Here is a 71,022-nt window from a genome sequence, read left to right on the forward strand (position 1 = left end):
TTGCCTCCATGCACAGTGCAATCACATGAAAAGCTGCTACTTGCCTGATGTTTTCAAATGTCAAATGGTGTATTTAGAAAGCTGGGAGAGATGTCAGGGCATGGGGTCAGATTCTCGATGGTATTTGAGGCACTTAGCTCACATCAGCCAGGATCTAAACTCACAAAGAGGCTTAGAATCCTATGTCCAGTTCCTCAGCTCTTTAGAGCAATTGCCCAGCTGCTTCCCAAGGTTTCCTAGGTCCTGGTGTTGCTGAATTTCTGAAGTCTGCTTTTTTTTTTGCTTGGACCACAGCACCGCTCTCAAGCTGAACACCTTCCTACTAGATGATCTCTAGAAAAATCTTCCCCTATCTCAGGCCTTCTCCAAATGCACGCGAAAGGCACCCAGGAAGAAGCTTGTGATGGTTATTATATGTTCTTGTGCCTATGCTGGGCTACCCCTTCCTTTTTGGACAGAAGATCCAAGTCTGTAGGTGACTTGACACAAGAGTCAGAATCACTGGTGGTGAAACAGACTATGGACATGTCTAATCAGGCCAGTTGATCTCCAGATTTCAGCTTGTTCATGTCTTCCCCACCCAGATTTGGGCAGAACGATTTGGTTTTGTATGCATCTGTTGATGCATGTGAAGAAATAGAAATGGATTTCCAAGGAGAACTAAAGGAGGACTTTCATAGGACTAGAAATGCTACAGTTTAGACTATTTCTCATTCTAGATAGGAGCTGGTATTCAGGAACCAAAGCTGTCACAGGTTAGGTAGGACACATTTTCATTACCACCTTTGTGGGTTGAGCAGTCAGAGACCAGAGCTTTCTGGCTTTGGGTCAGATCATTATATTTAGGTCCATAAACACTAGCAGGCAAATCATAGCAGTTGAAAGGAAGACTTATCCTGTTGCTGGGCTTTCGGATGGAGAGAGGAAGATACCAGAGACTTATTATGAGAAGACCACAGTTATGACCCTAAGCACTGAGCCTACACAGAGGCAGGGCTCTGCTATAAGAAGGTAAGTTGGGGTAGGAGGTGGAATGCTGACACATTGCCTGCCCAGCTTTCTGCAAAAGCTTCCAAGATTTGCGGCATGGCTTTCTGATGTATTTGAGTGCTGTATCTTGCTGGAAGGGACAGTGCATTTGTTCCTGCCTGCTTCCTACTGCTCCTCTGACCCCATGGTAATCCTGTTCAAGCAGATGGAAAGAAGAAACATATCTTTCCCCCTAAATCTTGTCAGTTTTGTGTTGTGTCCCTATTGTTAGCAGAATGACAAACACATAACCACACTAGGAGGTTATATGTGGTGCTTTATTTCGAGGCCCCGGGAACCAGGGGTACGCACCCAGATCTGGTTCCAAAGACCGTCACATCGCGTCCGCATTTTATTCTCTAAAAGTTTCGTAATCTATTGTATATTCAACAGGTTACTTCATTATCTAATACATATGCATAGGTAGGTTACTTCATCGCCTTATTGCGACATCAGTCTCTATTGCGCCTGCGTAGCCCCCTCTGGGGGTCGTCCTGATGAAGTAAGTAGTCTTCCTCAGATGAAGTAAGTAGTCTTCCTCGCATTGTCTTTATTACATCTTGTTCTTTTGGCAAACTCGTCGGTTTTTCTTGGCTGGACCCGCACTTATCTCCACTTGACCGCTCAGGTATATCTTTCTTGCCTCCTGAAACCTATTCTTCTGTCCTTCACAAGATTTATGACGGTCTTTTGGCTGTTGCAGGTGTATGTTCTACTTGGGTAGGGTAGCTAGTACGTACTTTTCCTAAGCACACCTGGATCCTATTTGTTACATGAGGTCCTTTGAGCAAGTACCTCGAGTCTGTTGCTAGGATACGTTAAGAATCAACAGAATCATGAAATTTTACATTCAGTCTTAGTTCCTGATTAGTCGATGATCAGTGTTTTATCCTACTTTAAGTGTAACTTTCCTAGCACTATCTCTGCCTTGCTCTCTGAGGGGTCAAGAGAGCATGGATGGGAGCAAAGTCAGAAAAAGGTGAGCAGGACTCTTACTGTGCTGTTCAGCAACACCCACCTATTAGACTGGCTTAACTGCAGTGTTATTTGGGGTCCATGGGGACTTGGGGTCCCAACAGTAGCATCTCTAAAAAACCTTTCTCTTCTTTATGAACTTGAAGCCTCCTGCATTTGGCTGTTATCCATGAAGGTGCCTGGGCAGAAAGAGGTTGGTTCACAAGGACTGTTCAAGACAAGAATGGTGACTTTTTTTTGCATGTCCACAGTCCCTAAACTCACAGAGATGGCAAGGTTTGTAGCGAAGGGATTGTATTTGACTAAGCCAAAGATATCTGAAATAACCTAACTTATACTACAGAACAGGAACCCTATTGCACATCTGAAGTTGCAGAAAACTCTGGGCAACAAGCCAAGAAATGCCTGTACTGGGAGTAACAGATCGATGAGCAGGCTCCTTGTCTGTAGGTATGTGCACCTATGCATATGTTAATGTGTGACTCAGAGGAGAAACTCCCCTCCAGAAATAACATCATTTCACACAATGTGGCTGGAATTTCAGCATAGGTAGTCCTTAGCATTGCATTTCTCTTGGCCAAGGACAAGTGGCTCATTATTGTCCTGGATGCAGCAAGAAAAGCCGTGTCTGTAGACTTTGCTGACCTTCAGGCTTAGGTTCTGGGATCTTACTGGAAATACCTGACGTTAAATCACTTTATAGCTCTTTTTCAAAAATATGTGAAAGCTGGTGGAAGACAGAAAGAAGAAAGCTTGTTTGAGGAATGATAATGTATAATATTTTAAAGATTTCATGGTAAAAATCCGTCATTTCTTTCTCTCCCACCCTTTGTATCTTTCCTTAGGGAACTTGTGGATGACTGCCTTTTATAGTGCAATGAAGGACCTATGAATGATTGCTTTTTGCTGCAGGGAGAACAAACATTTAGTAAATTGTTTAGAAGTACAGCAGCAAGTTCTGTGCAGAACTAAAGGACAGGTCTGCCTGCAGGTCTGGATGTCTTCTGTTCCCTGAATCATGCATCTTGGTACACTGCTTATGGCTGTACCTCATCTTACAGATACTGCATATTTCATGCCAGTGCTGAGGTCCTGGGAAGGCAGTGGGGATTCTTCCTTTGTGATTGTCTCCTCCTTTAAGTTGCACGTGTTTATTTGGTGCTTCTCCTTAGAACAGGACATTTCAGCTGATGTCCTCCACAGCTCCCTTCCAAACCGACATAGAATCATAGAATCACCAGGTTGGAAGAGACCCACCGGATCATCGAGTCCAACCATTCCTATCAAACACTAAACCATGCCCCTTAGCACCTTGTCCACCCATCCCTTAAACAGCTCCGGGGAAAGGGACTCAACCACCTCCCTGGGTAGCCTGTTCCAGTGCCCAATGACCCTTTCCTAATGTCCAGCCTAAACCTCCCCTGGTGGAGCTTGAGGCCATTCCCTCTCGTCCTGTCCCCTGTCACTTGGGAGAAGAGGCCAGCATCCTCCTCTCCACAGCTTCCTTTCAGGTAGTTGTAGAGAGCAATGAACTGTCCCCTCAGCCTCCTCTTCTCCAGGCTAAACAACCCCAGCTCTCTCAGTCGTTCCTCATAAGGCCTGTTCTCCAGTCCCTTCACCAGCTTTGTTGCTCTTCTCTGGACTCACTCCAGAGCCTCAACATCCTTCTTGTGGTGAGGGGCCCAGAACTGAACACAGCATTCAAGGAGCGGTCTCACCAGTGCCGAGTACAGAGGGAGGATAACCTCCCTGGACCTGCTGGTCACACCATTTCTGATACAAGCCAAGATGCCATTGACCTTCTTGGCCACCTGGGAACACTGCTGGCTCATGTTCAGTCAGCTGTCAACCAACACCCCCAGGTCCCTCTCCTCCAGGCAGCTTTCTAGACAGACTTCTCCTAGTCTGTAGCACTGCATAGGGTTGTTGTGCCCCAAGTGCAGGACCCGGCATCTGGCCTTGTTAAACCTCATGCCATTGGTCTCAGCCCAGCGGTCCAGCCTGTTCAGATCTCCTTGTAGAGCCTCCCAACCCTCTATCAGATTGACACTTCCACCCAGCTTAGTATTGTCTGCAAACTTGCTAAGGGTGCACTCAATGCCTTCATCCAGGTCATTGATAAAGACATTGAACAGGGCTGGACCCAGCACTGAGCCCTGGGGAACCCCACTTGTCACTGACCTCCAGCTGGATTTCACACCATTTCCCGCCACTCTCTGGGCCCGGCCATCGAACCAGTTTTCCACCCAGGAGAGTGTGCGCCTGTCCAGGCCAGAGGCTGACAGTTTCTCAAGCAGAATGCTGTGAGAAACTGTGTCAAAGGCTTTACTGAAGTCCAAGAAGACTACATCCACAGCCTTTTCGTTATCCAGTAGTCGAGTCACTTTGTCATAGAAGGCAATCAGGTTAGTTTGGCAAGACCTGCCTTTTGTGAACCCATGTTGACTGGGCCTGATCACCCAGTTCTCTTGCATGTGCTTCATGATGGCACTCAAGATCACCTGTTCCATTTATGTGCTTCTACAGCTTCCCGATATTTTTTGCATCCTTGGACCCACCGTTCCTCCCTAAACTCCTTTTCAAGGAGTTTCTCTGTTACAGCTATCTACTTTCTCCTGTTGTTAGGCTTTGGGTAGAAAATGTCCATCACAAAGGCCAGGGCCTCAATCCTGTCTGTCCCACAAGAGGTCACTGATCTCAGGATGTCATTGTCATTGACTGATCTGTCCAAGGTATGAATTTTTTTAGCCCACGAAATACCTTACAGCACCCAGTTTAGATGCAACAAGGAGTGGAGACCGCGATAAATAGCATTGCCAATCAAAAGCTTTTATTACAAAGAGGTATTAATCTGAAGAAAATCCTTCTATCTAAATAGAGGCAAAAAATTCATGGAAGTAGCTTTCTCATGACTAGAATTCTGACATCTGCAAATTATTCAGTCCAATCACTGAAAAAGGTGAAGGTCAAAGCAGTTTCTTCAGAATCTTCTTTCAGGATAAATGGAAAGACCAAAACAAAATCTACAGAAGTAGCAGCAGCAGCAGATTATTCTCTTAATCTGGGATTTCAGAAGAGGAATCTGTGGCCAAGAATATATATTTCAGGAGTCTGCCTTTACATGAATCTCCCACTGGAATGTATGTCATAAGTTTCCAAAAAGATGAATGATCAGGGTTAACAATTACATAATATCTCCCTTGTTACGAAAAGCACTTTATCTGGAGTTTCTGGTCTGCACTGACCATGAGCTCTTTTGAAGTGTGGGCCAGAATGAGTCATTCTGATCTATTGCAATCTGGAATTTGCTTATTCCTTATTCTTCTACATATTTTCATTGCACTCCCAGAAACAACGAGTCTGTTATCCTCTTCCTTCTCCACAAATGCTTGCTTGATACCTTCTGAACCATTACCTTTTCTGGCACATAGCTGATTTCAGTTGGAAGGTGGTGAGCAGGGTGTTTTGTATTCTGCAAGGGCATATTCATCTGGAAAGAAGAAAAGAAGATGATATTTCCATGAGTGAGAAATCATTCTGACACCAGTCTGTGTGCACCATTATGAATTGGAAAAAGTTTGATAGATTTTGTGGTAGTCTATTAGTTGCCAAGTCAACCAGTTGCAGGGGAGCACAGTCAGAGCCCAATGCACTTGTCTGGTCATGTTTTCAGGACACATCATTGCTCTGACTGGGCAGGATGGGGATCTGGTGAACATGAACTCCAAGGTCAAGTCTCTGGGTACTGGTCTTTATCTGCTAGCATGCAGTTTCCAAACGTTGTGCCAAGCTTGAGAAAAGCATAAAGAAAACTGAGTCACAGTTTTGATAACATAATTCCACAACAGAGTAATGTCTGATGGAATTTTAGTACTTTGAGGTGGTCAAGCACTTAATTTTCCTGTTAGGTGCTTGAATTCCTGTTGAGTTCAATAAGATTATCATTCCTAATTAAGTATTTAAATTTCACAAGGAAACAGTTCTTTGACTGCAGCCTACTATAGCAATATAAAGCAAAAATACAAGTTATGCCAGATCAGGGAAGTCAGGGACACTGCTGCTTTTGATTTATTGAATTTGACCGTTGTGTTCAAAATGTAGAAAGAAAGTAGAGCTATGCCCCTGTGTGTATGTAGTTTTTAAGAAAGCAACATATAAATGACAAATAACTTCCCTTATACATAACTTTCTAATCTGCTTTATGCTGAAATGATGCAAGAAATGAGAAGACGGAGCAGCAACTGTCTATGCTTCTGCCAACCCTTTATAATCAAAATCAAAATCAGCAGAACTGCTAGTTCACTCTCCATTTTGTCTGGCTGCAAATGCAGAAAAGTGAAGAGAAGCTTGCACAGAGACAGCGAGGGAAGATCCACTGTCTGCAAATGCTGAGATCATCACTTCAATTTCACAGGTTTTGCTCCAGCCTGCTGAGGTAAACCTACCTGTTTCATAGTAATCATATATATGTACTGGTGCTGGTTTGATATCTGAGATAGGCAGGCTTTGCTCCACACTGAAGGAGAACCTGATTTCCTTCTGGGAAACCTGGAAATGTCATGACAAGAAGATGCATCAGACTTTTTCTTTTCATATCTCCTCCCGAGGTTACGGTTGAACTGTGTCAGACATGGTGACAAAGTGCCATTCTGCAGCTCTTCCCATGTTGTAAACGATGTCAAATCAGATAATTGTTTAAAAGTCATCGCTAAATATGTTTTATTGCTAATATTGTGCACTCATTTCTTTCTTCCTCTTCATATTTCCATTGCCAATTACCCCACCCATTCCCCAGTTACCATGACTTCCAGCACATCAGCATTCATCCTCTTGCTGAAAGTTGCTGTTAGTATTTTCCCTTGCCTTTTCCTGCCTAAAATCAGCTTCAGCATCCCTATGAACCTTCTCACCACATTTCTCTATTTAATCACATTGAACAGCCCCCATCCTCCTCTGTGGTCCTGCTCCTCATTCCACACTTTTGCAGCTAAATGTCCCAAGTTCACCTCCTTGCTCATCTTCCTCAGCTTCAAGCCTTCTCCTGCAAGCCTGGGTCTGCCCCCTGCTTTCTTCTCTCTTTGTCCTTGTTTTTATCTTTCTGAACTCTTTACAGGAGCCATGGACAGGGGCTCCAGATAACTTTCTGTATCACTAGTGCCTGATGGGGTAAACATTCCACATCTCAACATCTCAGCTTCTCTGTGAATTCAGAATATTGACTCCAATCTTCCTTATTAGATCTGTGGAGATCACTGATAAAAAATAGGGTTTGAGAGGTAGACGTTTACTTTTGCTTCCTCTCTCCTTCACTTCTTGGCATTTTAAGATCCCTTTTGTTTTGATTTTTGTCTTCCTCCTCTCTCATTCTTTTTGTTAATGTTTTATGTGGGAGAAATATTCTTTTCATAGAGAAACTTTTCTAAAAGGGGGGGATGGAGATGCATTGCTTATAGGCTGAAAAATATTATGTAGACTAGGAACTTTTACAATATGGAACGCAACTTAGCTATTTTTTTGAAATGCTATTTAATGATGTAGCATTCTTCACAAAAAGTAATAACAAATATGTATCTCTTCAATGTAGACTACAGCTACTGTGTAGATATGCTTGGTATTGGACTGGGTGAAGTCCTTTTACAACTTTAAGATGCATATTGCTGATCTGCTATCAATGAGGTTATTTTTTTACGTGTTTTAAACCTCTAATTTAAAAAAGCTGAAAAGAAATCTCACAAACTTACCTTCTCAAGGTAGAAGATGATGTGGTCGTTCTTGACATCTACACGATCCACAACTGAATTCTGGTACTGAAGCTTTAAATAAGGCAAATGATACCAATGTTAACATAGGAGACTTGCAAGGGAGACATATAACTAAATGTACCTATTCGAAGACAAGGTATGTTTTAAGTGGCTGCCATGCTCCTGTTGTGCCACTGTGACATCTCGTGGCTAAAACAATAAATGCAGGCTGAGTATTTTCATAACATGATGAGTACAAACCAATCACAACGAAAAATAGTTTTACTAGTTAGCTTTCCTCTGTGTGACTTTTGTAATTAACAGTGCTGTCATTTCAATGAAAATTCACAATTACATGACCATTTCTGCAGCTCAAGGTGGCTCACTTTTTAATGCATTGTATATTTTTTAAAAAAAGAAGTTTAAAAAGGATTTAGAAAAGCACATGAACAAAATAATTTCACTATCAAAACACACAAAACTGAAGTATTCCAAATGTTAAAAAACAGCTGTTGTTTTCCCTACCTATAAAGAGAAGTACATATTCTGTACAAGTGAGTACACAAAGTGCATAAAGGAGAGCAGGATGCCAAATGTAATAACTCAATGAAAAAAATCTTCCACAGAGAAGTTATTAATTTCATACAGTTCTAGTAAAAAAAAAAATGAAATTCAGACCTGAGGGATGAATCGTTATAAAAGCACCCAGCTGTGAGAGATTCTACAATGAACTGCCTCCTTTTCACCTACTTGAAGATTAAGGCTAATGGCTCGAAGATCATGCATCTGTTGCCAAAGCTAAATTGCACTAGGAACTGAAATGAAGTGCTTATCAGTGCTGTCCCAGAATTGTCATCATTGTGACCAAGTTCTGGATAGCAAAGGAAGAGGAATATCCACTTTTTGTTTGTGAAACCATGCTGTAGACAAAAGAATAACTATGTTGAAGTGATAACATTGTTAAATGCCTGTTTGAGCAATTTCACTATAGCAGATTTCTTACATAGATTTTGTTAGATTCTGTGACTAAAGGCTCATCCAGATAAACACAAAGGACACAGAGGAACAAGGGCAGGCAGGGAAACCCCAGTTACCTGAGCAGAACCTCCAAAGCACCTGGACCCGGCTACCCCCAGGACTGCCACTGGACAGTGACCAGTCCCAGTGTTCGGGAGCGAGACTCAGCAGATGAGTCAACAGCAGATGCTCTGTATCCCTGTATCAGCCCAGTAACTTAAGGGGAATGCTGCCGACAGGGGCACAAGGCTGGGTAGGGGATGCTGGGGCTTGAGACACAGCATGTTTAGGGGAACAATCAGGGTTAATAAAGGGAGGAATGAAGTCCCACTGGGAGGAAAAGGAGTGGAAAATGGGATATAAGGGGCTGGAAGAGGGGAAATTGGATAAAAGGGGCCACATAAGCAGCTTGGTGGTCAGTGCACCTTGTCTGGCCATGCCCTTCACCTCGTCGCCACAGTCTCTCCTGTCTTCTTATTAAACTCTGTTCCTGACTATTCCCTGGATAAGGGGTTCTCTGTTCTGTGTGTATTTGTGTGTATGGAGTGCAAACCACCAAACAGGGGACCACGGATCACAGGGACTGTGTGTTCATGGTGCTAGCACCTTCACAGACCAGACTTCAGGCTAGTTGTGTGTAAGCGTGTGTGTCAGTGAGTGGTCACTAGTGAATATAAAGCTGAACTAGCTGGTGAGTAAGTGGCTTGGCACTGTAGCAGGCATTAAGTTTTGGGCTAAATATTGAAGACACCAGAGGATCTGAGGTGGCTATAGGAAGGATGAGTCTGTTGCTGGAGAGACTATAAGGTCTTGGGGGCAGATACTGGTCAGGCCGTTGGGTTGGACCAGCTGGTGGAGACTCATTTGTGTGTGTATGTGTTTGTGTGAGCCAACTGGGAGACCAAGTGATCCAAGTCCAGCTGCTGCAGAGACTGAATGTCTAAGGCTGGTTACTGGAGGTACCAGCCATGCATATGTGTAGATGCTGGGGTGCTCAGTTCCACCCACTGGGGTGGGGCTGTGGCCCCTAGGGTGCCTATGTCCAGATGCCAGCGACTGGGTAGAACAAGGATCCAGGGGCAGGTACTGGGCAGACTGAGTATCTGAGGTCATCTACCAGAGTGATCCATGTTGTGTATTTGCATGCATACATATTTCTGTGTGTGTACATATATATATATATTTATCATTTCCATAAAGGACTTTTCGGTTTGGTCAGCCAGAAAGGGGCAGAGGATAAGGCCATTTGTGCTGTTTTGTCTGTCTCTGTTAATCTGTGTGGCCAGCTGTGCACATGTGCATATATGTCTGTCTATGTGTGGTGTGCATATCTGCCTGTTGGGAATACACACTCAGCCTTGCTGTTTGATGGACCTGGGGGATATGAAGTTGCAGAAGTCTCACTTCTGCTGGGCTACTGGATTGGTCAAGTTCTAGCAGATTTGTCTTCAACTGATGCACAGCTACAAGTCTGAGAAACAAAGCATGGGACAGAAGGCTATGCCTAGGGACTTTGCAGTGCTATTCAGAGACTATTTTTATCAACCTTCTGTGTTTTCAGGGTTTACCATTAACTTTGCTTCTGTTCTTTACCTTTTTCAGGGAAGATCTTACAGGAACAAAACCTGAGAGCATCTTCACATCAATAATAGCCATGTTGGAGACTTCATGATTTCCTGTGTAACTAAAATAAGAAAAGATCGATTAGTCCAGTCTACAAAAGGAGGAGACCAGTGGATGACATTTTCAGCTCCCAGTGATCCTGTTTGTCTTCCTGCAACTGTACAGTAGCAGTTACCTGCCTGTACTTAAATCTTTCCTTGGACACCTTACCAAACTGTGAATCCAAGGGTAGGTCAATAAGAGGAAGTTACCTGGTAGAGATGACAAGGTCAAACTTTGGTGGGAAGTTGCTTGTGCAGGATGCATTGGTTGGTGACACGGAGAGAGAAAACCCTGCAACTTTTTTTGGCAAATGGACATTGTATCTCAGGGTGGTCTAAAAGAGATGGGAAGTGTGAGATGGTCACAGACTTAAAGGCTGTTGTGGCTTTGGGAAGAGGTATAGAGAGGAATAAGGTATGGAGGACCCCCTGCTTAGTTCTCAGAGGGATGGTGCTGGGTTTCCAGCTTGCTTACCTGCAAATAGACACAGCCAGTGCCATTTACTTCCACACTGTAATTCCCTGGTATAATGGGTAAGGAAGCCTGCTGCAGTAAGAAGCGGTTCTTGTCATTCACCTGATAAGTCTTACTGGGGGATTCCATGAAGTTGGCTTTGACTGTGTTAAGACTGTTTTTAGAGAAGGTGAGATATCCATACTGGGCTAAAGCCTGGAGAGCAACAACAGTGTCCTGAAAAGAACAACATGATCCCTAATTAGATAGATACCCAGCTGTAAGATGGTGCATGAGGTCAGATTAGTTCTTATTTCCCTGATGCTTTGTCAGTGCTCATAAAAGGAGGGGGACTTTGCAAAGAGCTAAGGAGACAAGATAAAAATTCTGAGGCAATAGATTTGAATTAACTAAAATACGTATGACGAGAATGATAAGCCTGGACAAGGAGGCTTATGCAAGCACTACTTATTAAATATAATTCAAATGAATATGCAGTCAGGAAGATATGTCATATTATCGAGATTCAGCTTGCAGGCTGGACTACTCCCAGGAACTTTCATTTTACCACACCCAGTTGTTACCTGGCTGGAGGAGAAACCGCCATATGGGTTCTGTTGTTTGACAAGCCAGTGCACAATGCGAGAAATGTAAGATAAGTCCTCTGGAGTGAGTTTGGCTTTGTTGAGCAAAGCCAGGAGCACATAGCTGGTCATTTCAATTTCAGCAGAAGGGGCACGGGAATAGAAGACAGGGAAGTGTTCTGCTGGTGTCTTATTTTCTCTCTGCCAGTGAACTGAACCACCTGAAAACAGAAAAGTGAGGTGTAAAAAGCATGGAAAAATGACTTGCTGATAATTCATTACAATATGATGTGGGAGATAAGCATACAATTCCCTCTCTGTCTTTACCCACAAGTATTTTCAGTCGTCATTGTCCTGAACTAGGTAAGTTTTAGTTCCAAGACGGAAAAGAAAACAGGAAGGGATGGAAAGGGAATTAATAGAAGGAAGCTGTGTAGGTCAAAGAGAGGTTGAAGCGAAGGCAGTGCAGCATAAGGATGCTAAGGCAGTTTCAGACTGGAGCAGATGACACAGTCAAGGCAATAGGGTTTGTTCACCATGTGGGTGATGAGGCTAGTGGGGAAACTACGTACGACCTTCCACTACCTCAAACTGAGACTTCCAGGTGTGTCTCTACAACTACATTGTTCCATAAGTCTAAGAAAATCTTGTGTGAATCCAAAAAAGATAGACAGAGAAGTTCATAGAGAGAGTTTCAGCAGCACAGTGGGAATGAAATGGAAGGGGGAAGCATGAATGTAAAATTGTACATCAGAAATGCTTATATCACACCACAGACCATCCCATCAGTTGTATTGCCTATATCATGGCCAACCTGTACTTACCATCTCTGGTAGCTGTCTTGTCCAGCTTCTCAAGGAAGAATTGAGACCTTTCTTCTTTGTCAGCTAAGCCATAAGCATAGGCAAAGAGGGCCTGGTTATACAGGTTGTGGACCCCATTGCCAAATGCAGACTCCAAACAGTTCATGCCACTCTGAATGACAGGATACTAGTAATGCAAAGCATAGTAGGGTTGTCAGGTACTTGGATTTGTGTCTCAACTTTTCTTTAAAGACTTCTGCCACACTCTGAGCTGCCATCACTGACCCTATATGCTAAAAATACATACGATCCATGTCATATTTAAGGGCTTACAATGTGTATCCTGTAAAAAGTGCCCTTTTGGTAGTCCTGCCTTCTTTCTGCATTTATTTAGGGGCACCACGACTGGACTAAGAGAGCACTGATTCTTTTCCTGACGTGCAAGATGACCTTAGGCAGGTGAATCTTTTGTCTCTTAGTTTTTTTTAGCTGTAAAATGTGGGCAATTTTTAAAGAACTAGGTAAAGTGTATTGAGATCTCATGATAAAGCAAGCTGTCTTGGATGGATATGATTACTCACTTGCTAGCTATTGCTATCAAGATAACTCTTCAGCCCTTCTAGCCTTACAGACTACCTCTGTGAGCTCTACTTCAGCTCAGACATCATCAGTACACTACTAATCATGTCCTGTCTATGCAGCTTCACTTATAGATGAAGGTTTTGGAGCTTCTTATGAAGAGATGAGGATCTAAATTCATGTTGTTGAAGAACTACTTGATTATGCACAATGTTTTTATCCTGCTCATCTCAGGTACTTAAATTATACTCTGTACCAAAGTAACTGAGGGATCTGCAAAACTCAGCATGCATAGAAAATATTTGTCAGATTGGGAATAATTCTCCCCCATTTTAGATAAATAAACAAGCAATCAAAAAACAAGGTCTCAAGGATATGCAGGAAGCATATAACAAAGAACAGAATCTGTTCTCATTTCCCTGTGTCTGGCATGTATTCCAACCAGCAGCTCATTGTTTCCTTCCATTATTAAAAATGATAAGGAAATGGAAACACAGCTTGGATGCAAATGCACAGAGAGAGTTTGTAAGACTGAAGATTTGGACAGCTGGGATTTTGCACTGGGCAAATTCAGAAGAAAATCCAAACTCAATCTGGATGGAGTGGGCAAATTCGGTCTGGATTTTGCACCTCCATGGACTACCATTGTTTAACACAACTGGATTCTTCAGGGATTTTTCAAAATAATCCATAGAAACTGGATATGTAACTGTTTTGTAACACTGATCAAATATTTATGGCAAATGCAGGGTTCTAGAAACAGATTTACTCAGCTGACCCTACTATCCTACAATCAGGATTTACCACAGTGTTAAAGAATGCAGATGTGAAGATTCTGACTTATGCACTGTTTGACAGATGGCTGGTCAGACTAATAGAGCATAACAGCATCAAATACCTACCGCAGCAGAGTGCCCAGACTCCAGCAATGCTGCCACAATGTAGGCTGTGAGTGAGTATTGACCTTCTTCTCCACCCTAAACAAAACACAAGCAAAGAACAGGTCTGTACAGATGTCCTAGAAAGAAACAAAATATGAATTGATTCATAGTTCAGATACCAGTTAGATTTGAGATCAGAAGTAATTTCTGTCTTCCTGTGTGCACAGGAATAAGATCAAGTTTGCTAAAGATAAAGCCAAAATTATTTAATGTATTTTCTTGGCTCTTGCACATACGCAACGAAGCACATCATAGCCTGAGGCTGAACATACTATGCAGTGGTGGAAAATATAAGCTGAGACTTCTGACTCAGAAAGTTCTACCTGTTTCTACCTTGTCATCTATAGCAGACATAAGATTCATGCCCTGCTTGTATATGAGAGATATGAGAGAATAATACTAGGAAGAGTAAGGATGTGGTGATACGCTTGTGTCTGGCAGAAAATACTCAGATAAATCCCAGTGCCAGGACTGGAAGTTTGGGACTATGCCTGTCTCACCTTCAAAGCATTGTTGAAATGTGACCCAGCATTTTCAAAGCAGCCATCTGACTTCTGCTTGCTTGCCAGCCAGATCAGCGTTTGAGACTGGACATTGTCATCAATGTAGATGTAGCGTTTGGCTTGTGCAAATGACTTGTACACAAAGGCAGTGAGCCTGCAATTGAACCAGAAACAGAAGGCAGGTAAGGTGTGAAGAAGACCGAAAAGTTTTAACAGCAACTTGGTATGCATAGAAAAAGACAGCAAATGAACTTAATAATGTCTGAGGTAAAAGAAACAAGTGTTTTGTAAGTTTTAAATAAATAAGATAGCCAAAATATGGATATAAAAAAACTGACCTGAAGATTCTGCATTACTGTGCTGAAACCATTCTTTCAGAGCAGGGGTAAAGTACAAACATAGCTTAATAAATGATGATAGTAATTTCTAGTCTTAATTAATAGAATTAAGAAAAAAACTAGGTAGGAAGGGACCTCTGGAAGTCTCCAGTCCAACCACTTGTGTAAATTAGGGTCAACGTCAAAGCTCAGTCAGGTTGGTCATTCTCTTGTCTGATCACCCTGTGAAAGTCTCCAGAGAAAGACATATCCACATCCTGTCTGGGCATTTGTCTGATTGCTACAGTCTTCTCCCGGAGAATATTTTTTTCTCCCTTCTATCCATTTGGAGTTTTCTCTCTGCAACTTGAGTTAGATCAAACTCTTGTCTTTACTCTGTGCACCCCTGACAAGAGTCTAGCTCTGTTTTTTCTACAATCCCCACCTACATAGAGAAAAGCTTTACGTAATTTCCCCATTAGCTTCCTTTCTTACAGGCTTAAAAAACACACTTCCTTCAGCTTCCCCTTGAACATTATGTACACAAGCCCCCAATCACCTTACTATCCTTTAGTTTAGTTATCCTTTCTACAGTTTGTTGATTGTACTGATCTCCTCTACTCCAATTAATTGAGCTCTGCCCATTTAGTCTGTTAAAAATAAGTTTCACTTAATACTTTGACCAGTTTTCAAAGCCAAAACAACCTATGCTAGGGAAACAGAAAGTTTCATCACTTACCATACACTCCCTTCCTTATCTCGTGCCCCAAAGGAGCTGTAGGATCCATCCCGGTGTTTGTAAGATAGCTGTTTTTGGTACCCTGAAAGCACAATAAATATATTTTTACAATATATTTTTCTATTCAAAGTAAAGTACTTGTTCTGCTGTTTATTCAACTGAAGCAGTGAGATTTTTGGATTTAGTACTAAGTAATGTCTGTTTGGTGAATAATGTCAGCTACTATGAAGTCCAGCTGCTTTTGCTCCTAGAAGTACGACGTGCTTCTTTGGGGTGCTGTCATTGCCTGCTCCTTTGCAATAAATGTGGTGTTAGAATTTAGTGTTCACCATGTAGAGCTTTAGGGTTCAGTGCACATGGCCACAATATTAGATGGACAAACCTGAAAGACTCTCACCTGTGGATAAATATCCAGTACCCTTAACTCTAATCTCTTCAGTCAGCTGACCAGTCTTATTCAGATAGTCCAGGGCATAGATGTTGGGTGTGAACAAGGCCATGTTCTGTTCTCCACAGCCATATGGCATATGGAGGAGGTTCTCCATGTTCCTCAAGGCTGTACCCAAAATGTCTCCTGGAGAATAAAAGATATAAGGAGATGGTTCAGTTCAAACTTACTTTTATTACACAGCATTATACATTGCTTTGTATTATGCTATTATGAACTCAAGGGAAATGAGTAATTCAATCATAGTAACCAACAACACAGCTTAGAAGAAAGGCTGAAATGCACTCATGTTTATTTTTATTTATTTTTATTTTTTATTTTTATGCTGAGCACCTAGGAGAAATTGAGAATCTGCAAAAAATCTGAGTACAAATACTGACTGGCATGTGTTTTGAGAAGCAGCTATGAACCTCAAGAAGGTTTACAATCTTTACAAGGTTTACAATCTGCTTCCTGTTTTGTGTGTAGATGTGAGAATGAAGGTTGGGGTATGATACTGCTTGTCTACAGAGGCTGTACTGCACAGTATCAGCATACCTCACACTGATCGAGAATGCAAAACAATTGCATTTAAAAGCAATCTGAACTCAGAACCTCAAAAAATTTTCTCCAAGAGAACTGTCAGTCTTAATACTGACTTTAAGACTAACAGAGTTGATTGGGACCTGAAAATCTTTTTTTCTAAGGGAACTTACAAACTGGCAAATGTTTTTCATTATGTGAAAGCATGAATTTGAAATTATGCAGTCAGCAAAGTTCTGAAGATTTCTGTTCAAGATATCAAAATAATTCTTTTTTCCAAGAAGTCTGCTTTATGTTACTTTTCAGTTGAATCAACTGTTCTGGTACCTGTAACAGGCTATGTTAATTCAGTACGATCTGAAGCACAATAAGTTGAAATAATTTGACTATATTGCCCTCCTTTGATACAGTATGAAAGAATTCTGAGTAACTTTTGTCTTCTATTGCAATTTTGCAAAGTAAGAAACATTTTCTCTAAACCAAGATTATCTCCTCAACTTAACATTAGTTTTGTACGTGTATCCATGGTGGCACTATATGCGGCACAAGAGAAATGCTATTTACTTCTGGTTTTAATCTAAGTGGTAACTTACCAATGACTGAAAAATAAGCTTTGGTTGATCCCTGCACTATATTATTTGGAAGGCTGAGAGAGACTGGTTCAGAAATCGTTGTGCCTGATGAGAAAATGTACAACATGAACTGTTAAAATAATCTTTTCCCCAGAAGTCTTCACTTTGTAAGCATTACAATAGTTACTGTTATAATTTGCAGCCTGGGTAAATGACAGAGGCTTGCCGAATGACTCAAAAGTATCTCTGGAAATCCTGAATCGTAGCCCAGCACCTTGACCCTCTTTCCTCCTCTAGAAATGCCTCTGGTTTTGTATGGTAAAACCTACAAGACAGTGAAGCCCGTCCCCAAAGTCCCTAGAAAGAATGAATGAACTTGCCTTACCCTTTGTACAGACAAGAGAGCTCTGAGTCAATTCCTTTTTAATACCTTCAGGCTGTTTGATTGCAGGGAAGTGGTCAGGAAGAGGATGAAACCACAAACAAGTTAACAATGTAAAACAGCATGTGGATGTGGCTATCTAGACAGTGCACCCCTTGTACCCAGTCCTGGCCCGTCTCCACAAGAATAGCTCTGGGTCCATGGTTCTCTTCCTTGTTTACCCAACACCCTGTCCAGAGCACCTTCCTTCTAATACAGCAGTTATAAAACAGACACTTCCAGTCTCTGAGAGGGACACTGTCCAACTAATCCTATGTTTGACGCTTTACGATGTTCAAGATAAATCCTGTTCCTTTTATATCTCCCTTCCACTCAGCTTCCCGGTATGTGTCACAGTCTAAAGACACTTACGAGTAAGGCATGAAATCTGCCCCCTTCTGGTTACATCTCTACTGACATCCTTTACATGTACATACGGTTGTGGTCCCAAGGAGACACTGACAGAATGACAGTGGATGCCACTCTCATTTTCACATGGAGAAGCTTACAGTAAACAGCTTCAACTGTGTCAGATGTCTTGACTTCTCACACTAGCTAATACATCTATTGGAACTGAAGTTTGCATATAGAGATTTCCTACTATACCTCAACAAGTAGGGTTTGAATCAGGGTGTCCCGGTGAATAATTTCTTGTTCTGGAGATGTGCTGTTTCTGGTAGTTCTGGTATCCAGTTTGGCCTCAGCAGTAATTGTGAATTTCACCTTGCCTGGAAAGACACCCAGCAAACCAAGAAAAGAAAATTATATCTTCAATGGTTACAGTTACCGCTGTTTTTCACTGTCTCTTCCAGGCTGATGGACTGCTGAGAAAGGTATTCTCTCTGAAGGCAGTTCAGTAGAAAAAAATTTCATGAAGGCTTCACTCTGTCTGCTAGTGGCAAGAAGTGGTTGCCTGGGGCCTAAGCACCAGGAATGAAATAGGGATGACCTTGGCCAATGATTGATAGTACTTACTACTGATTTCTACCCATTCTTAGCTTTGTGCTCAGTTTTCTCTGGCCTAGGGCAGTATGGCAATAGCTGTAGCTCTGCTGTCTTTTTCCTTCAGATAGAAATTGTTAACCGAGAAACAAGACTGAGGAGCACCCTCAGTGCTGCTGGAGGGAGCAGTTTTGCAGGCATTACTCACTTTACACCTTCAAGCATTACAAACCAGAAATCCAAAGTAGTTTCTTGCCTGGAACAAAATATGTTCAGAGTTACCAGGGAGAGACAGCAGCTTTCTTTTTCTCAGCTCTGCAATATTATTTTGCTACATTTCCAGATTCCATCTCACTATAACTTTGTATCTTTCTCTATGAGTTTAAAGGGAATCAGTCACACTGACTATAGGGCTTTAGAAACAACCTTTTAAAGAAAAGATTCATCTCTGGTTCATTTTCAGAAGAATCTTTGCTAATTGAAAGGAGTTTTTGTACTTCAGCTTTTGAGGCATTTACTCATGCAAGCTCCAGTAACCGCATTTTTTAAAAAGACGATGTTGGCTTGAAAACAGTGTGAACTAACATAGCTGTAAAATCAGGAAGGAGCAATGTCCTCTTTCCCTGTTGAGAACCCTGTCCAAAATTATTAACAAATTTAATTCTTACTGAATAAAGTTGGTTAGGTGCAAAACTGTCAGCTGAGATTATAGGCACATAAAATCCTGCCAGTATTTCATACATTCTATGGCAAGTGAGGAGTTCTTCCTAAAACACATAAAACACCGGAAAAATTCACTGCTCATTCAGTGCGTCTAAGGGAACTTTAGTGGAGGTCCAATATTAAATTTGTGAAACAACTAATGGAGCTGTTCAGAAGTTCCTGTCTGTGGATTACTGATGCTACACTAAAGAATGTAGGTGACAGAGGTAGAAAGATCAAACAGGGATTTATCAAGTTGATGAAAAGACAAACTTACCAAGTTTGTGGGGGCTAACAGCCCAAATATAGGTTTTTCTTTCATTGGGACACAGTCTTACTGTGTTGTCCTCTGGTGAAATGATTTCTGCCTTATAGTCACTCGACTTTGCCAATATGGCACTGATCTGAGAGAAAGAAGGAAGGAGCAAGATTACAAATTATGTAGGCTGCCCCTAAAGTTAGGCTGCAGAGCAAGAAAGACTTGCCAAAGAATTTATTTGTCATCTGAATCTGTGGGATGGTAGCAGGATAGAAGGCTGAGACATTTCCCTGGCAGGCAAACTTGTCTCTTTTCCACCCACCATTAGTGTCAGCCTTTGACAGAGGCATATCAAGGTGTCTGTGCTCATTAGTCAAGTCTTCTTATGAGTTACTGCAACATACCACATACTCAGTATGTATTGTTTTGCAAAGTCTGAGAGAGTAATGTGTCACAGGTTAAAGCATAAGTCAAACACCTATTTCTGTTGCATTATGGAGGAGAATACTGGGATCTCTGGGAAACAGACAAACCACATTGGAAGTAAAAGGGAATTTAATGTACCTGGATGCATTTGTTGAGGTAGTTGAAGACATTGGCTATTAAATTAATTTTTTCCCCTCGAATGACAGAGTAAGGCATGGTGAGATCCACAAAAAATGGCTGGAATGCTTTCAGTGAAACAGGTGAGGAGATGCCAAACCCAACATCATCCTGCATGCAGAAAGCACTGGTTTTCCATTCTGTGATGGTGTCAGGAATGGTATAAAAGACATTGACCTCTCCCCTGGAACTGAATGAGAAAATAATAAAAACAGAATGAGAAATGACCTTTGGCATTTTCAAGCCAAATTATAGAGCAGGCTCCCTGCTTGAGTTAGTAGTTCTGGTTTTGTCTCACTTCCTGCAAGACAGCTCTCCATATTTAAAACATAATATAAAGCTAGAAGTAAAGATGAAGGTGCTAGTGAACTACATATTAAAAAGCACTTGGAAGAGTATTCAGCTTTTTAAATTTAGAAATACCATTTGCTTAAATACCATAATGCCTAAACCTACATATTAGAACCAAAACATTTGGATTAATGTTCTAGAGCAGCCTCTGGACTTGATTTTTCTGCTGCTGAATTAGAAATGTGAAGAAAATTTACAAGTTTCGTTCTTGCTCTCTCCTAAACAAATGATTTTATTTTACCTCTAGCCCTTATTCTTTCTCCTCATTGGAAGGATAAGGAGCAGATCACAGAGCAAATGTCATGCACAGTTCAAGTAAGTTTGACACTGTGTAGAAGGGTGGGAGCTCAAAGGTCATTGAGCAAGATCGGAAAAGGAGACCCACAACTACAATCAGATCTAAGTTCCATGGTTTCTTTCCAGAACTCATTTCAGCAACATGTATCAATTAAAAAATCCACATGAGAGGTAAGAAGTGAAAATAAAAATACTCACTCAGTATGAACCAGATCCCAAATCCAGGTCTCGGGGAAAAATTTCCGAACAGTGTTACTACTGCCACCCCCACCAATAATTCTTGACTCATCTAGAAGATTGCATATGGTTAAAGTGTAAGATTAGAGAGGTCAGGCCAGAAGAATCTGAACTGCTGTCAGACATGCTCAACACCATACATGAACATTAAGTATTCCATCAGGGAACTTTTCCATTCTTTTTTCCATAAGAAAGGAAAATTCAAACCAATACAGAGTATGGAATGAAACAATTTCTTACCTATTCTCTTTCCCCATGGGAAAATACTAGAAAATTCAGCTATTTCATAAGACATTTAACTTCATATCATATTGAAAGGTCTTGTATCCAGTTAGAAAGGCATGTTCCCATTCTCTGCTACTAGCTCTCTCTAGTAGTTTTGCCATGGACTCACTTATGATGTCCAGCAATTCATTTAGCCTGAGGGTACCTCCAATTTCCTAGCTGTATAACAGAAATAAATCTTGTTTCACTGGACTGAGAATCATAGAATCACAGAATCACTTGAAAAATCTAGGTTGAGAGGAACCTCTGGAGTTCTCCAGTCCATTCTCCTTGAAGCAGGACTAACTTCAAAGTCAGATTATGTTGCTCAAGGGTTTGTCCAGCTCAGTTTTGAAAACTTGCAGCTACCGAGAATCCAAAACCTCTTGGAGAGCCTATTCTTGTACAGCACAGTTCTCACGGGGAAGAATTTTTTCCTAGGATTGAATAGCAATTTTCCTTGTGGTTATGACTGCTACTTTTGCTCTTTTGCTGAGCAATCTAACTTGGACAAAGATAATCGTAACTCTGGCTGATCTGTAAAGTGCTTTGGAGACGGCAGCATACCAGTGTTCCCTTTCTATATACACCCTGTATATAAGTGAGAGACAATGGACTCTACTGCAAGAACTGTCAGAAAGAGATTACTAGAGGTGAGCTGGGAAACACAGACCTATTCCCCCAAGAAACCTCATCATACTGGATGTAATTTTATTCAGGCAACAGCTTTGAAGACCAGGCAGATAAGACTGGAGATACAGTATGAACTTTCTTTTACCTGTGCCGTAGCCACTAACAGGGGTGACACCATGGTCAAAATAAGCAGGGTAATGTTCCATTTGTGATTTGTCTTCATTGCACAGAACTGGCTTCCGTAGCACAGAGTTGGTGAAAACCTTCAGGCCCATGTCCTAAATATGAAAGAACTCTGTCACTCAGGACATGCGCTAGCTACCTGCATGCCTCTTCTCCCACCTGGAAGAACCACATACTTCATCTCTCTCCTCCCTCCTTACATCCCACCCTTTCAACCCTGAACATTACAACTCTCTTTTCCTCTCCAATCTTGATGTCTTTCTTATGGAGCAAACCCACTTGGTGTTCTTTAAAGAGCAATAATGATGGGGGTTATGCTAGGTCTTAGGCCACAGGACCAGTGGGAGTGGAGGCAAGTGTATCAGGAACCAAGCAGCCTGTATCATGGGCTCAGATCTTTACTAGGAATGCCTGAGGTCATGAGCTAAGGCCATGGTGTTGCTTAGGAAATGTCTACTAAAGCATGGGCAGGATGATAGCAAATATATCTATAAGTGATTCTCAACATTCCTGAATAAGAGATGGATATAAGAAGCCAGAAACTGGTTGACTGGGGATTTTAGGCAGTTCTAGGCATCAGCTGCCTTCTCTTAGTAGTAAGAAACACCACCTGCAAAAGTGTAATGCTAATGTGCGTGAATTCTTTTGGAATACCTCCACTCAAAGAATCCCACAGAGCACAGACCTTGAAAATCCTGTAGGCATCGCCATCATGACTAACATTCACAGGTTCATAGTACAAGCCATCAAAAAAGGTAGTTTTGACTGGGGTACATCCCTGTGGCTTGTCATCTTCCAAGTTGAGCCCATGGTAGTAATAACCATACAAATCACTCACACGAAGGTGGTAGTACACCTGGGAGAGAAGAACAACTACTGTAAACACAGGAAGGGCCCTAGGCAGATGCAAAATCATATACGTTCAAAGCTTATGGTGGCCTCTGAGCAATCTTATAGACTGTGGTGGTTGTGCCTATCTATAGGTGCCTACCCAGAGATGAATAAGCAATTTGGCTGGGGATACATAAGAAACACTGGACTCTACAACTCTCCTTCTGAACTGCAATGGCTTTGTAGGTTGAATCTGAGCAAAATAACAGAGAGATATTCCTGTGTTATGCAGAGAGGAGAGTGGAATCCAACAAGCTGACATCTACAGCTTTTGTTCTGAGACCAAGGCCTGTTTGAGTATAAAATGCAATTTTGACATAATTACACTCCCCAGGAAGGAACTAAGCTTTCAAGGATTTACATTTGGTATATTCCTAGGACACGTCTTACACTGACATGCTTTCCAAAAGTAAATGTTCCACTATCAGTTTCTGGCTTTGAAGTACACAACTGCCATAGACCTTTCTTTAATCACTGAGATGTCTGTTTCCATGGGAAAAATAAAAACAGTAGCAGAGAGATTCCAGGTGGAAATTGGAATGTCAAAAGAAAACTGGACTGGGGATGTGGCTTACGCTTTCAGCAGACAACTCATGCTCAGGCTGAAGAAGAAGGACGCTCTGATCTACAGCTCGCAAGGCACAGTAGGAGTTGGCAGCAGCTTGAAGGTGGAGACTGACTTTAGAGCCTGGGAGACCCTGCTTCTCAGAGAATTCGAGCTGAAGCTGGAAGTGAATAAATCCAAGACACAGAAATTAATAGAATAAGCTTGGCACATAGATTTAAGTCTTGCCTTTCACCAGCACTCACTCTATTCTCTGTGGGTCAAAGCTTCTACCACTAGATGGCCCTTCTGAATACCTCTTCTGTAATGACCAACCATCTCTAGAACCAACTTCATCTCCACACTCTCTTGGAAGGTTAGCTTGAGTCTGAGCATACGTGTCAGTTCCAGGGACAGCTCCTCACGTTCCCAGGCACATCTGTACCTTTTCTGCTCTTAAAGGCCATCCTGAGTACAGGGCTCTTGATGAAGTCATTCCCTAACTGTTCCCTGAGCAAAGAACCGGCTGATATAGCCCTTAATGAGAAAGCAAAGGTTTTCACCTTGTTTTTGAAGCATACATCACTGCGTATCCAAGAGCTGTCAGCCACTATCTCCCCATGAGGATGCATCGTGTAGAGCAACAGCCTGGTGTTGGGAGCAAGCTTCTCCGTGACAGTCAGTGTGATGGAGAATGTACCTTTTGCAGCTGTGGAAGGAACATGGAACAGGGGAGGAAAAGTCAACAAAAGCGATTAGACAAACCTCAGGTTTGGTGAAAGGGCCATATATTTATCCATATCCTACCAGCACCTTGAAAAATAGTGAAGTTGGATAGCGGAAGATTAATCTCTCAGCAGTTGAGGAACAGCTCCCATCAGCAAGACAACAGACATAAACTGGAGAACACTCAGAGCAGGGTACTTTGCAAATAGGAGTCTGGGCTGAGTAGAAGCTGGACAGGGAAATCTGTGCATGATTGCTATAGTAAGAGCATAACATAGCCTTTGGGCCTCATATCTAGAATTTCCTACACCAGAGGAGATAGGCCGATCTCCTGAGTTAAGGAAGAGCTCTCTTAACACTAGGAAATATGAAGTTCTTACTTACATGGTAGATAATTACTAAAGCTGGGACAGGAAATTAAGTCACTAAGTTTCAAATAAGTTTTGATGAGTCACACACCATCACACACTTTAGTGCTAGCTTTCAGTAATATGGAAAAAACCTACATGGCTTCAAGCTGATTTCATTAAGGGAAAATCATGTGACATAGCTGCCTTTTGATGAATGGGATTCCTTTCCCTAAAGCAAAGGGGGACCTATACTGTGCATCCAGAGTGCAGGAATACCTAGAGAAAGACCAAATATGGCAAACACTAAACAACAAATCCTATACGTGGAATGAGTCTTATTTAATCCATATACCGAAGACTGGAAATAGACCAGGTTCTGCAAGAAAATAAATATTTAACAATGAAAGAACGAACTTCAGTTTGCTGTGATTGGTAGGTTCATTGTCATTTGCAGGTATTTGGAGACTTCTGAAAGTGCAATGAATTCCAGGCATAATGCTAAATATCCCTGTCAAATGGGACAGCTATTATTTCAAATTTCAAAATGCTTTAGTCTTCTAATCAGTAAAGACTTGGATGTCACAGAATAACTGTGAAACTGCAAATACGCTTTTGCAAGAAATAAACAGAAGAAGGTTGCATTCCTGGGTGTCTGATCACAACCAAGTTTTCATCTTTCAACTAACAAGATCAATTTGATTATGATATGGAGGATTGGCTAGATGCTGCAGCAAAAGCAAATGATACCATGTGGTGACAGGTCATGGGGTTTAAGAACGTGTACCTGATTTAGCTGCAGTTCTCTGCTTTCATCCCACCTCATAAAACTTACTAATGCTCTCATGCTCAGAATGATGCTCTGAAATGTCAGAATATGGCCACGAACTTACCATCAGAGATATCAACTTGCTTCTGGCCAGTGAGAGTAATTTTTCCTTTTGTCATCACCTGGGCATAGAAAAAAACCTATGAGACAAGATCAAAAGCACCTCCTGCCTTTCCCCATGAAATTATTGACTTTGAGTAGTGTTCTGAGAGGCTTCAAAGGCCATGAAGTCGAGTTGTGATCTGTAACCAGTGTCTGACCCAGAGAATTCTGCCTTATATGGTGTTCAATGGTGTTATATATGGTGTTATATGGGTGGAAGTGTGGATCTGCTGGAGGGTAGGGAGGCTCTGCAAAGGGGTTTAAACAGGCTGGATTGCTGGGCTGAGACCAATGGCATGAGGGTTAACAAGGCCAAATGCCGGGTCCTGCACTTGGGGCACAACAAGCCTATGCAGTGCTATAGACTGGGAGAAGCCCGGCTGGAAAGCTGCCTGGAGGAGAAGGACCTGGGAGTGTTGGTCGACAGCCGACTGCACATGAGCCAGCAGTGTGTCCAGGTGGCCAAGAAGGCCAATGGCATCTTGGCTTGTATCAGAAACGGCGTGACCAGCAGGTCCAGGGAGGTTCTTCTCCCTCTATGTGGCACTGGTGAGACCACTCCTTGAATACTGTGTTCAGTTCTGGGCCCCTCACCACAAGAAGGGTGTTGAGGCTCTGGAGCGAGTGCAGAGAAGAGCAACAAAGCCGGTGAAGGGGCTGGAGAACAAGTCTTACGAGGAGCAACTGAGAGAGCTGGGGTTGTTTAGCCTGGAGAAGGGGAGGCTGAGGGGAGACCTTATTGCTCTCTACAACTACCTGAAGGGAGGTTGAGGAAAGGAGGGTGCTGGCCTCTTCTCCCAACTGACGGGGGACAGGACAAGACGGAATGGCCTCAAGCTCTGCCAGGGGAGGTTCAGGCTCAACATAAGGAAAAGATTCTTCACAGAAAGGGTCATTAGGCAATGGAATGATCTGCCGAGGGAGGTGGTTGAGTCACCTTCCCTGGAGGTGTTTAAGGTGCGGGTGGATGAGGTACTGAGGAGCATGGTTTAGAGATTGGTGGGAATGGTTGGACTCGATGATCCAGTGGGTCTCTTCCAAACTGGTGATTCTATGATTCTATGATTCTATGATTCTATGATTCTATGATTCTATGATTCTATGTTTCAAGAGAAGGCAAACGAAAAGAGATGCTTTGGTAGCCAGCGTAGCACTTACAACATAGTAGAAGTTTGTGTGCCTGTCATTCCCATAGCCCTCTCTGTTCAGGATGTAGTGAACTTTGATTGTTTGCTGCTGGCCACAACTGAGCTTCTCCCTTACTGGCTCAATTTTCACAAAGCTGTTGGTCCGAGAGTAAAAACGTCGGACAAAGAATGAGGCTTGGGGTTCATTATCACTCCTCCAGATGAAGAGGTCTTCACAGTCATCTGGTGCCTGCCTCACCTATGAAGCAGAAGAGTTGTACATTGGGAATAAACCAAGTGGAAAATTAACAAAATGTTAGGCAGGTAAGAGTCAAAGGCATCTTCCCTCTAAAATACTCTGCCAGGAAGCTGATTTTGTGGGCTGTTTAAGCCAAGAGCAAGAGCTGGTGTGAAAAATCTGTGCTTCACCAGTCCAGATCCAGGAGCCTTCTAGAAACCTTAATGTATCCAGACACACAGCACATTGCAGCAGGGAGGTTATTTCAGATTCTAGCAGGCTTGGGCTAGGTTGTGTAAACTGCTAGGACTTGTGAGTTAGAACGTCATTCTTCTCAAACAGCCTTCTTTTTCTCAGGTCTTCCCATCACACCAGAGAAAAGCTATCAGAACACAAGAAGGCCATGTATGGTAACAGGCATGAATCTCCACCAGCAGAAATGCAAGGGAGGAGGCAGCAACAGGGAAAGAAGCTGGTGGACATTCAGGTCAGGATGGGAGGAGAAGCCATGGCAGTCTGTGAGGAAGGCCCTCTAGTACACAGAATAAAGAGGAGGAGGATGGTGGCAGAAAGGGCTTCTGAGTAGAGGGAAAAGTAAGGAGATGCTAATGATCACTGAGGTTAAACATTTCTGGGGTGCATTTTGACACTTCTTAGTCAATGGTGCATTCTCATACTAGTTTCACACAGGTTAGTGTTGGTGTACCGAGCGTCTTCTTTCCTAATTGGAAACAATCCTGCAAGTATTCACTAGTTACTTCTAAATCCCTCTCTCTAATCAAGAACTTTTTCAGGAATTAGACTGAAGCTTGTATTTACTTACTGTCAACTTAAAATTGGGATCAAAGATGTAGGATGTGTCAATGAAAAAAGCAGCAATGCCATTCTTGTCAGTGGTATACTTGGCCAGGTATTTTTCATTGAGCTCCAGCAGGACAGTGCTGTTGGCAACAGGCTCATCATCCATATTTGTCACAGAGATCTGAACACAAAGAATATCCAAGTGATTTAGAAAAAAAATACTCAAAAGAACAGGAAATGCTCTGCTCACCAGAGGATGCTTACTTAAGCACAGAGGACAATTGCAGGGAGAAAAAAAACAAGAGTGAAATATATTTAAGAGACAAATGCTCCTCAGTATTTTGAAGGAACAGGAGTTATGTGACAGGCAAAGGCAGGCAATTCCCATCAGTATGAGGACAATTATATGTCACAGAAGGAGAAAGAATGGTTTATATTCATGATCTCATATAAAAGATTCTTTTATTGAAAAGCCCTCAACTTCTCTTCAGTGACCACTAGCTTGGTGTGCCATCACATAGGTTAAAAACTACTGAGTGAGAGAAGATGGCTTAATTTCTTACCTCATACTCTCCCTTCCTGAGCAAATAAAACCAGAGGGACTCCAGAGTACATAGTCTTTGGAGAGCATTGATTAACAAACCTAAAGCAATGAGATGACTTCATGGCCATGGGCAACCTATAGAGCTCAGTAGCACTTCCCAGCTCCTAGGCATCTGTGCATACCCTCTGTCCTCATTGTATACCAGGATGATGCTGTATAGCTTCATCCTCCTTTCTGTGCCTTTGCTTATCTTGCGTGTGCAGGTTGGTAAGAATGTGGAATGTGGTCCAACACCTATACTGCTTTAAGTAAACACCTCTGCAACTGTGTGATGCAACACAGGGTAAAATCTACCTTTGGTTTAGGCACAGCTTTTGCTGAGGTAGTTTCTTTTAGACTCTTCTTTTCCCTACTCATATGAACTTTTGCTTATTCACCTTTTAGGCATTCTCTCACTATGGCAGAAGAGAGACTCTAACACTCCAAGTACAATATAATTTTCTTATTTTTTCTAGAAGCATCTAATGTAACAGTGCAGCAACCACTGTTATGCAACATTATCATGGGAAGTTGCCAGCACAGAATTAGCGAAGAGCCATAAGTGGAGCAACACAGAGATCATCATGCTGGACATCAGGGAGTTTTGATCTAAATGTATCCTTTCAGGTACCCACCTCACCATAGTAAGGAATTCCCCTCTTGTAATAGAAATCCATATTCTTTAACATCACTCTATCATTTTCTTGGTTGATTGCAATATAGTTAGAGTCTTTCATCTGGATACCTGTGAGACACACCCAAGAAAAAGGGCAGGAGACAAAAATCAGACTTGGGCAGAAAACTGTTTCTTTTGAAAAGATATATGGAGCAGTGATGCTCTGGAGGCAGAGCTATATTGCTACACAGATTGGGATCCAGGAGATTCCTCTCAGAAAGTACCACCTATTAACTTTAATCAGCTTCTCCCAACCTCCACTTGGTGTTACCTGTCCCATTTTCAGTGACGATGCTTTCTACACTGAGGCTGGTATACCTCCTGGCATAGCTGTGGTACAGCTGGAATGTTTTGATGGAGATGATTGAGTTGAAGCAGCCATCATTCCCCAGCTGAAAAAGGAGCACAAAGGGGAAAGTCCTTTTTTTTCAAGGTTTGGAAAATTGCTTCTGAATCTATATTGGTGAGTTTCTGAAGAGCCTCATATATCTGCTCATATATTCAGTTCCTACATTCTACTCAGTCCCTTCTTACCTACCTTATATTTCTCATGCCCTGGCTCCCTTCCCAGCGTATTGTTTCAATATCATCTACCCTTGCATCTGGAAACCTCACTCCTCATTCCCTCTAGTCCTCTCTATGCTCACATCCCTTCTCAAAGCCATCTTGCATGATGCCTGAGCTCTATGACACTTTGAGTTTGGTCTAGTGGAGAAATTAATCATTAGATTAGCATTAAGTGTCCTCAAAGACTCCCAGTACAGATGTGCCGATTACACTTGGTAAAAACACAGCTCCACCATTTTAGTAATGATCACAAATTTGTAATTTCATAATCTCCCCTCCCTCCTTCTGATTCTTTCTAAAAAAAAAAAAAGGTATCTTAATAAGGTCATTGGTAAAAACTACCTTCATGGTCTTTCAGCATTGCCTGTGAGGTAGTGAGAAAAAAACCTGCCTCTGGGATTGTCTCTGTGGTGTTCCCAGGGAAACTAATGAGGTCACCAAACACCATGCTACATGTTGAGTGAGCTGATAGGGAAGAAAGAAAGGCCTTGTTCTGTATCATACCAGTCCAGTGACAGCTTTGCAGGCATCTTTCTGCTTTTGCTCACATCGTGTACTATAAAAATGCTGCTGACACACATTGATTCGGGCATTCCCTTGCACTGGTTGGCCGTAAGTGTACCTAGGAGAGAAAGAGACAGAACTCAGTCATGTGGACTTGGCATGAGACCTGCAAAGATTGCAGAGCAATGCAGACTGAACCCCTCTGAAGTGCCCATAGCACAGACAGCAGAACAGCTGGGAATTAGGGACAGTTAGCCCTAGCAGAATTCCTTTCAACTATTTTTAGGCTGGTTTTGCCATCTTGTTAAAAAATCCTGCTTTACCTTGTCTTCAAGGTCTGAAGCTAGAAAGTGGTGCAGGGCTCAGGGCTGGGGTTCCCTGCTGCTTGCAATTTCTGGTCAGTCCCTTACACAAAGCATGACATATTGCAGAAACATCCCTACTCACCCTTTTGGCTCATGCCACCCTGCCCTTTGGCAGTGTCACTGCCAGCAATCATAGTGACAGACTCTCCTACTGTTCTATTTCTCACCTTTTCTGTATTAATAAAAACCAACAGCTAGCGAATATGTACTGCTTGATACCTTCAAATTGTTGGACGCTCACAAACCCTCCGAGTTCTAATTCGGCTTTGTAGCAGGAAGGCAGTTTATCATATTTCTTGTCACAGATAAAGGAATAGCTCTAACCCATACTCTAATTCAGCAGCAGAGTCCCTGCTTCCCAGTATGGCATAACATCCTCTACCCTATGTTTCTTGTGCACAAATGTGTTCTCAGCTCTGATACTTACAAAGCACAAATCTTCACTCTAATTTCCTCATCAAAGAAAGAGATCCTATTTGGCACGTTGGTTGTCACTTCAAATTTCGGCAGCACTGGGAAATGCAATGTGAATATAACTGATCAGCAGTTGCATGACACAGGCAGGTGTGAGAGTGGAAGACAGTAAAAAAACAGTTGGCAAAGGCATTTTCACCAACAAGAAAGAGGAAAAGAGAAAGAGAAGTCTACATAGCAGCTGGCTGCAGGACATTATCAGAGGAAAAAAAATCTTTAGTGGTAAGATGAATAACTTCTTTAAAATGCTATAATAACAATAATGGCAACAGTTACAGAAAGTACAGCGATAGATGACTTTAATTGGCTGATCACATTTAATTCAAGAGACAGGTGTGAGTAATGCTGATCTTTCAAACTAGTTCTGTTCTGGAGAACAGAAGTTATTATGCAACCAGCCCTGTTGAAGTAGAAAGGCAACAGAATAAGTGAAACAGTAAAATCAAATCAGTCACTGTCATTCTCTCTTTTCAGCTTATCTTTTGTCCCAGGTCACCACTAACAATGGCAACATAACTGGAGGACTGCTAAGGAAAACCTGCCACTATGACACCAGAAAACTTGGACAAACACAAAGAATTTAGCAACTCCCTTGATACAGTCTATTCCAAAGAGTAAAATCACCATGACGGTTTTGGCACTCCATTACCAAGACGTTTTCCTTCCTGGACTCCCACTAGCTATCCAGCCTCCTGCAGTAACAATCCAGTGCCTGTAATTTAATGTTTGATAGATGATATCTTCAGTTTTCTCCTGCATATTTTAGCCTAGTGCTCTTCATATGGTGATGACCTCCACAAAACAGGACAGGCCTGAGTCACTCATTTTGCCTCTGGACAGATAGAGAGTGTAAGGTCTGAGTAACAGGATGTGCATCTGAAAGACACACCAGGACTTCATGCTAAGCCCAGGAAAGAATTAGGCTCTTAACTTAATTCCTGCAAAATGCTGCTTTTATCAGCATTTCTTTTTTGTCTTTTTGCCTTCACTTTCCCCACCCAGCTCTCTCTGCATCTTTCTTTCTCAGGCATGAAGTGGAGAATTCAAAGCACTTAAACTCTGCACTAGTAGCTCCTATTCCTAGACTTTCACGGAGCCAGCCTCATTGCTGGCGCAGTGCAGTTCACAGCCTTTTGCTTACCATATTCCTCCACTGTGAAGAAATGGTGCTCTTTTTCACCTGACTTCTTCTCCACAATGATGTGGTAGGACCCCAGAATAGGCTCCGAGATCAGTTGGAAGGAGAGCTGAACAATTCCATGCTTAGATGTTACATCCAGCCACTGGAAGATCTTGTTTCCCTCTGGATCCTGGAAGGCAGGAGAAAGATACATACCAGAATATTTATCACCTTGTTTCTTGTCTTCTTGCCTTCTTTCAAGTTTTGCGTCTTGGCATATTAGCTAAATGTATCACAGGGTGAATGTGGGTCCGGCTGGTGACCTGTGTTCTGACTTACCATTAATTTTTCAGATATGTTTGTGGATGAAAGAAGCACAAGTTTATGTTTAAACAGAAATTAGCTATACTCTCAGATCATTCAGGAATAGTACCTGATTGCAACTCAGGTTGCTTACGTGTAGCTCTTTCACCATAATTCTTCCTGACTCACCTCCTTCTGTAAAATGCAAATATTATTCTGGTCTCCTTTAGAAAGTGTTTTGAGATCTAGTGATGTGGAATGTGGTAAAAGATTCATTGTTAGCCTGTCTTTCAGCAGAACATGATATTTCAGAAAGTTACTATTCTTATGCCTGCTTGAGAATGAGGCTATTTCACCTGTCTGTTTACTGACGTCCTGTCAGACTACACTGAATACTCTTGTTTGAATCCTAACAAAAGACACAGAAAGAACCCCATGCCATCTCTGAGTAACTTCACTTTTCTTGATTTCTTCTCCTCTAGTATCCATTGTCCTCCTCAAGCTCACTGGCTTTAGATGGTGAGCTTTTGGTGAGTCTCACTCAGCTATTGACACCAGGGGGAATGATGAAGCCTTTCCGAAGCAGCTTGTGCTTTAATGACGTGCATCTCTTACCTCAATGATGATTTGTGGATACTGGAAGAGGAAAAAAAGAGCGAGAAAAAAATGATCAAAATGCCAAGGAATTAACTGTGAAGCTTGAGAAATACTAGAACATGAAGAAGGCTGTTAACATTTTTTTCTGGATACAAAAGACTGGGACAAGGAAATAATTTGAAACACATGACTGTAATTGGAAAGATAACTTTAAGGGGATAACCTGTTGTGAATTTATGTTATTTACAAAACACATTCAGCCTCTTTCTATGTATCTGGTGCCTGTGAAGTGAAGTGCCTACAAAATCTAAGCACTGTGACAGATTTCCAGGAGTGCTTTCAGACCCCTTGCCCTCTATAATGACAGGGAATTGATGGAATGTGAAGTTATGGAGTTACAATAGTTCTACAAAAACAACAACAGGTTTATCCCAGGCCCTTTTAATTTAATTTCTAAATGGAAGAGATTCAGCAAACAGGTACCACAAGAAGGTGCTTAAAAAATCTTGACTGTTACTCATACTTACTGTTTCTTGAACAGGTCTGAACTGGCTGTCCAAAGCTACCACACGAAACAACACTGAAAAAGACACAGGAAAAAAACAGATCATTCATTTTAGCATTGGGAAGTCACTTCCAATGTACAGCCGAAATAAACTTTGCCCAGGCCTTCAGGGAGAACTACAGAGGCCCCAAAGAACTCGAAAGGATTTGATAACCTTAGCCAGTGAAAAAGAAAATCAAAATAAATAGATTCAATCCTGACACACTGGGACTAAAGTAGTCTCTAGAGGAAATACAGATACTTAGAACTGCCTTCATTTCTTCTTGAAGGACTTAGTGCTTTGGAACATTTCCTTAAAAACTGTTCATACAAAACATTTTGATACTTAAAAACAGTTTACATGAATCTTTCAATGAAAGAATTGAAGTGAAGGAAGGATTTGTCTTTATTCTAAGCATAAACCCATGCAGCACTGAAGTATAATTAACTAACTATACCGCAGCTTGTACTGCCATTTAAATATCATGATGGAATCAGCACTGTGAATTGGATTAGTAGTTACGTAGAAAAAGCTGTTAAGAGGAAATAACATCATTACTTTATTTTTATATGAATTAATTCAAAGCTTAGCCTATTATTTTCAGTACCTTCAAGGACAATTTATGTGACTGACTTCAGTAAAGCTGGCAAAACTCAAGGTGGTATAAAAGGCAATTAACTCAGTAAAAATACATTCTCTACTCATTTGCTGCAATTTTGTGAATAGATTCTATTTTTTACTGATTTTTGATAAGCCCAACCTCAGATGACAATTATACACCATCTGAAGGATTGCTCATGGCTGTCACTGTCCATGACCTTTTTCTCCACAAGAGGAAGTCCTTGTCGTTCTAGACCCAGGCTTGCACTCAGTTTCCCAGTTCACTAGCTGACTCAAACTCCTCAGCACCTTCTTGCTCTGGTTTGTAGATGGGTTTGTCTGTTTGGATGAAGACAGTATTATCCACGTTCTGAATCGCCACTGATCTTCTCTCAGATAAGTTGACTGTGGTTCCTTTGGCAGAGAATGAAATGAATGCCAGGGGGTCAGAAATAGCAGAAGGAACCTGGAGAAAAATAAAATCTCAGATGAAAAGTAGCAAATTAAATATGTTGTGGTGCTCTGATGCCCAGGATTCTTGAGTAACATATGGACTGACAAGTGAGTCATAAATATCTCATACAAAGTCATAAAAAGCCTCATCTTTACCAGTGAGATAGTATCTGGGAATTTCTGCTGTGGAAATCTGTCATCAGGCACTAAAGTTTTGAGTTATGCCCTGTCCTATGCATTTCCTCATATCATGTAGCTATCTACCTGCACAGGGGTTGACCCAGACGTATCACTCAATTTTGAAGTGTTTCCTGGAAGACCTAACCTTGGGACTTGTTTCTCACATCTGTTCAGATGTTGCAGAGTCACAGGAAAGCAAATAAGCATGTCCCACCTGGGTTTTCCAGCTTGACAATTATGACAGGTCAACAGAGTGCATGCACCTGTGATGGCAATTAAAAGATTTTTTCTATTCAGTCTTGCTCCAGCTTCCCCTTACAACCCATATGTCTTTCTTTCTACTGCCTAGATTGTCAGCCTTTCCAGCAGTCTGTCTGTTCCTGCCTTCACTGACAAAAAGAGCTGCACTCAGAAGTATCTCCAGCTTCTACACTCTCTGCAGTAGTCTCAAAAGATAAAATACCTTGAAGTTGTAGCACTTGAAGAATTCACTCTTCATTGCAGATTCTTCAAAGAGAGTTTCCTGGATACTGCCATATTCCAGGACAATACTCAGGGACAGAGGTTCACTGAGTCCATGCAACTGCACACAAGCGGTCTGTGGAGAGTCACTTCGCACTACTGTTGGGACCAGCAGCACATACTGACTGTAAGAAGGCAAGACCAGATCAGAGTGTTCAGTCATGAAAAGAAGTCAGAGCAAAGAGGAGAGGAAAATCCCACAGAAATGCCATACTTGTGAAGGAAGACATGGTCAGAAGTTTGCTCAGACAATGGAAAGGATTGCAATTTCTTTCAATGAATTTTAAACAACATGCTAAGAAAGTACGGCTGGCAATTTTTTTGTCCCTCACAGTACTTTCTGACCTGAAAGACTGGCATCATTCTGTGCAGTCTCTTACCCAGCACAATGCTACGTCTTTCCATTCCAGGTATTTACACAGCTCCTATTATTGAAGTGTCTAAGCACCTGACAAGCATATCTGTCCTCCCGTGACCTATATGTATACTTAAATCTCTGAAATATCCCACAAGCAGGAGTGATATTTAGCTTCTTTTAGAGATAAGTGACATAAATACTAGTTAATTGGTGCAACAGATTATTTCTTTTTCTTTCAGTATCTCTCTCTTCAGGTAAGAACTGACATATCTTAAGTCAATCAGCATAATGCACAAAATATTCCAGGGAACACTCAATCTAACCTGCATGCTCTATTCTTTTTCCATTCCTCTCCCTGTGCTGCTTCCTTTGCTTCTTTCTTCCATTAGGCTTTTTTTTAGTTATACTACTCTCTATAAGTAAGGCAGCCTTCCTTCCCCAGATTCTTCCTCTGAAAAAAATTCCTTCAGATTTGCTATTGTTGGCTAAGGCCCTTCTGTTAATCTCCAATTTTCTGCTGTCCAAACTGGTCACTTCATGTAATGCATGGCAGAATCAATGAGCTGGTTCTGCAGCACAACATGCACCCCACAATTTTTTCTTGGTAATCTGTTCCTTTCTCTGTTTTCTCTTATAGGCTGCTTGCTCATATTATCTTTATTGCTGTTTTCACTTGCCCAATTTAGACTGCATGATATTCAAAGACTAAAAGTAAAATTATTAAAACCAACACTGTATCTCAGCTAAACACTCTGGCTTTCAGTGTTTTCCTTGAGACTTTTGAGGAGGGGACTAAAGCTCTAATGTTGGGGTATATTTGAAAACTATGGCTGAAATCATCTGTTTGGATAAAGCCATGGACATTGACAGTGCTATATAGGCCCTGAAAGTACAGCAGATGTAATATTAACACTAACACCAATACCATTGCCATTCAGCATAGTCTCTAGTACCAGCCATTATCTGGCCTGTAGTGCCTCCTCATACAGCATGCTCTCTCTGTACTGCAGATGCATATCAACCCTGATCATTATTTGCCTAGTCTTGAATCTCCTCCCCATTTTACCATGCATTCATCTATGCTAGCTCTAGTTTTCTGTCATTCAATCAGATTTCATAGCACTTTTATGATGGAGAGCATTACTCCAAATCACACTTCAATGTCATCCACTTCCACTTCCAACACATTTCAGAACCTAGATCTCAAACATCCAGTTTATCATATAGCAATGTCCCAGAAGAAATTAACTGGTGGGAAATAAAATAAAATATTTTATCACAAAAGCACAGAATGTAGGATCTCTTACGGTTCAGAAGACACTGTGGCAATCCAATTCAAGGACAAAATACTCAGAAGAATCCTTGACCACATCTCTGTTTGTGAAGAAGGAAGAAGAGAGCTGATCTGAAGTTGACAGTCTGGCTTTTAAACTGGCCTCATATGGTGCTCCTCCTTCACAGCTTTGATCACATTCTAATAAAAGATGTCTACATAAAATTTGCCTAGGTTCATCTTCTTCTCTCCTCTCTGTTCTCGCTCTTGTTGAACTCTCAAACAAGAGCTTAGGAAAGCTCTCATATTTCACATAGCTTTGTGAAGTATTGCAAGCCAAACCGGTTCTTGTCCATCTGAGTGTTTTATTGAAGCTTACATCTGATTACCATGTGCTTGGCTGAAGCTTACTTAATGTTTCAGCCTGTTAGTATTTGCCACTGCTTAGGTGTTTCCTTGTTCTGTGAAGATCTTCCACAAATACATCTCACAAAACAGAAGTAATTGTAATGCAGTGGTATTTCATGCCTGCCTAGGAGCCTGGGCATTAATAATACGACATCAGACTATATCTACATTCAGCATGGCACAGGATGAAACTTCTAAATGTCACCTGGATTTCCTAGTGCACACAGTCATATTCAGTAAGGAATGGTGTTGGCTAGTTGTCTACCATTTTTGCCAGTAGTCAGGACAAGCAAATCTCTAGAGAAAGGAATCTTACAGTGTTACCTCATTTGTTCACTCATCTGTCTTCCAATTAGCTATTTTCCCCCATCCCGGCTTCCCCCATCAAATAACTAGTAAGCCTACTGGTGAATTTTAAGTAAATCTTACTCAGATGAATATACAGAATAATCAAGATGTAGAATCAAAAGATAATTTAGATAGAAAAGGACCTCCTGACATTAGGTGGTCCAATCTCTCCTCTTAAGCAGTGCAAGTTTCAAAGCTTGTCCAGCTATGTTTTGAATGTCTCCAAGGATGGAGAGTCCATGTCATCTCTGCAGACACCTGCTCCCATGTTTAACCAACCCTATTTGGGATTTTTTTTCCTTAAATCAGAATTTCCCATACTACAACTTGCATCCATTGCTAATTGCCTTTCACTGTGCACCCCTGAGAAGAACCTGTCACCGTCTTCTCTATAATCCCACGTCACATGGCAAACCCCTTCAATTATGTCCCCTCTTAGGCTTTGTTTTTCCAGGCAAAATAAATAAGATTGTCTCAGTTCGTTTCTGTATATTTGTTCCAGCTGCTGACCATCCCAGTGACACTCTATAGGACTCCCTCAAGCCTGTCAAAACTTTTCAGGTACTGTGGAGCCAAATCTGGACACAGATTTGGTCTCACAACTGCTGAATAGATGGGAAGAACCAATTTCCTTGATGTGTCAGCTACACACTTGGTAATATAGCCTGACTACAGGAAACTAAATAATCTACAGTAGTGGAGGACTGTATTCACACTCTTAGATAGGAAAAGAAAAAAAATATGAAAAGAAAAATAACAACCAAACAAAATAAGGTAACCAATCAACATGTCTGTTACTGCAACCTACAGGAAGTACCAGGCACTTTCCCTTCCTCTTCCTAAACCAAATAGATGATGAATGGGAAGAGGAAGATGAATATACTGTAGGAGTAGTTAGGGGTATGAAAGAGAGCTAGAGGCGCTAAAAAAGATGTTAGGCAATGCAGAGTGTGCCTGAAGTTATTTCAGTGGTAAGGGGCAGAAGAAGGAAATGAAGACTATTATATTGATGTGGTACAAGCAGACGTGAGACTGTTTAAAACCAGATTCTATCAATCAGTCGCACTTTTCATGATATAATACATTTTTGCAAATGATTCGGCTGTACAGGGATTATTATTTCTAGCGGCATAGGAAGTATTTCAAACTACCTGTGCCTAACCAGCTTATCTACCCTTCTTTCCCAGCAGCTTTCTAATGGCCAGGTTAGGAGAAAAGAAAACTGTCCTGGCTGCTGCTGGAGTTACTGTCTATTCTTATGGAGTTAGTAGTGAGAAATATTGCACAAAGCTTCCCAGAATGACCTGTGACAATGCTGTGTGGCAGGTTGGTGGTGTTCAAACTGGGCAGTCACATTGTAATGAAAGCTTCTGCTTTAGTTGTAATGAAGGCAGAAGGCAGCTAAGGGCATTTTGCAGACATGTTTGTGTATGCAGCTTTGAAAAGCCTGAGACCCCATGTCTTATTTCAAACAGGTACTAAGTAACAGACAGAAAAGAATTAAGGAGGGAGAAGGAAATATCAATAATTTCCAGGACCCTGGTGCAAATTGCTCCAGAAGTTCATCCTTTATTTAATTGCAGCATGCCATTTTAGCATAAATGTAAGAGGGCTTTCTTGTTGATCCACAGACATGGAAAAGGGAAAAGGTAAAGCATTTGAAAACCTGAGCTCTTAAAAGGCGTTATGTTCAAATTGATTAAGGAGTATGTTTCTCTGGAAACAAGCCATTGAATTCATTACATTAGTGATGTTACTGATACCAGAGGTTCTCTTTCTATTGTAGCAATGTTATGATAAAAAGTAAACTCAGATCTTTACACGCTTCACTACCGTGTCAGGGATAATTCTTAAGAAGACCGTGGTGCAATGGGGAAATTATTCCAGTGTCAATGGTAGGAGTTAAAAAGAAGAAGTTTTGGGTTGTATGATTAAGAAGCTAGGAGCAGGGTGTGTGTGTGTGTGATTAATCATCTGGAAGCATGAATATAAAGATTTAACATGGGGGGAAAAATGAACCCCACACTGAGCAGCTGTTACAAGACAGGCACACAGAGGCAGCCTTGATAGCAGGTGTCATATAAACCAACCTGTTGACCTTAGGTTGGCACTACTTTTATTTTGGTGTAAGAAAAGATAGACTTGGAGATCATAGTTCAGCTAGAAAATTGATGAAATAAGGAGCAGTGCCAAATGCACTTCAAGACCAAAACAATGTAAATACAGGCTTAAGCATCACATGTATACATAATTTCCAAAGTAGTCACGTTACATGCGCTTTGGACAGGACAGAATCAAGATGTCTTCATTCAACCCAGACTTCAAACTTTGCATTTGCTCTCTCTTATGAAGAGTTTTTATGTACACATACATCTTTTCTCCACTCTTTCTCTGGATGGGTCAGACGCATGATTGTTGTAGCTGTGCTGTAAGTTAGTTCTCTTCTAAATAAAGCCAAATTTACCTGTACCTTTTATCTCATCAGATGCACATGTCCCCTTCTTCCCTTTTGCAAAGGGCACACATACACAACAGGGTGAAGTTTTCCAGCTAACACTGATTCCAGCAGTTAAATTCAATGTTTTGCATGTACACTGCACTCACAACAGAGAATTTTCTGAATTTGTAACTATCCCACCTATCCAGCTAGCTAGCAGCTAGCCTATCCCAGCTAGCTAGCAGATGTCCCCGCACTGTCCCAAAATGCACAGTATAGCTGTATGTGCACAATCTAGACACTCAATGTGGTCACAAATTCAAAAATAAAAGCATCAAAGGATGTCCATTTGCTGTAGAGAACAGTGCATTTTTTTGAAAGCTGAGTTGAGGCATTCAAATTCTCAGTCAATACAGACCTAGGTTTTGCCTGTTTTCCTTTGTGTCAGAGGAATAGCAGGAAGTTCTGTGGAAACATGAGCAGTGAAACCTTGGATTTCCCAGAACAATGAGTAATAGTTAATTACTAGTTTCTCATCTATGGCTCCACTTTATATTTGCATAACACTTAAGGACAGAGAGTACCTTCTAGGCGATTACTTCATCTGAGATGAAGCACAAACAATTCACCCCACACTACAATACCTCTCTTATTGTCTGTTTTCTTTCTCTGAAACAAGTAGATGTGGAGCTGGAGGCCCAGCTTCCATTTTGCTTACACAAATATTCTCATCAATAGTCCCAATCTATTTGCTAGTCTGGGATCTTTTTAGGAAATTCTACTGTAATTTGACAAATACTTCCCCAAAACACGTTTATCAAACCCACTCTGACAAAAAAATTTCATTTTAAAAGACAAGGTGTCTCAAGTAGTATTGTGTAAGCCTCAGAGTTTGGACATTTTGTATGAATTTGCCTGTTCAGCCTTCCACTTTCACAATGCATGTCCCCACCTGCAAGATTTTAGGTTTGCAAGAGATGGTATTCGTCAGAGTGTTTGCTAGCAACAGGCAGCTGCCAATGTGGTTGGTAGATTAAACAGTATCATTTCATGCTGAATGGATGGAAAATTTTTGACGTTGCTTGTTTTCAGAAATAACAAAGACTGCATGATACTAAGCGCTGTGTCAATGTTATATTAACGAAAGTAAACTATTATATTAAGAAAAGCTCATTGTTCAGTCCCTGCAAGGTTTTTGTTATGGATATGATGATGGTAAATTAACTAGTATGTTGTCTACATCAACTTTCAGGAACATATTTTAGCCCTGCTTATGAAAAATTAAGGATTACAACAACATAGGGCATGAAATACTTGAAATACCATCCATTATTCTTGATCTAGAAAGTATAATGTGCACAGACAACCTTGAAAAACCTCTGTTGTGTTTAAGTGATGGAAATATAAGGATATAGACATAGCAAGGATGAAAAAAGAATTTAAAAAAGATTATTGAAGGCAATCAAAACTAATAATCAATCTTTCTTCAAAAACAACAAGAATCAGAAGTCTGCCAGAGAATCCACGGTGATGTGTAATGAGGACAGAAGATGAGATCAAGAAGAGAGCAGTAGCAGTATCAACAATAATTATTATTCCCTATTGTTCTAGTTAAACTAATAAGTATTAAGTATTTAAATGAACAATTTGATATCAAAATCTTACTTTTCAAAAGATAAAACACCCAACAATTTATGGATAATGCAGCTGTAATGCAGTAACTATATAGCTGCTATTCTAGATTACCTCAAAATCTTGAACCAATTACATATTGATTTAACTTAAGATTTGGTTGCTACAAACATTTGCCATAAAGGACCTGAACATGTATTTCTCTTGAGCACAGGGCACAAGTATGACAACTTTTAAAAGTCAAGGAGCTATTTTCCTTGTTCCCATATTCATATTGTTCTGCTACTTTAGGTGGAGACAGGCAGACTTGTGTCAGGGCTTTAAAAAGTCAAACTAAGTAAACTCCTTTTTGAAATGTCAGCATCTCAAATTTTGGATTCTGTTACAAAGAAAATGAATCCGAATCAGTTCCCTTCACACTCAAATTCTAAATAATCTCTCACTCCCTATGTTTAAAGGAGTTCATTTGGGTTTCATACCTAGGTTTTCGAGGTTTTCTACTAAAAAAAAAAATGAGAACAATACATGAGACCCTACACCAGCCCACCAAGTAATCTCCCATTTCATCAGCTTGGAAACATCCAAACTCTAGTAGCTGAAGGTGTATTTTGCAATCACAGGAAAGCCAGGCTTGGACCTAAAAACGTTGCTGCTTTTCCTGCTCTGGGATGACCCTTGTCAATAAAAATATGTTCCACTTCAGAAGGTATGCTGAGGTTGAAGTTGTAGTTGGTCCGTGAGCCAGGAAAGACTCCCACTGCTCACCCTATAGCATCAGCTAGAATTTAGGCGCAACAGACGCCTAAAAGCGTTCCCCAGTTGCAAGATCCAATGAAACAATACCAACAATCATAAAGACAAGTGGACTACCACGTGCAGGAAACCAGGCATCTTGATCCTGAAATTTCTAATTGAAAACGCTACAAAGACTAGATGGTCTCATGAGAGAACTAGTTAATATAGTCTCATGGGGTGCCAGTAGAGGCAGGAGAATCAGTATTTGAAAGACATAAGAGATACTGTTTAAAGTGATGTCATTCCTCTGTGTACTTTAAGACCTGGGTTTTCCAGCTTTTTGAGCCATGCGTGAGTAAAGGCTCCAACACATGCCTCACAACATGAAAGCTTCCATTTAGTATAAGACATTTTTCATGTGTATGATTTCATCTAACAAAGGCCTATGGACTGCTGAAAACTTCTTCCTGGTGATATGAAACAATGACAGTAGCCACATATACCTGCTGTATACCCACTGTAGTTTTGCAAGGGGCAGCATTCAGTGAGCTAACATGTAAGCAATAGGACATTGGAGAAGCCTCCAAGAGTGACTCTTCTGGAAGTGAAAACAAGGCTTTTGCATGTCTCTTCATTGTGCCTGAAGATCTAGTCATTCTTGCGGAGACCAGGGACCAAAGAATTTGCAGCTCAAACCACTTGTGTATCTACCTCACTTTTCCCTACCGATAAAATCACCCTGCAGCACATCCACTAGAAAACTTGCATTTTCCAGGAGAAATACCTTTAGTTTTCACTGCAGCAGTGAGGGGAATCTACTTACATCCATTAGCGGAGTCACTCTTTCCTCTTGCTAACCTGAAAATCCACTGTTCATATTGGGTAATTTGAGCCCTGCAGGTCTGCTTGTGGGATAGTGACCAACAGGAGCTTGTCAACAGTAACATCAGTGGGAAATGTTTAGACAAGGTATGAAAGCTCTGACTTGTAATATAGATCATCCTAATTTTGTTGTCTAAAAGAAAAAATACAGCCTCTAAACTGGTAAAGTGAAGCACAGTGCAGCCAAGGGTCTGGATCTTGATCAAAGTGTGTGAAATATAAAGTTTAAAGCAGATTCCCACTTACATACTTTAATTACCAGAATGTTCTTTCTCAGTCAGCCTGCAGTTGGGACCTGATATTAGAGGAGCACTGGGCTGCACCACAGCTCATTCACTGCAGAAGTGAGAACTCGATGAGTTGCTCTCTTCACTAGGTAACAACAGCAGCCCAATGCTGAAACTTATCTGATGTTGGAAGCTGGATGTTTTCATTCTTAAGAAAACAAGAAGCTAATTTCTGCTGATGAGATTTGGAAGCAAAGGCCACAACTTGATCAAAAGTGATTTCTAAGTCCCAAAGTTAATTTTGCAATTTTATCTATCTTTATATAGAACACTCAAGCAGAGCATCATCATTTTACCTGACCTGATGATATTTCAGTTTGGCTTCACTTTGTTAGATTAGTAATTACTCTAATTTTCAGTGTTCCTGAATCTCATAGCAATGTGATCTCTCTGTGAAGTGAATACAGTTGCATTGGTGCTGAAAGCAAATGCTCTGAGCTACTGACAATTGAAGGAAACTTTGAAGATCTCTAGAACAGGGCTGTGTCACCTTCCAGTCTACAACTACTTGGCTTGGAGACTGGTGCTGCTGTGGAAAAGGAGACTACTGAATTTGAACCCTCTCTGGAAAGTTAGACAGTAAGAGGACATCCTGAAACTCTAAGAAACCCGTATGACCACAGTGACACCAGCCGCTACATGTTTTCCCCATGCAGTGAACGCCAGATGTATGCTCAGGCTGCATAGAAGGAAATAAAAACAGCAGTTCCTGAGGGAACACGAGAACAAGTGCTGCTGCTTAACTCAGGACTGCCCTGCACAGAGGGGAATGAGGCCCTCTAACCACAGTCCAAAGCAGAGCTGGGATCGAGATGATGCTGCAGCCAGGGGCATTTGGACAACAGCACCAAACCACCTTTACAAAAGGTGCAGGAATAGTATCATTATAAACAATTACTACCTTTTTAATAATATGGGGATGATTACTCAGTAATTAATGAGCAATCATGTACATCCCTGGCTGTCCTGAGACTGCCAGGAATCGGGAGTGTCAGCTGTGGGTGTGTTGCGAGGCACAGGGACAAGCAATCAGGAAGCAAAAGGAAACTAAATATGAAGCTGTTACTGGATCAAACTGGATCAAACTGGATCAAACTGTTCTTGCATCAAACAGAGAAGGGCAAATACTGACAAATACTGCAGACAACAGCTAATCAGGAGAGAGACAGGGAAGTGTGCTGAGGAGACAGAGCAGAGGGACTGGCGGCGTGTTGGTGGGTATGACCCTAAGCACATCTGTTGGCAGTCTGGAGTGGGCATTGGGCAAAATATACCTCGGGGAGACCAGGCGCCACCTAAAGACCTTCTCAGCAAGATCATGACAGCTGTAACCTCCTTACCCTGTTCTTATTGAGAGGTTCTGGCTTTCCAGGCAGCAGGTGAAGTTCCTCAACCAGAAGATGGGAGCAGTGCATGTCTTACTGTAGCAGTACCTGAAGTCAGTAGTCTCTGTAATTTATCTACTTCTTTGTTACTTATTGCCCCTGAAGGGAGCTGATGGGCTGCATGGAGCTGCTAGACTTGACACATTGGTCTTTCCTGTCTGGGCTCTGGTGGCTGACAAGAGCTGAGGGGACAGAGCCCCATGGAGGTCCTGGAGGAGTGGCCAGGCATATAGGCTCCCCGGAAGACCCTGGGCGAGCTGCTATGAGTGCTACTGTGGGGAAGCACCCAGGACAGAGCTGGTGGAGAGAGACATGATGAGGCCTGGCAGGAGGGTCAGCAATGCTGTGGGGTGGTCTGTACTCCATGTGCCCTAGTCCTTGGCACAGCTGAGGGAATGGGACTTTATGGAGCTGCTGTGTCCCTCCTTCAGCTGCCCTGCCACCTGTCTCCAGCACCACCAAAACCTGGTTTGATGAGGTGAATCTTATGCAGGAGAGAGAAACATGGTGGAACACTAGAGTCCTAAGGACACCAGCAAAAGTGCATTTGGAAAGCACTGTGGTCAATGCAGCAGTGCAACAAGGCAAGCCTAGTCCCCTTGTTGGGCTTTGGCAATGATGACTGCATGTCTTATGCTGCTGAGCATTTCCTCATTTGCATTCCTTCTTCCTGTCCTTGCACAGACTGTGCTGTCAGGCTCTGAAAATGATTCTTTCCATGAGACCACCAAAAATTTGAGAATACTGGATTTTTTAAGGTGACCCAAAGCAGCCAGATCACAAGCTTGCAGGGTGGGCACCAGCCAGTGGAATGGAAGCATTGCACTGCAACTTCAAATGCATTTCCCTGCTGTGAGATCTGAAATAGCTCTTGCGCCTCTGCTAGTCAAACCAGCATAAAACCCCAGAGCTGCTACTGGAAAAGTTACAGTGCATCTTTCTGGCTGGAGTGGGCAAGCAGTGTGCCATGCTCAGTATGATAATGCTCTGTAAAATCATAGCATGAGGAGCTGAAGCAAGGAGTAAGAAAGATATGGTTTAATCTATGCTTGGGAGTGATCTAGGGAAGATTTCAGTGGAAAAGGGCAGGAATGAGAACTAAGCAGACCAAACCATCTAAAGTTGTGAATGGGCTAGGAAGCATTACCACTCAGATAATTTATACACTTTTCACATTATTTGATGCCCATTCTCTTAAATCTATCTGGCAGAATATTAAAGCTCTCCAAAGACATCCCAGATGTCAGCTGCTCTGAGGCAAATGCAGCCGATCATTAATTCATACTCCTGTGCTTAAGTCTGCTGGCAGCTTAAAAGCACTTCATTGTTAGATGAAACAAAATTGATGTGTAAGTTTGTCTCTACTGCAGTATACTGAAATTAATAATCTTTAGCTGGGTCAGATAATAATGTTTCCATGTGTATATTTCTTCCTGAAGCCTCTGTTGTTGGGCCTGCTTAAAAGGTCATTTGGTCCTTTCTTGTGTAGGACCGTTCCTCTGCTTTCACTTTTCATGGATGGGGATTGCTCCTAGTGAATGAATATTTTCAGGCTGATGTCAACTTGGAATTTACATGGTGTATTTTGCTGCCATGCTTTTTAATTAAACCTTTTTGCACCATCCTTGAATGTTAGTTTGTGTCTCTTGCAGGCAGTGTTCCTCTTCTCTTGCTGATAGGAGTTAAAAAGGTGGTGTGTCTCAGAGGAGATGGAATAATGCAGTGGTATTTGCTCAGTCTTCTTTGAAATCTCAGTTGGATGTTGAACTTGCAGCTTCTTATGAGCTATTCTGTAGTGTTCCTCTATGCTGCTGAATTACTGTGGGATGTTTTTCTCAGGAGAAGTGAGTAGTGAAGTGAACTTTGTAACTATGTGCCTTTATAGTATATTTTTAGTCCCATTAAAGGGCAAATGAAATAACCAGGGCAGTTTGTTACTCTAAATATTTACAGCACAGCCATTCTTACTTGCAGCATTTTAAAGGAAGGTGGAAAATTCTCTTTCAAACTCATCAGCTTTCTGCAGTTGCTAAAAGGTTCTCTTGACTTCAGTGTTTCAGGCAGCATAGACTCTGATGTGCTTTCTTAAGACTGACTCAAAATGTGGTTTCGGTAGAAGCTGCATCCGTAACCATTTTGTGTGCAGCATCATCATCATTGTGTTTCCATCATCTTCCAACCGTCCTGGCTGACTGGGGAAGTTCCACTGGACTGGAGGTTGGCTGATGTTGTGCCCATCTACAAGAAGGGTTGCAGGGAGGATCCAGGGAACTACAGGCCTGTCAGTCTGACTTCAGTGCCAGGGAAAGTCATGGAACAGGTGATCTTGAGTGCTATCCTGAAGCACATGCAAGAGAACTGGGTGATCAGGCCCAGTCAACATGGGTTCACAAAAGGCAGGTCTTGCCAAACTAACCTGATTGCCTTCTATGGTAAAGTGACTCGACTACTGGATGAGGGAAAGGCTGTGGATGTGGTCTTCCTGGACTTCAGTAAAGCCTTTGACACAGTTTCTCACAGCAGTCTGCTTCGGAAACTGTCAGCCTCTGGCCAGGACAGGCACACACTCTCCTGGGTGGAAAACTGGTTGGATGGCCGGGCCCAGAGAGTGGTGATAAATGGCATTAACTCCAGCTGGAGGCCAGTTACAAGTGGGGCTCTCCAGGGCTCAGTGCTGGGTCCAGCCCTGTTCAATGTCTTTATCAATGACCTGGATGAAGGCATCGAGTGCACCCTTTGCAAGTTTGCGGATGATACTAAGCTGGGTGGAAGTGTGGATCTGCTGGAGGGTAGGGAGGCTCTGCAAAGGAATCTGAACAGGCTGGACCACTGGGCTGAGTCCAACGGCATGAGGTTTAACAAGGCCAAGTGCAGGGTCCTGCACTTGGGGCACAACAACCCCATGCAGTGCTACAGACTAGGAGAAGTCTGTCTAGAAAGCTGCCTGGAGGAGAGGGACCTGGGGGTGTTGGTTGACAGACGACTGAACATGAGCCAGCAGTGTGTCCAGGTGGCCAAGAAGGCCAATGGCATCTTGGCTTGTATCAGAAACGGTGTGACCAGCAGGTCCAGGGAGGTTATCCTCCCTCTGTACTCGGCACTGGTGAGACCGCTCCTTGAATGCTGTGTTCAGTTCTGGGCCCCTCACCACAAGAAGGATGTTGAGGCTCTGGAGCGAGTGCAGAGAAGAGCAACAAAGCTGGTGAAGGGGCTGGAAAACAGGCCTTATGAGGAACGGCTGGGAGAGCTGGGGTTGTTTAGCCTGGTGAAGAGGAGGCTGAGGGGACAGCTCATTGCTCTCTACAACTACCTGAAAGGAAGTTGTAGAGAGGAGGGAGCTGGCCTCTTCTCCCAAGTGACAGGGCCAGGACAAGAGGGAATGGCCTCAAGCTCTGCCAGGGGAGGTTTAGGCTGGACATTAGGAAAAAGATTTTCACAGAAAGGGTCATTGGACACTGGAACAGGCTGCCCAGGGAGGTGGTTGAGTCACCTTCCCTGGAGGTGTTTAAGGGATGGGTGGACGAGGTGCTGAGGGGCATGGTTTAGTGTTTGATAGGAATGGTTGGACTCGATGATCCGGTGGGTCTCTCCCAACCTGGTGATTCTATGATTCTATGATTTCTAAGTGACTTAATGATATGGAGTTGTATTTTGGAGTTCAATTTCTTCAGCCTGAAGGAGAACTTGCATGTCTGTTAGGTGAGATCTTATGTTTACATACAATGTCACTGTATCTATTTTCAACTGTATCTATTTTCAAGTGGCATTAACTCTTCACTTGCAGATTTAGACAAGCTAGGCTTTGAGTAGGACCAGACAAAAGTGATTGCCTTTTCAGCTGGTGTCTCTCTAAAAGGGAATTAAGATGTAAGAGAAACATGGGAAATTGTTTCTGCTGAGTTTGTGTTCAGAAAATAAGCTGCAGCAGGCAGCTGTTAATACACTGCATTATTACCAGACTGTAGCACTGTCCTCTGAGAGCCAAAAGCAAATATCAGAAGGGCAATCTCCAAATAGCCCAGGCCCCCTCCCAGTTCTGAGCTCAGTGCTTATTAGTAGGTCGGGGAGTTGTCTATAGGTGTTTCCCTGCACAGAAAAGAAGAGCAATCCTCTGCACTAAAACTTTAAAGACTTAAAATCACTCTTTTTATCTAATAATGATGCTCGAGTTGCAAAGTTCACTGGGATGCACTTTGGTTTGGTTTTTCAAACAGAGCTCTGATGGCTGATGACTACTCTTGAACATTACAGAAGTAAAGGATAACAATATTTTAACATTTTACTTTCTTCTGCCACCCTTTCATACAACCATGTCTCTACTTGTTATTTTCTTACATTGCAGGACTCTCTGGGCTGCTGGCCATTTGTTAAAGTTTTGTCTTGGATAAAGAGTAGTACGAAAAACTAAGCAACATTTTTCAGTGTTTTGTGTTTATGCAGATATGTAAGGATCTGTGAACTAGGGAGTAACTGCAACAGGAGTGTGGGTCGCATGCTAAGTGCTATGATCTTTGTGGAAAAGAGGCACTCTCTTCAAACATGGAGCTCACTGATCTGGTGCTGGGTTTGCAATTCTCTCTCCTGTTTTAAATTTCAATTAAAATAGCCAGTTATATAAAGTTTTAGTGTTCTACAAATAAGTAAAAGAGGTCTGCTCTATATCCTGTTTATTTTTGCTGGTTATAGATATGCTCTATATATTTGCACAACTGTGGCACTGGCGGGTTTGGGGTTTTTCTGCATTGGGCATATTCAATTGTCTGCTTTGCAAAATGCAAAAAAAATCAGCTGGGTTGCCTTTGCAACTGTCTTAAAGCATTAGCATCCAACAAGGAAGGCTATTCTGCTGTTCAGCTGCTTGCCCTTTGGGAGAATACATACAGAAGCCTTGAATGATGCTTACAGTTCAGAGCTTACCGTCTAATCTGTACTTGTGTTTACATGGCAGAAGTCTAGCTAGGAATATGTAATTCTCCAGTACAGGTAGGTGCTCCAGTATTCAGCTTCTGGCCCTGAATGTGCATAATCAGCAGGGAGTAAAATAGTGGGGTCCAGTAGGAGTTTTGTCATTTCACGTGCTTTTACTTCTTCTGAAAATCTATGCTGTATTAAATCAGATTTTGAAAATGGCAATCTCCTTTTTTTTCTTTAAAAGGGGGAGCAGGAATTGGCAACTGAGTCACACCTTTCCCATAGGTTTGTGGAAACAGTAGTGCTGTGAATAAACTACTTGCAGCAGGCCAGCAACTGTACATCGTCATCTCAACTTCTTTCTTGGGTGTAGCAGCTGTTTTCCTGCTGCAAATTGCTTGTAATGCATTGGAACTGGGATTTGATGGTTGGAGGACAGAGGCGGGGTCTTTGGGTTTGAATAATTGCTGAGAACCAGAAAACTGAATAACAGTGTGTCTGTACCAGGCTCGAATATGTGATATCCTTTGCGCTACTAATATTTTGATCCTAGAGATATCACCTCCTCTCTGAGCCACTGATGTTTTCACAGCAGTTTTGGGTACATTCAAGTTCTCTCCCTTCTTTTCTCAACCACCTTCCCATATGACAGTGTTAGAAGGAAAGAGGTTGCTCAGTTCAGACAGAACAGTGAATAAATAATAACTGTTACACGTTCAGTAGCATCTTCCATGGGGTCAGGGGTACTTGTAGCTGTCCCACCTCACCTGCAGCAACCTTGGTAGAGGAGAGATTTGTCTCTGGAGTTCTCACTCCCAAAGCTGTTGTTAAGTTATAGACAGCAATTCACAGAGCATTGGGACATCCAGCTTTTTCCTGTGCCTCTTCTCCAGTCTGTCTCCTTCACTTGCTCTGTTCTCCCCTGTCTCATATCACAACTTTTCTTCTTTCTTGGCAGAAACTGACTTTCTATTGGTTTTCATTGTGTTTGCAGTAACTGAGCTGCTCAACTTGGCCTGCTCTGATGTCATGCCAGGGGGAGGAATGAACCCAGAGATGGCCTTGCATTGTATGCATGAAACACAACACAACATTACAGTAAGAGCAGCTATTTGGTCACAATTAACAACAGACTGAGACAGCCTTTGTTACTGGTGGGAGCCGGGAGTTGCTCAGAGTTTCTGTTCTGTGGCCTAGAATCATAGAATCATTTGGGTTGGAAGGGACTTTAAAGATCATCCAGTTCCAACACCCCTGCCATGGGCAGGGACACCTCCCACTAGATCAGGCTGCTCAGGGCCCCATCCAACCTGGCCTTGAACACTTCCGGGGATAGGGCAGCCACAGCTTCCCTGGGCAACTTGTGCCAGGGCCTCACCACCCTCATAGTGAAGAAATTCTTCCTTATGTTTAGTCTAAATCTGCCCCTCTCTCCAGTTTATACCCATTGCCCCTAGTCCTATCGCTACAAGCTTTTGTAAATAGTCCCTGCCCAGCTTTCTTGTAGGCCCCCTTCAGGTGCTGGAAGGTTGCTATAAGATCTCCTCAGAGCCTTCTCTTCTCCAGGCTGAACAACCCCAACTCTCTCAGCCTGTCCTCATATGGGCTCTGCTGCAGCCCTCTAATCATCTTTGTAGCCCTCCTCTGGACCCATCCCAACAGTTCCATATCCTTCTTATGCTGAGGATTCCAGAACTAGACACAGTACTCCAGGTGGGGTCTCACAAGAGCAGAGCAGAGGGGCAGAATCCCCTTCCTCACCCTGCTGGCCACGTTTCTTTTGATGCTGTATTGAAACTGCAGATTTCCCCAATGCAGGTGTAGGACCTTGGCCTTGGCCGTGTTGAACCTCATGGCCCCTTTACCAACCCTGCAGAGTTCTTGTGTGCTGCCTGTTCCTTCAGTCTGCATTAACCTCTCCAGGAATTACAGAGCCTGACCTGGTATATAAAGAAGAGTTTGTTTTGGCTTTTGCACATCAGGTCACAATCAGATAAGTACTGCTACCCTAAAGATTAGGAAAATTAGGAATTGCGTTGTTAGATAAAAAACAGGGTCTCCTCTAGATAAACATCCTGTGCTTGACAACTGCAAAACCCCTAGGTGCTCCTTGCTGAGTAAATGCCTCCCACCTGGCCCTCATTAAGCCCAGAGTGGGTCTGCTCTGCTTTGCGTTATTTAACAACACTCCCATATGCTACTCTGCAGGAGGCCTCAGAGATCTGGCTAATTATCATTATGCCAGTAAACTGGAAGTAGAGCTTGTTCCTTTGCCTAGAATCCCAACAGATATTTCAGTTCCCTTTATGCCTCCTGATTTAAAGAATTTATTTAAAATTATGTGTGAACAATGATTCATGTTCTTTGGGGCAGGACAGGCAGTAGCAAAGCATCCTGATTTTAATCTGTTCATGGTTCTGTCTTACATGAGGAATGCTCTGTTCTCTCGTTCCAGCCTGTTCCTTTATGTGTACTGCCCTGCAGCGACACCCAATGGGAGAAACGTACCAAAATGTGACAATGCCGAATGGTCCTTGCTGTACGCTCTTCCTTTCAGCCATGCCTGTGCTGTTACTGCCCACCTGCTGGCAGTAACAACTACTGGTGCCAAGAAATTCACTGCTGTCCTTGGTCATTCCTCTCTGAAGTAGGGGAGATGTCAATACGTGAAGAATAAATAGTGCTGATTTCTCTGTGAGCATTCTAATCACTTGTGTGTTGCTGTTTCTTACTAGGCTCAGATACTTGGAAGCTTCATGAGAAGGAGCAGTTTAAAAAGGCTTTTTCTAGGTGCAAGAAGAATTTTCACCTGATAAACAGGAAAGTAAAGTGGATCTAGGGCTGTTAGCGGTGAAAGCTTTAACCCAAGAAGTCATATGTTGTGTGTTGGAATCCTGTTCTCTAAGAGACAAACACTAGTTTTGAATGCTAAAAAGACATCAGGGCAAGACATTATTTGCCCTAATGTACAATTCCAACAGAATATTTAGTATCTCTGGTACAAGACACCAGATATATTAAAATAATAGTGAAATGTTATGCCAAACATAACATATGCCTGAAATGTGCAATTCTGCCGTTCCTAGAGCCTTTTTAGGACAGGAAGATTTGTTTGCTGTCTGATCTCACCCCTGTATATACAGGAGCATATTTCATAGTGATAATCAGAAAAAAAACCCATGGAAAAACTGTGCTAGATGGATTTGTTGTAAATCTGTGTCTTAAATGGTGTACTGCAGTAATTCCATTATAGATTGCCTCTGGTTTTCTCACAACAGGTTCAGGCTGTCATGGTTTAGCCCCATGTGGCTAAATTTTGGCAGCTAAAACTATGCAGTTGAGTTACCAAAATCTCTTCCCCGTCTCTACCCCCACAGGGAAAGGGGAGAGAGAAATGAAAGGAAAAAGACTTGTGAGTTGAAAACTAGAACTACAGCTTTAATGAAATGATAACAACAACAATAATAATGAAAATAATTAGAAAGTAATAAAATATATATGAATATACAAGATTGCACCCCCACCCTTTAATGACTACATTACCACAAGTACTGTAGAGCAGACAGGAGGGAATGGGTCCATGGATAGGAGGGATCTGGACTCAGGAACTGGATTCAGGAATACATAGATCTGGGATCAGGAGCAACCAGGCAGACAAGGTCCTCACTGGGCGCAGGCCATCGCAGAAGAGAGTGAGACCCTTGTGACTTCTCACTTTTATACCAAGTATGATGTTTATGGGATGCAATACTCTGTCGGTCAGTAAAGAGTGTGTACTGAACAGTTTCTGGAAGAAGAACCACAACTTTGTGTGTTTTCAAAACTCATTTGGATTTTCTTAGCAGTTAATGATTGGTGCTAGGTTTTTGAGAAATAACTGGGATGTTCCTTACTGTGAAGGTGTGTGCTAATGAAATGTGCAGCCCCAACAGTGAGTTATGATTGCACGTGGCTGGGGAAATACATGGCTGTGAAGGACTGAAAAATAGCTGGATAGACCTTGACCGCTGCTTTTGTTTAAAGAAGTCCTTTGCCTCCATTTAAAACCAAAACTGGAAGCTATTGGTCACTGTTTGCTCTCAATTTCGCAGTTTAGTGCTGTTAGAAAGAGATGGAGTAGGGAAATGGGTGAGAAACTGAGTTACTTTTGCCAGCAGAACATCCCCCTGCACAGCATTTTCCTCTCACGGTGTTGAGGGGCTGAGCTCCAGCGGCCAGCAGCAGGCTGGACCACAAGCCTGCCATTTCCCAAGAGGAGGTCTGGATGGAGGCTTCAGTTCTGACACTGTAAACTCGCTCCTTCTCTTCCAGGCATGTGCTTCCAGACCGATGCTAGGCCATCCCTGCCACTTTCCCAGAAGGAGGAGGAGGTGAGGGTGGGGGAGGCACACAGGCCAGTGGCAGCTTCACAACAGAGTCATGGCAACATGACATGGTGGCCTCCCTCTGAGCCCACCCCACTGCCTCATCCCCATCACTCCCAAACCCAGCCCTATGTGGGGAGGCTGCCCTGGATTACTCCAGGTGTTTCTTGGCAGTCAAACATTGCTGGTAACGTAGGCTAGGTTTGCTCTGAGCTGACCTGGACGGACTAAGGGTAGGGGGGCACCTGAGTGCTAGAGACAAATAAAATGCACCAGTCTTGTAGTATTAATAGGGGCTGAGTAACTTGAAAAAAGATTATGTTGTCTATAAGCATTGGAGGCTGATTCTGGGTTTTGATACTGCTCCTTGCATATTCAGCTAAATAAAGCCACATTTTTCTAAGAGCATGCATACAGCACGAGTTTTATGCAACATGATAGCACAAGTTTTATGCCACACGATTAGGTAGAATCATGGTTTTAAATAAAATAAAAACAGTAGAAGTCAAATGTGAACAGTTTTTAACCTTGTTTTCCGTGGTGGAAAAGGCTCATGTTGTGAATAGAATTTCTGTGAGCACTGTGGCCAGAACGGAGTTGGTGCCCTCCTCCTGTGCCAGCATGTGCATATGCCCTTGGTTAGCCAGATGAAGTAATGTGGGGTGGAATGAAGTCTTGGAGGCCAGTTATAGGTTGGACCAGTTCACTAGTACAGCAGCCATCAGGGGTGATGTCATAAGGAGGGCAGTGAGGTCACAGAAGGAGTCCTTTCCTATTGGTCTGTGACAACCCAAGAGAGCCCTTGCTCCTGTTGTCTGGGTGATCAGAGGGCCAGAGCCTGCACAAGGACAGCAGCTGAGCACTAGCACCTCTCCTGAGGGGCCGCCCTTCCCCAGACAAAGCTTGGCCAGGCCTAGGCAACCTGAATCCAGAGACAGGAACCACCACCGAGGGCCAGCAAGGAAAGCAAGGACAGGCAGGCAAGGCAGACGGGGAACAGGAAGACATAGAGTGGAGAGACCTGCAGGAGTAAGCTGCAAGAAGCATGTCCGGATCAGAGGAAGGCGTTGTTGTGTCAGAGCAGGAGTCAGAATCTGAAGCATCCTGTTCTGAGGCTCCCTCTGAACACAGTGAAGCAAAGTCCAAAAAATGCTACTCCTCCCGCTCCTCGCGTGCTGGGCTACTCTTTCCTGTGAGCCGTGTAGAGAGGCATCTGCGCAGAGGTCACTTTGCTGAGCGCTTTGCAGCCAAGGCCCCCGTCTATCTGGCTGCGGTGATGCAGTGTGTGGTGCACAAGACCATGGATGTGGCCGGCAAGGTTGCCAAGAAGAGCAACCAGAGGCGCATTTCTCCATCACACTTGAAGACAGCAGTGCAAAAGAACTCTGCACTCAAGAAACTCCTGCAAGACAGCATGCCCAGGCACTGTGGCAGGACTGTCCTCCAAAGCAAGCGTGCGGCCCCACTCTCCAGAAAGAAGATGAGCAAGAGCGGGAAGAGAAGCTCCAGGCCACGGTCTGCATGTGCCCACACCACAGCTGCTGCCAAGTGAGAAGAAAGCAGGAGCTCTTGCCTCCCACCAGCAAGACAAGTCAAGGACTGTCACGTTTGCAAGGCTCTGGCCAAATCCATCTCTATGGTCTAACGGTATAATAAAAGCTTCTGCAATGTCATTTGTGCAGTGAGTTGGACTCATTTCTTCTGGCAAAATGAAGGCACAGAGCTGAACACAGGCAGAAGGCTCTGTAAAGGGAGGTGGTAGCACAATCCTTTCTTAGGAGGAGGGCAGGAACATGCCTGGAGGGCAACTGGCACTGACAGGCAGCAGCTGCCTTCAGCTCAGCTTTATGGTTGATCTGACATCAGCAGGGAATGAGAAGAGGGGATCTGTTCCCAAAAGGATGGGTACAGGCTGAGGAGGGACAGTGACGGTGCATGTTTCTTGAGGAGTACAGGGTCGTGGACGTTCCTCTTCTGCTGTCCCAAGCGATAGTATGGGAGATAAAGTAAGTGCCCCCTCTCCTGCCATGTTTACCCTTCCTGAGGGGAGAGAGCAGGAAGGGTAAACAGCACCCCAGTTCCCAGAGCTGCCTGCCCATGCAAAGCCCAACAGTTGGTGTCTTCCACGCCTTTCTTTCCATGGCTCTTGGAGAGCCCTCAGGTGCCTGAGCACACTGTCTACCTTTCTTCTCCGTGAAGCACACAGGGTCAGAACCTCTGGTGGGGTCTTCCCACTGGTTGTACCACCACTTGGGACCCTGGGAAAGGAAGAAAAGCTGCTTTCTGGCACTGGCTCTTATTAATTTTCCCTTGCTTTTATTTCCCCACTGCAAGGTCTTTTGCATGGGCAATATGTATTCTACACGTTTAGCTTGGTTAGTGTTCCCTGGAAGTCCAGGTTAGGAGATGGAAGGGAAAGGAAAGGTGCACGTACCATAGCAAAGTGTGTTGCCTGGTTTCCATAGGCTAATGCATTCCACTCAAACCTGCTGCAAACAGGTGATGCGCTTTGGCTCCGTTGAAACACACTCTTCTTTCAATCTCATTTTACTAACACGTTCCAGAAATGTTTTCCGGTGGAGACAAGGGGAAAGACACTTCCATCTCCCACAGACTTTAAGCACCAGAGGCAACACATGGCACATCGAAACATCTCTAAGACACCTGGGAAATGATCTCAGTGGCATCTCAAACTTCATGTAAATGATGCTGATGTAAATACTGACACTACAGGGAATTTATAGAAAAAACAGGTATTTGCGTCTAATAATCAATGCAACAAAGTCGCCTGCTGCAAGAAAGCGCCCCACACCTGGAAACCAGAAAAAAAGCCAAGGATAAGCAGCGTTTTGGTTCTCTCCTTTCCTGGTGTTGAGGTGTGTGGCAGACGATAATCTGGTAGGAGACAGAGACACAGGACAGCATATCCTTAACTTTGACCCTTATGTTTGAAATTCGTTAAATAACTGCACTGGAATTCCTGTCTATAAAATGAATTTTTCAATTCTTCTAGGGTGAGGATCTCTGATCATGTATTTTCAACACAGATTTCTTTTCTCCTTTTCTTCTTAATGATAGTCCATATATGTTTAATCACAAAGTATTTTTTCCGGCTACGTGGCAATTTGCTGGGTCAAGACAGTGGAAGAGCTAGAGGTGGTGACCAGGAAGAGCCATTGCAGCAATTTGGGTCTTTCCAAAATGGTGACACTTGTTTCTTGATCCGAAGCGCAGTTTAGCAATCCCAACCACAGCAACAATTTATTTTCAACGCAGATTTGTTCTCTCCTTTTCTCTATAACAATATTCCATGTTGTGAGATTGCAAAGGTAATTTTATAGCTATGGGGAATGCTTGAGTGGAGGAGGGGAGAACAGATGCTGTCTCTGAAACTCTCAAAGTCCAGGCCCTGTTAGTTCTTACGACATCTCTGCTAATGGCTCCGTTAGCTCAGTGGTTTCAAGTCCTCTCTGCAAGTTTGTCCCCATTCTACATGATGTGAGAAAAACAGTACTCCTTCTTCAGAATCAGGTGAAACAAGGAAGCAAGCAACTCCAAATGAGTGGTGTTGTTTCCACTACACAGAGCACCACAGCGGAATCTTTAACAGCGGGACTGATCTATGAATGGGGGACATGGGCAGTACTTTGGCAGTACAGAGGGACTCACAGGGACATGTGCAGACCTGCTCTAAATGGCATCAGACATTCTCAGAGCCTCCAAGGCACACGAAGGAAGTGAAAACGAGTGCAAAATGAAGAAACAAAATGAGTGCCAAGAGGAAAATGGGTCAGCAGTGGCGTGTGGCAGAAGATTAAAAAAGGGACAAAAGGGGATCCTGGAGCTACAGACAATTATCACACACAACACGGGAAAATGGGAGACGATAAAGCCTTGTATTTGCTGGGGCAAGACAGTGGAAGAGCTAGAGGTGGTGACAGGGAGGAACCCCCTGTGTTATGCCTTTCATGCATAAAGGAATGAAACTGGGCAATTTGGGTCTTTCCAAAAGGGTGACCCTTGTTTCTTGATCCAAATCGCAGTTTTGCAATCCCAACCACAACAACAGTGTTTCAGGTGCAGTGTAACAGCTCCAGATAAACTTTTATTCCTGTCAAGCTGCCATTATATATATGTGTGGGTGCATTTGTGCACATGCCTGCAAACAGAAGAAGGGTTACATTCCTTATGGACATGAGAGTGGATAGGGCGGGTATGGTAGTGGGAGTCACAGCAAAGATCTGGAGCTTTCTCCCCAACTGCATCTGCCGTGCCTGCATTCCCACTCTGAAGCAGCCGTGCTAAGACACCATTGGGCTATGGCAGAAGGGGAGAGTGCAGGGCAGGTGGTGCTGGCTGCCCATGGCCAAGGAAGGCTGAGAAACAGAAGTCATTGTCTGTCCTTGTCTTGGAGGGCAATGGTCTGGTTTTGCACTGATTTTGCTCACATCCCCAGGGCCTTCACCAAGTTACGTCTGCCAGCCCTGTGCATCCAGGCCTTAACATCATCGCAGGCAGACAAGTAAATGCTTTGCAAAACAAGAAGTCTTAACTTTTAACAGTGCCCACTGTGACCTGTGTCACAGCACAATGACACTGGGAATCACCCATGCCACTTGCACAAGTCCCATCAGACTTGTTATCATTGAAATGCTGACACTCAACGATGCCTCTCCTGGCACCACAGGAGCGTCCTCTGTGCCATTTGGGCAGGCAGAGCCTCATCCCGCTGCCTCCATTACCCAAAGTACTGGGTAGGGCTGTGTGACCCACATGCTCAGTTCAGGCTCTGTCAGCGTGTCACTTGCATGGCAGATCAGGCCCAGCCACCACTGTTGCTGTAGCGCTTGTTGCCTAATCGTTATCAGATAAAAGCTGGGATTTCAATCTTTCCTTAACTCAGGTTCAGTTCCCTTCTCAGCCATTTCCTCATGCATTCTTCCATCCACTTCTTCATCTACAGCTGTCCCCTGCAAGAGCCATTGTCACCTGCTCCTCCCTTTCTTGTTGTGCTCCTCAGCTGTGCTTCCCTTGCTTGTTGGATACCCACTATGAAATTACTCCCCAAAACCCAAGGGTCAGTGATTGTCCCCCACAATTGAAAACAGAAAGACATCGCTGCTGAAATAACCTCAGTCAACTGTGGGGAGTTGATGATGGGGAAAAAGCACTGGATCGTATGGCATGTTAAGTATTATCTGGATTTTAGTGGCTTAGATGCCATTGTGGACCTGGCCTTTTTTGAATGGTGAAAGGTGAAGCTCCTCCAGCTGGCAATCTGCTCATGCAGTTGGCATAATGGCAATCATCCCTTGTGATCTGAAGGAAGATCCACAAAGAAAGGCGCCCCCATCTTGTTCACTTGGCTTGTGTCAGCCACAGGGAGTCCAGGCGAACGTAACAGTGGGGTGGAGTACATGCTCATATTTTGCAGCCAAAGGGAGACATATCATCACAGATTCCAGCTGAGGAGAGCTTATGTTCACAAATAATTTCAAAAGCAGGATGTGGGTAAAGATAAACATCCTCCCTGGCACTTACTGTAATGAGTCAGGGTTAGGTTGTGCAACATTTTTAAAAAAGGAATGGGCAAAATCCTGAGGGATGCTTCCAGTTAATGGAAGTGCATGCTCTGAGTGAAATATTCTAATGTGTTTCTGATGTGGTTAGAAACAAGGTGATTTTAGCAGCAAGGGAAAACTTGAGATTCCAATAGCACCATTCTCAAATGGGAAAGAGGTACTTATACGGGTGCTGACTGACTCAGTGTTTGCTTCCAATCTTGCTGAACCTGACCAGGGAGGAAGGACTTCAGGGAGGGAATTGGAAGTAAGCCACTTTGCTTATTCCATGTGTTACCAAGCTGCCTGCTACGGGTTCCTTTCCAGTTGCTGGCACCTAGACCTTACACATAAAGCAGAGACCTCTTCACTCAGTAAAATGGAAATGGAGTATACTAAGAAGACAATAAATACTATGGCGATACCCTTGGCAAATCAGGATAACTGACAGCCTGTAGTGTATTCTGGATTTTACTTAATAACAAACATTATTAACCCCTACTTGATTATTTCTCTCTTACACACACATGCCCACACGTGTCAGCTGGTAAGGTTCTGCACATACACAGTGCTCCAAACCAGTGACTGCAACTTCCCTTCACAGTAGGGAGGTTATTGCAGGTCCAGGAAGGTCAGGCAGAAAGGCACATTTCTTCCTGCTGTGCTGCTGCTCACTGGTACGAGTTTCAGAGTTGCTGGTCAAGGTCCCTTCTCATCCCCAGCATTTGTCTTTTTGCAGCTCTCAGCCTTTTAATCAATGGTTCTGTCTTCTGCCTCTCTACTAATTGCAAGATTCAGGACATACTGCTTTTGTGTATTCCATGCATTACCAAAATTTACAGCTAGCCCATACTGGTTGCAGTTAACAAGTAGCAGGCTTCTACTTGAGAGTTCAGAATTCCATTTCAGACATTCACATATACACACCTTGACATACACATGCACCCATTTATGTTAACATTCACAGTTTAAGCTATACTTTTTCTGACAGATGTCCAGATGCAAGGCAAGTGCAGAGGTGAAGATTGATGCTAGACTTCTGGAAATCCATCTTTCTTCCTGTTACACAGCCTCTAATTCAGCAATAGAAAAGTTCCTCTACAGCTCCTCGCAGAAATGAAATGTCACTTGAGACTTCTGCTGACTCTTATTCATGTCCCAGACTCCCACTTAATTGCTAACACACTTTCAGCTCTGCCACTGGTACCACCTACTCAGCATAGCTCTTGCACTCCCAAAATGGACCAGCAGTGAGGTTCACACCCCTCTAACAAGCATGGCCCCATCCAAAATGTGTCCTGTTACAGTCAAAGAGTGACGAAGGTCATACAAGACACATCCGCATGAGCTAGTATGGTGCGTACAAGTCTTGGAAGGTTTTCCAAGTGCCTAGAGTTCACAGGAAATATTTGGTTTCACTTCTGGCCTCTTAGAAATCTTTGATCTGCTGCTTGGGCACTGTAGGAGATTTAGTTTGTCTCTTGCCTTTTGCCATTCCCCATTTGCCATATCATGTTCTCGGTTAAGAAGAAACCTCTCAGATATCTCTCTCAGTGCCTCCCCACTTTGTGCCGCTAAACTCTGTGGAACACTCCCCAGTTGCAGGAGCTCTGAATTAATGCTTATCCTTATCATAGAATCATAGAATCACCAGGTTGGAAAAGACCTCTTGGATCATCGAGTCCAAACATTCCTATCTGCCACTAAACTATGCCCCTGAGCAATTTGTCTACCCATCTTTTAAACACCTCCAGGGATGGTGATTGAACCTGTTCCAGTGCCCAATGATCCTTTCTGTAAAAAAATTCTTTCTTATATCTAGTCTGAACCTCCCCTGGCATAGCTTGAGGCCATTGCCCCTTGTCCTGTCCCCTGTCACTTGGGAGAAGAGACCAACACCCACCTGACCACAACCTCCTTTCAGAGAGCGATAAGATCACCCTTTAGCCTCCTCTTATGAAGGCTAAACAACCCCAGTTCTCTCAGCCGTTCTTTGTGAGACTTGTCCTCCAGCCCTTTCACCAGCTTTGTTCCTCTTCTCTGGACATGCTCCAGAGCCTCAACAGCCTCCTTTACTTTATCAAAGTAAAGGAGGACTACATCCACAGCCTTTCTCTCATCCATCCATTATATATCTTGCTATTGTATTATATTAACAAAGAGAACAATGTGGGACATTTTATGCTGATTTTTTTTTTCTTTTTGGTCCATTCAGTTTTGGAATATAGAAAATTAGAATATGGAAAATAATGAAAAATGTTAAAAAAAATTAACCAAGAAGTTACTAATGAAACCAGATCTATAGCATACAGGGAAGGTTAAGGTTATGAACTATCAAACAAATCTAAATAAGTAAGTCTGAAAGATGGGATTTCTTTGTATTATGAACTCTTCAATGATGACATAGGTAACTTATGGGTTCCCAAGTTATGTCATAATGTCATATTGCATTTTGTTGACTCATTGATTTCCTGGTCCAGAAGTTTCCCTTGTGAGTTGTAATTCCAACTGTACTTACAAGAACTTAAGGTGTTTGTGTGCTTTGCTATTTACAAATAATTCCAAAACACTGCTGATGTATTCTTGAAAAATAATCTCTTATCTGTGTTTACTCATTAGACTGTGTGGAGGGAATCATCTTCAGCCCTCATTTGAAAATGAAACAGTTGTCCAAGTCATAATATTCAAATGGACACTTCTGATAATTTTGAACAAAACTTTCTCTTTTTCAGGGAAAATTTTGATTGCATTGAAGTTTTCATTCATTTGTTTTCTTTAATTTATAAATTAAAACTGTGAAGTTCATAGTATTTTATTATGTCAAATTGACGATACTGTTACCAATTAGTCCTAGGTTTTGATTTGCTACAAGGACTATGCCCCAAGGGTCTCAGAATGTATAAAGGTCTGACTTGTTTGGATTGCAAGTATTCAGAAAGCTTATTCTCTACTCTACATTTCTAACAGGCATTTTTTCTCCTAAAAGGAATGTAGTTATAATGTCTATCTCTTTTCTTCCCGTCCTTATCAGAGGGATAAGAAAGTCTGCTACTGACATCTCAGGAAAGAAATTAATGGCAAGACTGCGCAAAGTTTGCATCGATACGTGATTTTAGAGTTGTCATCAAAGGTATGTTTCTTTACATAAGAAATTCCAGCACCTTCTGCAAGTCAGCACTCAGTTTCTGATACGACACATGTAGGTAGGCTGAATCATAGTGTCCTGAGAAATACAAAGCTCCCAGTCACTTCTAGAGCAATGCAACTATTGTCAGTGATGAAGGGCTTAGCTCTGTTTCTGAGTTTTACACAACTACTGGTTTGAAAGAAACAGCTCCTTGGTTTTGCCTTTCCTCATAGTTCACTCTGCATTGTAATGAAGCTCTCAATTATAACCAGGTTTTAATTAAAACTTTAAAAGGTATTTAAACAGGCTAATATATGGCACTACTGGCACTAATACTGAAACTGAATGAATCAGTGGTTTGTTTCGTCTGACATTACTAGCTTTTGAATATTGAACTAGAGAAAGAAATGGCTTCTATGTTGAGGGGCTTGCTGGATTTTATTTTGCAATGCTAGATGAACAGTGAAGATTTTGGCCAAGCATAAAATCATCTTTTCTTTCCCCTGTATTTGAACTGTTTGGTTTTGAATACTGTTGCACTTCTAGACCTTCTAGTCCCAGAATACAAAATTTCATTATATAGTGAGACAATTCAGCCTCAAAAAAACCTCAAATAATTTTTATGCTGTATGTTCACTGCTGTTAGTCTGAGCTGCTATTCTGACTTCAGAGTAAGATACTGAGTTTGGTGTTCTTAACTTTTTCCTTCATATGGCAGGATCTGCAAAGAAATGTTTTATAATACTGAATTTAATAATATTCCTAAACTGAACGGAGAATTTGCAAAGAAACAGGGAACTTAAAAGGAAACAATATTCTCTTGCTTACTGTTACTGTTGCTTCACTGTAGAAAATACTGTCTGTTTGTGTTAAAAAACCACTGCCTGCTGTTATACTGTGCTTTGGGGCCTGTGAAGGGGAAATGGTTTTGTTACTTTTCTCACCATTCATGTCAGATTTCTTTTTGTCAATGACCTCTTTCTAGATCAGAAACTTTATGATGAATGAAACCAAAGTGATGGAATTTATCCTGTTTGGAATTTCAGAATTTCAGATTTTCCAGATCTGCAGATTCCCTTATTTGACCTTTTTTTCCTGACTTACCTGGTCACCCTCACTGGAAATGCCATTTACATGTTGGCTTTCAGCTCAGAGCATTCCCCACACTGGGATGTGCATCCCAAACGGCTGGCTGGCAATTATTTCAGGAATCAATGCTCGTGTATATATAGTTACACAGAGACAGATAGGTATGATAGTACATAAATACGTGTATGCCTATGTTCTACCCAGGCCTACTGGGATAGGCACCACATAATCATTGGCAACTGTACTTAATAAGTGAAAAAAAATTGTTTGTGGGAGGTAAAAACCAGGCTTTGATGTAGGCCTGTTCCTTCACCTCGGCTGCTGTTCCTACAAAATAATGGCACTTGCCTTTGATTTCCAAATGATAAACATATATGCACAGCAAGACTGGCACCTGAGATCTAATCAAACAGTTCAGTCAAAAGTTTTCTGTCGAAGGTCAATTCAGCTTTCAGGATCTGAAGAAAATCACCTAAGATGACCCAGCTTTCAGGGACCTTAGTTGTGCTTATGATGATACACCATGTGAACAGCTTCTCTTCAAGTCAGAAATTTGAAAAATTCACTGACTGGGCAGGTTTCAGTGAAAATGTACATGAAAATTTTGTTTCTGTGCTGTACATCTCTGATTTTCTAACCACAAAAGTCCATTCTCAAGCCAGAAGTCACCATACGCTGAGTAGCCTGCCTTGCAGGTCTAACCCCTCCTTTGTGCTATTATCAACATCTGTACATTAGTCAGAGGCTAATTTTCCCTAATATAGCTTCCACTACATCCATTCCCTGCGATGTCACACACAGCTACATGACTGCTACTGTTCCCTCGGTAGAACAAAGCTGGCACAAATGCCACAGGTGCTGTGGGAATGGTGGGACCTCTCCTGTAAGGGTTACCTGGACTTACTGGAACGTAGCCTTAGAATCACATTTACACTTTAATTGTAATCACCTTCTCAACTGTGCCATAACTTTGCTCTGTAGGATAGTGAAAACAGAGGTGTTCGCTATACTTTCTCCTTTGGTCCTGAGTAAGGGTCATAGCTGTCACCCAGGCCTAGCACCCATAAACTACCTGCTGGGAGATAAAACGAATGCAACCTCAAATAAGTATTCTCCATCCTTCCTTTTGACTTTTATTGTCATTACAATGTTCCATGCTGACTGTTAATAATACACATAGTGATAGTATTAGAAGGAGAAGAAACTGGAACTGTGGCAGCCGGAACTGCCTGCAGTAGAATACTGAGTCCGGTGGATCTGCAGGCAAGTGGAATCAAATGGCTGCTTTAAATGAGCAGGGAAATTTAAAATAAAGCTTTCGATCTTCTGTTTTACGTTCAGAAAGTAGCTGAGGTTTAGCTACCAAACATTCCAAATCATCTGTTCTTTCTTTATTACAGGGAGAGATGCTTGCTAGCACAAGATAACTTGCTGCAGTGCTCATGGTAAGTACGGATGGTTGACGAAGCCTTTGTAAGTACAATGCCACATCTGCTTCAGAATATACTAGTGTTTACTTTCCAGAAGGATCCTCAGAGTTCAAGTATGGAACCCTGGGGATTAAGAGTTGAGGTTAATTTCTATACTGCCTGTTGGCAGTGTCTTCAGACACATTAAACAGAAAACTTTGGCTTAAACAAGAAATTAATGTAGGGAGCTGAACAGAGCAGAACACCTCTTTGCTTCTGTTGTCTAAGAAAGTAAACAGAACTTTCTAATAAGGTTTCCCTCATCAAAAATGTGGAGCTCAACAAATTACATTTGTCCAGATGCTACAGGTAAGGAAACTCTTTAGTATAAGCGTTAGTAACACTTTTTTAGCAATGCTTATCTGTGGCACTTCCAAGTATAGCTCTCAATTTGTTCAACAATCTGTAGTGAAGTTGGCTATCGAATAACAGATCAAACAACCACAGAATTCAATATAAATGCGGTATTCATTGTGGTAAGGAAGACATGGCAATTGATTAGAAATGCTAGTTGTCTTAATAGTGAAACTGGAATTATTCTATGAACTGTGCATGCATTTTAATGTGGATTTAATACACCTGCTTAGAAAGTGCTCTGACTCCACCTTAATTGACACCTGCAATCTTCATCATGATAGACAGCTGTTATTTTCTCCAACAGAGAAACCCCACCCCCCAAAAAATACTAACCCAGAAAAAGAAAGACATCAGAGGCCAGCTAGACAGTAAAGTTCTGCAAGATTGTTCAAAACTGCTCAAAGTTTGTACAGAGATTAGAGCTTATGATTTAGATCTATGCTGTTCAGAATAGTGAGGGTAGTATGCACCATCCACTGGAGTCGGAAGGAAAACAGGGAGAAGGTATCTGCCATGTAGAGTAAAGGATGCAAGATTCTCGGGCAAGCTTCCAATTTTCTCTCCTTTTCCTTGCTCCTTTCTTTCCAGATCTCTATTGTTGAAGTTTGTCCTGCCTCCCCTCCAGCACAGCATGCAGAATAAAACGTCTGTCACAGAGTTCATCCTCTTAGGGTTCTCCAGCAAACCAGCCCTGCAGCTCTGCCTCTTCAGCCTTTTCTCTGTCCTCTACTCTGCCACTCTCATGGGAAATGTACTTGTCTTTGTGCTCATCTGCCTGGACCGCTGCCTCCACAGCCCAATGTACTTCTTCCTCTGCCACCTATCTATTGTGGACATCTGCTACGCTTCCAACAGTGTCCCCCATATGCTGAGGAACCTCCTTGGACAAGGCAGAACCATCTCATTTGCTGGATGTGGGATACAGATACATCTTTATTTAATCTTTGCACTGACACAGTGCATGCTGCTGGCTTTCATGTCTGATGATCATTATGCGGCAATCTGCTATCCCCTCCGCTATGCCTTTATTATGAACTGGAGGGTGTGCCTCACCCTTGTCACAGTTTCATGGGCTTTGGGGTTCATATTTGGTACGCTACAAGCCTCTCTGGCTTTAGACCTGCCTTTTTGTGGCCCCTGTGAGGCTGACCACTTCTTCTGCAAAATCCTTGCTGTCTTAAAGCTGGCCTGCACTGACACTACTGCTTCCTCCTCTTCCCTTTAGCCTTAATCCTAATTTCCTATCTCCACATCCTGGCTACCATTCTGCGCATCTGCTCTGTGGCAGGATGGCACAAAGCCTTCTCCATCTGTGGCTCCCACCTGACTGTGGTGGGTCTGTTTTATGGAAACGCCACCTTCATGTACATGGGGCCTGGGAGTGGTAACTCATCTGGGATGGAGAAAGTTCTTTCCCTTTTCTACAGTCTGGTCAGCCCCACCTTGAACCCCCTGATTTATAGTCTGAGGAACAAACAGGTTAAGGAAGCCTTGCTGAAACTTCAAAGAAGGAAGAGAGTCTTTCATTCTGTGTAGTTTGGGCTCTAGGATCTCACCTGTCTCTTGTCTTTCTGGTCTTTCTTCTTGAGCTCTATAGATATTTCTCACTGAATTTTAAGTAGTTGAAACATAACACAGGAGATCATTCAAATGCATTTCTCTGTTTCTCTGTACAGTCTATTGAATATCTTTACACTATATGACTATTATTCCTTTTGTTAGAAATAAGTAATTATTCTTCCTTCTATAGAGGCATCCCAGGCAGGTAGTATGTTTTACAAGAACTATTAACACAGCTGGAAAAAATATTTTGTCTTCTCAGTTCTAACTAGCAGCCAGAATAATGTACTGTGTAGCAGGTTTTTTCTGAGTGTAACAGTTGATCTAATAAGACATTATTTTTCCCTACCATATTTGTCTTTTCTATATCTTTAGAATGGGAAAGTTTGAAACCTATTATTAGAAAGAAGAAGAGAAAACACAATGCTGATTGGGCTTTGCTTCTCAAGAAGGTAAAGAATTTTGCTTCTGCACACTTTTAAGCCTGACTCCTCTCATGCAGGAAGTGAACATGACAATCACTGCAGTACAGAAACTAACTTTGTGTGGGTTTTGTCAGGCAGCAAACCCAGAGCAGTTCTTTAGACTGACCGAGCTGAGGTATCTGCACTCTGCAGAGTCAAAATGTGCTGCAAAATGTGAGCCTGTGCTCCACACCACTGTTATGTTTCCCTAGACTCCCTATGGCTGACACAAGCCAAGGGAACAAGATAGGGGTGCCGTTCTTTCCTGACCTTCCTTCAAATCACAGGGCATGATTGCAATCATGCCAACTGCATGAGCAGATTGCCAACTACAGGAGCTTCACCTTTCACTGTTCATTAAAGGCCATGTCCACAATGGCATCTAAGCAGCTGAAATGCAGCTAATTCTCAGTACACCATGCTTTTTCCCATCTCCAACTTCCCACAGTTGATTGAGGTTTTCTCAGCAGCAATCTCTTTTTGGTTTTGTCCTTGGGGGACAACCACTGGTCTTTGGGTTTGGGGGAGGGATTTCACAGTGGGTATCCAACAGGCAAGGGAATCACAAAATCATAGAATCATAGGTTGGAAAAGACCTTTGAGATCATCAAGTTACACCATACCTGTCCACTACTAAATCACATCCCTAAGTACTTCATTTACCTGTCTTTTAAATACCTCCAGGGATGGTGACCCAACCACCTCCCTGGGCAGCAGTTCCAGTGCTTGATAACCCTTTCTGTGAAGAAATTTTCCCTAATGTCCAATCTGAACCGCCTCTGGCAAATTTGAGGCCATTCTCTCTTGTCCTGTCATCTATCACTTGGGCGAAAAGACCAACACCCACCTCTCCACAACCTCCTTTCAGGTAGCTGTAGACAATGACAAGGTCTCCCATCATCCTCTTCCTCTAGGATAAATAGCCCCAGTTCCCTCAGCCACTCCTCATAAGACTTGTTCTCCAGCCCATTCACCAGCTTCACTGCTCTTCTCTGGAGACAATCCAGGACCTCACTGTCTTTCTTGTAGTGAGGGGCCCAAAACTGAAGACAGGATTTGAGGTGTGGTGTCATCAGGGCAGAATACAGAGGAGAGAATCACTTCCCTGGTCCTGCTGGCCGTGCTGTTTCTAATACAAGCCAAGATGCTATTGGCCTTCTTGGCCACCTGGGCACACTGCTGGCTCATGTTCAGCTGGCTGTCAACCTACACCTTCATGTCCTTCTCCTCCAGGCAGCTTTCCAGCCACTCTTCCCCAGGCCTGTATAACTGCATGGGGCAGGGTGAGGATGGGGTGGTGGAGTTGTGTCCCAAGTGCAGGACTTGGCATTTGGCCTTGTTAAACATCATCCCATTCATCTCAGCCCATCAATCCAGCCTGTTCAGATCCCTCTGTAGAACGTCCCTGCCCTTAAGCAGATTGACACTCCCTCCCAGCTCAGTGTCATCTGTGAATATACAATCCCTTCACCCAGGTCATTGATAAAGATACTGAACAGAACTGGAACCAGCACTGAGCCCTGGGGTACTCCACTTGTGACTGGGCTCCAGCTGGAATTAACTCCGTTTACCACTACTCTACAAGCTCAGCAATCCAGCCAGTGTTTTACCTAGCAGAGGGTGCGCCTGTCCATGCTAGAGGAAGCCAGTTTCTCAAGCAGAAAACTGTGAGAAATTGTGTCAAAGGCTTTATGGAAGTCCAAGTACGCTGCATCCACAGCCTTTCCCTTGTCCATTAAGCAGGTCACCTTCTCATAGAAGGCAATCAGGTTAGTTTGGCAGTATTTGCCTTTCATAAACCAGTGTTGACTGGGCCCAATCACCCAGTTGTCTGGCATGTGCTGTGTGATAGTATCCAAGATGACCTGTCCCATGACCTTCCCTGGCACCGAGTTCAGACTGACAGGCCTGGAGTTCCACAGATCCTCCCTCTGGCCCTTCTTGAAAATGCTTGTAACATCTGCCAACTTCCCCAGTCAGCCAGGACTGCTGGTAAATGATGGAAAGGGGTTTGGCAACAACCTTCTCCAGCTCCCTCGATACTCTCAGGTGCACACCACCTGGCCCCATAGACTTGTGAATGTCTAATTGACTGAGCAGGTCTCCAGCTATTTCCTCAGGGATCATGGGAGCTTTGTTCTGCTCTCCCTCACTGTTTTCTGGTTCATGAGGCTGAGTGCCCAGAGAACACCTTAACTTACTATTAAAGACTGAGGCAAAAAAGGCATTAAGTACCTCAGCCTTATCCTCATCCTTTATCACTAATGTCCCCTCTGCAAATAGTAAAGGATGGAAATTCTTGGCCCTCCTTTAGATGTCGATATATTTGCAGAAAGATTTTTTTTTTAATTATCTTTCACAGAATTGGACAGTCTGAGTTCTAGTCGGGCTTTAGCCCTTCTGATTTTTTCTCTACATGGTCTCTCTTCATCCCTGTAGTCCTCCCAAGACGCCTGCACCTTTTTCATATGCTCCTCTCTTTTTTTTCTGTTATCCACCCAGATCTCTCTGTTCACCCAGGCTGGTTTTCCCCCATGCTGGCTCATTTTATGGTACGTAGGGACAGCCTGCTCCAGTGTCTCCAGGATTTTCTTTCTTCTGCAGTGTCTCCAGGATTTTTCTTCTTCTTCTTATCTGATAACGATTAGGCAACAAGCGCTACAGCAACAGTGGTGGCTGGGCCTGATCTGCCATGCAAGTGACACGCTGACAGAGCCTGAACTGAGCATGTGGGTCACACAGCCCTACCCAGTACTTTGGGTAATGGAGGCAGCGGGATGAGGCTCTGCCTGCCCAAATGGCACAGAGGACGCTCCTGTGGTGCCAGGAGAGGCATCGTTGAGTGTCAGCATTTCAATGATAACAAGTCTGATGGGACTTGTGCAAGTGGCATGGGTGATTCCCAGTGTCATTGTGCTGTGACACAGGTCACAGTGGGCACTGTTAAAAGTTAAGACTTCTTGTTTTGCAAAGCATTTACTTGTCTGCCTGCGATGATGTTAAGGCCTGGATGCACAGGGCTGGCAGACGTAACTTGGTGAAGGCCCTGGGGATGTGAGCAAAATCAGTGCAAAACCAGACCATTGCCCTCCAAGACAAGGACAGACAATGACTTCTGTTTCTCAGCCTTCCTTGGCCATGGGCAGCCAGCACCACCTGCCCTGCACTCTCCCCTTCTGCCATAGCCCAATGGTGTCTTAGCACGGCTGCTTCAGAGTGGGAATGCAGGCACGGCAGATGCAGTTGGGGAGAAAGCTCCAGATCTTTGCTGTGACTCCCACTACCATACCCGCCCTATCCACTCTCATGTCCATAAGGAATGTAACCCTTCTTCTGTTTGCAGGCATGTGCACAAATGCACCCACACATATATATAATGGCAGCTTGACAGGAATAAAAGTTTATCTGGAGCTGTTACACTGCACCTGAAACACTGTTGTTGTGGTTGGGATTGCAAAACTGCGATTTGGATCAAGAAACAAGGGTCACCCTTTTGGAAAG

The 71,022-nt window shown here is 42.8% G+C and overlaps 4 protein-coding genes across 4 annotated transcripts; 2 read left to right on the forward strand and 2 right to left on the reverse strand.

Annotated features, from left to right (window-relative positions):
- Window positions 1-4,892: 4,892 nt before the first annotated feature.
- Window positions 4,893-31,903, reverse strand: LOC138723772 (ovostatin-like). The gene is made up of 30 exons (XM_069863148.1): window positions 31,696-31,903; window positions 30,508-30,592; window positions 29,716-29,833; window positions 28,916-29,036; window positions 28,604-28,713; window positions 27,408-27,566; window positions 26,378-26,605; window positions 25,182-25,239; window positions 23,779-23,924; window positions 23,247-23,396; window positions 22,466-22,636; window positions 21,743-21,875; window positions 20,662-20,752; window positions 19,777-20,005; window positions 19,231-19,357; window positions 17,916-18,037; window positions 17,274-17,325; window positions 16,910-16,993; window positions 15,744-15,920; window positions 15,347-15,428; window positions 14,288-14,444; window positions 13,749-13,823; window positions 12,289-12,454; window positions 11,465-11,685; window positions 10,902-11,117; window positions 10,637-10,761; window positions 10,356-10,446; window positions 7,746-7,817; window positions 6,450-6,552; window positions 4,893-5,494 (listed from the first exon to the last, which is right to left on the reverse strand). Exons 1-30 carry the CDS (start codon window positions 31,886-31,888, stop codon window positions 5,442-5,444), a joined length of 3,915 nt encoding a protein of 1,304 aa, XP_069719249.1. The 5' UTR covers window positions 31,889-31,903; the 3' UTR covers window positions 4,893-5,441.
- Window positions 31,904-32,489: 586 nt separating this feature from the next.
- On the reverse strand, window positions 32,490-36,702 carry LOC138717221 (ovostatin-like). The gene is made up of 6 exons (XM_069850642.1): window positions 36,540-36,702; window positions 34,816-34,999; window positions 34,029-34,185; window positions 33,102-33,154; window positions 32,593-32,613; window positions 32,490-32,522 (listed from the first exon to the last, which is right to left on the reverse strand). The coding sequence occupies exons 1-6, from the start codon at window positions 36,602-36,604 to the stop codon at window positions 32,490-32,492; spliced, it is 513 nt and encodes a 170-aa protein (XP_069706743.1). The 5' UTR covers window positions 36,605-36,702.
- Window positions 36,703-54,630: 17,928 nt separating this feature from the next.
- Window positions 54,631-55,546, forward strand: LOC138716692 (late histone H2A.2.2-like). Its single transcript, XM_069849861.1, has one exon. It carries the CDS (start codon window positions 54,940-54,942, stop codon window positions 55,444-55,446), a length of 507 nt encoding a protein of 168 aa, XP_069705962.1. The 5' UTR covers window positions 54,631-54,939; the 3' UTR covers window positions 55,447-55,546.
- A 10,582-nt stretch (window positions 55,547-66,128) lies between these two features.
- On the forward strand, window positions 66,129-67,033 carry LOC138716693 (olfactory receptor 2A2-like). Its single transcript, XM_069849862.1, is given in 2 exon segments — window positions 66,129-66,696; window positions 66,699-67,033. Coding segments are annotated over 2 exon segments (903 nt in total).
- Window positions 67,034-71,022: the final 3,989 nt, after the last annotated feature.

The sequence above is a fragment of the Phaenicophaeus curvirostris genome, chromosome 1 (assembly GCF_032191515.1).
Source record: "Phaenicophaeus curvirostris isolate KB17595 chromosome 1, BPBGC_Pcur_1.0, whole genome shotgun sequence".
NCBI lineage: Eukaryota > Metazoa > Chordata > Aves > Cuculiformes > Cuculidae > Phaenicophaeus > Phaenicophaeus curvirostris.

Coding starts and splice junctions, on each gene's coding strand:
- LOC138717221 (XM_069850642.1), bottom strand. CDS start 36,604: ATGTGGTCAAGGATTCTTCTGAGTATTTTGTCCTTGAATTGGATTGCC. Junction 35,000..36,539: donor GCCACAGTGTCTTCTGAACC/GTAAGAGATCCT, acceptor GCCTTCTTACAG/TCAGTATGTGCTGCTGGTCC. Junction 32,523..32,592: donor ATCCACAAATCATCATTGAG/GTAAGAGATGCA, acceptor TGGTGTCAATAG/CTGAGTGAGACTCACCAAAA.
- LOC138716692 (XM_069849861.1), top strand. CDS start 54,940: ATGTCCGGATCAGAGGAAGGCGTTGTTGTGTCAGAGCAGGAGTCAGAA.
- LOC138723772 (XM_069863148.1), bottom strand. CDS start 31,888: ATGTATCTTTCTCCTGCCTTCCAGGATCCAGAGGGAAACAAGATCTTC. Junction 17,326..17,915: donor TTCAAACCCTACTTGTTGAG/GTATAGTAGGAA, acceptor GCAATCAAACAG/CCTGAAGGTATTAAAAAGGA. Junction 5,495..6,449: donor ATATGATTACTATGAAACAG/GTAGGTTTACCT, acceptor TCTTCTTTCCAG/ATGAATATGCCCTTGCAGAA.